We start from the raw sequence: 72,089 nt of genomic DNA on the forward strand, positions 1-72,089 counted from the left end.
CCTATGAGAGTATTCTCCAGAATTTATTTTAGAAGGTATGTAATACATCTTAGGTGCTCAATTTACTAGTCCGCCGTCAACAAGTCTTTTGACGATTTTTTCAATATGGCAGACTCGTGACGTCCACCATCCCAGCAAAAAGTAGCAAGCGGTCCTTGCGCAGAGAATTCTCGCGGCCACAATTTTGATATTATCTCCGTTATAAATTCAAATTTCTACGCAAATGTTGCCTACTATTAAACACATATTAAGTTATGTCAGTATGCCCTAAAAACATGTTAAGTTATCATAAAACACTTACAAGTGTTGATTGTTTATCAAGTATCCCGATATCCGTAAATCTGGGACAAATCTGACTGGTTGTGTACATGTTTAACGGTATTCGTGACCCATAATATATTAATGTGAAAGTAACAACTCTAATGAAAATTTTTGTCATTATTATTCAACATCAATGCATATTATTACAGTATATCATTTCGCCCGTTGTTAAATGGTAGAGAGTTGTAGCATTACAGGGATACATAAGAAATGTCAAAATAATAAAAAAGTATCCCTGATCGCTCATTATTGTAGCTACTCAATTTACATGCCCTTTGTTTTTCAAATTCTCATCTTAAAAAGAATGTCCAAAAAATTATGACTTGTCCTGTCTTGAGTGACAATATTGTTGAATGAACACACATTAAACTTTTTAACTTTTTATATTATTATATAGGCCTGTGTTTAGTGTCTCATAAGGCAATATTGGTTTGCTGTTAAGTGGTGTTTTTATGCCCCCCCCCCCAAAAGGAAGGCATATTCAAATCAAACCGTCCATCCATCTGTTTTTCTGGCTCAATATCTTGTGTCCAGACTTTAACAAAATTTGATGAAAACGTGCATACATAAACTACCTTTGTTAAAATTTGGAAGATAATGGGTCACATGGTAGGCAGTGCATATCATATTATGAATGATTGTTAACAACAGTCCACATTCAACAGTGCTAGAGCCAGGATTTGAAAAGGGCAGGGTGGAGTTTTGAAAAGGGCAAGCTACATGAACCGCGTAGTGGCAAATTGGGGTGTGTGTGGGAGGGGCAACCCGTCCCACAAGAGGGGTTACCCCATAGAAAATTTTGGTTTTAATTTAATACATTTTACCATCATTTTCAGGCTTAAACAAAATGATGTTGTTGTTTTTCAGAAGAGTGTGACTGTCTTAATTTTTAAATTAAATTGCATTATTTTAACTTTAAAATATTTAATTATTTTCTGCTCAATTTACTTTCACTTTTGGTTTATAGTCTGCAGTATTGACGTTTAAAGGTCATTGCTTTAGAACTTGAATTTGATTGGCTGTTCGTTTTAGGGGTTTAGATAAAGAAAAAGTTCATGGTTTTTCATTAGAACATTTTTTAATGTTATTAATTTTGTTCGACACTTAGGCATAATTTGCCCTTGATTAATCTTAACTGTCTTCATTTACACTTTGATTGATATCTTTATTGAGGGCAGAAAATAAGGGAGCTGCCGGTTTTTCCACTTCAGAGAAAGTGGCCCTCCAAATAATCAGAAGATGTGGTGTATCGAACAATATTGACAAAATGTATGAGTAACATTACATTGACTTTATTTGTGTGTGAGTAACAATACAGTGACAATGGGTAAATTATATGTTGCATGAAAAATTAGAAGCATGAAAATTAATAAAGTGTTGTTGCTTTTGGTGACTGTTGATTCCACTATTTACATCAAGTGTCTTAGCCATAATAACTACCTGATGGAAAATGTAACAAGGCCTAAAAAAAATTTGTTTGGTTATGGTTAGGGTTACATCCTTTTCAAAAATAGGTAGGGTAGTAAGGCTTTTTATTTTTTATTATTTATTTTTTTATTAGGCTTTATATAAGAATGTCATTTTCATCATTGGAGAATGGTGTTAAAGTTATCTTCTATATAAGCATTTAAGGTTTTAAACTTCATATTGAAAAGCAAAAAAAAAGGCAAAAACGCTTTTTTTTTAGCTCTACTGGCCAAAGGCCAGAAGAGCTTATGCGATGGTAATGTGTACGTAGTATGTGCATCCGTGCGTCCGTGCGTCCGTGCGGTCGTGCGGTCGTGCGTCTGTAAACAATTGCTTGTGAACACGATACAGTCTTCAGTTTTGATTGTATCTCGATGAAACTTGTACAGTATTTAGATATCCATTAGAGCTGGGTTCCTTTCGAAATCCAGCCAGATCCGCCCATGCATGCCTAGATTATGGCCCTTGATAGTATAAAAAAATGCTATTGTGTAAACAATTGGTTGTAAACAATTGGTTGTGAACACGATACAGTCTTCAGTTTTTATTGTATCTCAATGAAACTTGTACAGTATCTAGATATCCATTAGAGCTCGGTTCCTTTCGAAAACCAGCCAGATCCGCCTATGAATGCCTAGATTATGGGCCATGAAAGTTTTAAAGAAATGCTCTCTATTTTTAGCCAGGTCTGCATGAGCGAATTCTATTTTTAGCCAAGTTTACATGTACATGTAAATTCAAGTCTAGAGTTAAGGGAGACAATTTGCAAGTCTAGGATTTTGAGAGACAATTTGCTTTTTGCTTCTGCAGCTGATTTTGTGAATTACTCTGCCTTGTTCTTGTTGAAAGCCCAAAGGCCATTTTTTAGCTTTAAGTTCTGTAGTTTGCGCATTCATCTTAACAAAATTGGTTGTGAATGTTTAAGTTATGCACCTGGTGTCATTACTGGCCACACCCAGGGTTCACAGGTTTGGTAAACATAAATCTGGAAAGGTTTAAAAATCTTTTTGTGTGTTCGTGGATCCATCTCAGCACAATTGATTGTGAATGTTTGTTCAAATTGATCAATGTTGTCCTAGGATGCCCTTGACTTTGACCTTTTGACCAACTTTTTTTAACTTTTAAAACTACAGAAATTTTTACTATGAGTACAGTTTTGAAAGCATTTTTTTTTGTCAGATGACTTTTACTTGGCACATATTAAAATAGTTCATGGAACTAATCTGCTTACAATACTTTCTGGGCTCAGATGTTGAACGTGCTACGTTTTCAGGTAAGCCAAACACAAAACATAAACCATATGTCTGTTGCCTTTTACCCATACATACATGCTCTGGATTGATATGACCACAAAAGCCATGCCAGTAGAGCATAGGCCCTTTTGGGCCTCTTGTTTTTTCAAACTGACTATAAAAACGGTAGGGTCGGCGCCTATTCCGTAGGTAGGGTCGGGTAAACCGAACCAAATGTATTTTTTTTTAGGCCCAATGGTAATTCGAGTTTAAAGCTGCACTGGGTTAGACTATTTAATCCAAAATAAGCTTATTGTCAAAACAAGATATGTGACAACTTTGATAAGTAGACCTCACATGTTTTTGTTAGTTTGCACATTCAAATACCTTGATTGGTTAATAGTTATTTTCTTAGGCCTTGTATAAGCCTTCTATAAGTGACCCCCCCCCTCCAAAACCGTGTATTTTTACACAACCTCTGTTAATTGATCTTAATCATATTGCCGAATTGTCTTATCATATCTCCAAATTGAGTATCCTGCTGTGCAGTTTTCGATGTTTTATCCTAAAAATGGACCCTAAATGGCCTTGAGCCAATAATCAAATACACAGGAAATTGGCCCCTACTGTGACACCAGTGCAATTAACAGGAGATGCACAGCAGGGGACTATCATGCCAGACATTCTGTAAACTAGGTCTTTAATAGATATTGACCAATCAATAAACATTTTTGTTACATTTGACCCGTATATTCTGCAGCAGCCGACTAATTTAAACTTGGATAAGTTTTCCATCTAGGCTATATTTTGCCAGTTTAACCATTTGCTGCAGATGTTTTTATTTATGTTGAGTGTTGATGCTTGGTGGCCACATATGATTGTGACGTCATTTGAATGGTCATGGATTGCGGAAAAAAACTGATATTTGTAAAATAAATAAATTGAAAATTAATCAATTATCTTGATAATCTTGTTGCAGTAAGAATTATGAATTTTACATGAAATTTTAGGATATTGTGGGGCCAAAAAACTTGTGATACTAAAAATTATGTGATATTTTATGGCCAAAAAATGTTTTTGTAGTTTGTAAGGTATAATTTGACTCTGCACATTAAACAGTTTAAATATACCGAAATAATATGTGATCATCAGGCATCCAAAATTAACAAAAGTGTGCATGAAGCATGAATGTATGGTAAGTTGGTAGATATTGAAATCATGTTTTAAAATCTGATATTTTTTTGTCTGAAAATCCAAAAAACTAATAATGTGTAATCCTGTCAGTTTTTCCATCATTAATGTAAAGACCAGTTTAAAGATGCACTCTTACTCCCAGATAAGATTTACCACAATTAATAATATTGTTTTGATATTCCAAAAAGGATGAACAAATGTAAAAAAAAAGGTTCTTATGCATGATACCGAGTTTAATTTTAAAGAAATGAGCATATAAAACATTGTATTTCTACCTTATGAGACTATAGTAGACATCAGTAAATCTTTTAGCATTCACTAATCATTTAATATTTTTGCACTTATCTGCTATTAAATACACGGTTATAACCTTGTTATCAGTAATTAATGTTTTCCATAAATTCATTATGTAGTAACTAGTTAAAGGTTTATAAGTCAAAATTTATGTTTGTTATACATGTGTATGTATTAATTTTGGATAAGAGTGTCACTTTAACCTAACATAGGTACATGTACACAGATCCCCCAATTGACAGAAGCCCTCAATGAATAAACATATACTACATGAGTTGGCAGTAAAACCCAGATCTATAAATCTGGTTAAAGAAACATGTTGTAAATCTTTGAAATCAGACACATGTTCCCTGCTAATGAACTCTAATACATCCCAGTTTCCTCTATATAAATTATACTTCTGATGTGTAATCATTTTTAAAGAAATTAGTACTAAATGTTTAAAAAAATCCAGGTTTAATTGAGTATCAATACTATATTATTCATGTCACACACACACACAAATAATGTTTGAATGATGGCCAGGCTTGTTTGATGGTTGGACTCAGGGCTCGAATTTAGCACTCGCACACAATCGCAAAATACGAGCCAAAATTGGAAAATGCGAGTTGAATTTAGAGACACTCGCAAAAATTTGCAGGTTCAAAATTTGCAGAAAATATGCAATCCTTGAAAGAGATATGAACATAATCGGTGATCAATTCCACTAGGTATAACACTTATTTTAGAGATGCCTACTTTCGTTTTCCGATAAACATACAGAAATTGATGAGGTAGATTAACGTTATGCGCTCATGCAGGTACTTGTTACTATGTGTCAGGTACTCATTACTATGCAGTTTTATAGACTGGTCTTTCATTTCCATTTTTGGCGGCGGTATTTAGCGATAATTGTATCGAGACACAGTCTGTATAATGATGACAAGCAAAAAGATAAGTTCTTTTTACACATGTTGATTTAAAATAGCTGATGGCTGATGGCGATGATCAATCAGTTACCAAAAAAGAAGCCAAAATGAAATAATCTGTCCGTTAAAACTGTTTGGCAGAGGAAGAGGGAGTTGTACATTTAATTGACCATCAACACAGATGACAAAAGGAACCTTTTCAAAATATTTTGCACAGACCATATACTGGCTTGGTCAGACTTCCTCATAACGTACTGTCAGTGTTACATATATGATGATATCATTTAATGTAAAATTACATGATAATTCATTAAATCAATTAAACTATACCTTAAATCATTGTTTCCATACAAAAATATTTGACTAAAAAAATGCTAGCGAGTGTCTGGTTTTGGGAGTTGAAAATTTGGGCACTCACAAAAAATTGCGAGTACCAAAAAAAGTTAAATTCAAGCCCTGGGACTTATTAACTTATTTGACAGATGATTTTATTTGATGGCTTGGCTTCTTAGATGATCTGGCTTCTTAGATGGTCAGGCTTCTTAGATGGTCAGGCTTCTTAGATGGTCAGACTTGTTTGATGGTCAGGCTTCTTAGATAGTCAGACTTGTTAGATGGCCAGGCTTTTTAGATGTTCAGACTTGTTTGATGGTCAGGCTTCTTAGCTGGTCAGACTTGTTAGAAGGTCAGGCTTCTTAGATGGTCAGACGTCTTTGATGGTCAGGCTTCTTAGATGGTCAGACTTGTTTCATGGTCAGGCTTCTTAGATGGTCAGACTTGTTAGATGGCCAGGCTTTTTAGATAGTCAGACTTGTTAGATGGTCAGGCTTCTTAGATGGTCAGACTTGTTTGATGGTCAGGCTTCTTAGATGGTCAGACGTGTTAGATGGTCAAGCTTCTTAGATGGTCAGACGTGGTTGATGGTCAGGCTTTTTAGATGGTCAGACTTGTTTGATGGTCTGGCTTCTTAGATGGTCAGACTTGTTAGATGGTCAGGCTTCTTAGATGGTCAGACTTGTTTGATGGTCAGGCTTCTTAGATGGTCAGACTTGTTAGATGGCCAGGCTAGTTTGATGGTCTGGCTTCTTAGATAGTCAGACTTGTTTCATGGTCAGGCTTCTTAGATGGTCAGACTTGTTAGATGGCCAGGCTTCTTAGATAGTCAGAATTGTTTGATGGTCAGGCTTGTTAGATGGTCAGACTTGTTTGATGGTCAGGCTTCTTAGATGGTCAGGCTTTTTAGATGGTCAGACTTGTTTGATGGTCTGGCTTCTTAGATGGTCAGGCTTTTTAGATGGTCAGACTTGTTTGATGGTCAGGCTTCTTAGATGGTCAGGCTTCTTAGATGGTCAGGCTTGTTAGATGGTCAGGCTTCTTAGATGGTCAGGCTTTTTAGATGGTCAGGCTTGTTAGATGGTCAGACTTCTTAGATGGTCAGGCTTGTTAGATGGTCAGACTTATTAGATGGTCAGACTTGTTAGATGGTCAGGCTTGTTAGATGGTCAGGCTTGTTAGATGGTCAGACTTGTTAGATGGTCAGACTTGTTAGATGGTCAGGCTTGTTAGATGGTAAGGCTTGTTTGATGGTCAGACTTGTTAGATGGTCAGGCTTGTTAGATGGTCAGGCTTGTTAGATGGTCAGACTTGTTCAATGGTCAGGCTTGTTAGATGGTCAGGCTTGTTAGATGGTCAGGCTTGTTAGATGGTCAGGCTTGTTAGATGGTCAGACTTGTTAGATGGTCAGACTTGTTAGATGGTCAGGCTTGTTAGATGGTCAGACTTGTCAGACTTGTTAGATGGTCAGACTTGTTAGATGGTCACACTTGTTAGATGGTCACACTTGTTAGATGGTCAGGTTTCTTTTGAAGGCAGGCTTGTTTTATGGTCAGGCTTGTTTGATGGAAGGCTTTTACCTTCAAGTTAAAAAAGCTGAACTTAAATTAAAAACTTGTTTTTGAATGCATTTGTTGACATATTGCAGAAATTTGAGGCCAATTAAGCATGTCAATTCATCTACGTGGAACTAACTGCACACCACAGCAAGTGTACCATTTCACTATCACAGCATGGTAAAACAATCAGTTACAGTAAGACTGGGAGGTATCTGTGGGGCGATACATGGTGCATGTGTTGTAACTTGTATTTCTATTACACAATCCACTGATTCTGACATTCCATACCATAACAGTTGCAGTGAAATTGTTTCACCTCACATGTTTGGGTAGGTAGTTAAGACTTTTGAGAAGTTGCTCTAACAATAGTTAAGTGTAATTTCGAGGGCTTTTTAAATAAATAGTATGATATCAATATCCTTCTGTTATGATATCAATATCCTTGTGTTATGATATCAATATCCTTGTGTTATGATATCAATATCCTTGTGTTTTTACTTTCGCTTTTGGCTCAATTTAATAGGCATAAGGTTGCTTTCGAAAACATTTATAGTTTTATGTTATTATTAAATGCACTTGTTATAAATTCTAAATTCTACAGTGGCGGATCCAGGACTTTCTAAATGGGGGGGGGGCACAACTAATTATAAACATTTAAAACTATTTTGAATGCATTATTTTAATCATATTATGACATGGTATTCACATTTGTTGTCGCTGTCAATGATGTTCGACAGATCAATTGAATTAAAAAGATAGCATTAACTGATATAAGATAAACCTTTCAAAAAAATATCATGCCAATTAAATTATACAACCATGTTCCATGTATATAAATTATGTACATATTCGATCTCACTTATTATTATGCATGTAATCCCCTATACACGTACAGCGTCCTTCTCCATCTTATCACTGTTTGTTGTATGCTGGTTTATAGCATAATCCCCTATACACGTACAGAGTCCTTCTCCATCTTATCACTGTTTGTTGTATGCTGGTTTATAGCATAATTCCCTATACACGTACAGGGTCCTTCTTCATCTCATCACTGTTTGTTGTATGCTGGTTTATAGAATAATCCCCTATACACGTACAGCGTCCTTCTCCATCTTATCACTGTGTGTTGTATGCTGGTTTATAGCATAATCCCCTATACACGTACAGCGTCCTTCTCCATCTTATCACTGTTTGTTGTATGCTGGTTTATAGCATAACCCCCTATACACGTACAGAGTCCTTCTCCATCTGATCACTGTTTGTTGTATGCTGGTTTATAGCATAATTCCCTATACACGTACAGGGTCCTTCTCCATCTTATCACTGTTTGTTGTATGCTGGTTTATAGCATAACCCCCTATACACGTACAGAGTCCTTCTCCATCTTATCACTGTTTGTTGTATGCTGGTTTATAGCATAATTCCCTATACACGTACAGGGTCCTTCTTCATCTTATCACTGTTTGTTGTATGCTGGTTTATAGCATAATCCCCTATACACGTACAGGGTCCTTCTCCATCTTATCACTGTTTGTTGTATGCTGGTTTATAGCATAATCCCCTATACACGTACAGCGTCCTTCTCCATCTTATCACTGTTTGTTGTATGCTGGTTTATAGCATAACCCCCTATACACGTACAGAGTCCTTCTCCATCTTATCACTGTTTGTTGTATGCTGGTTTATAGCATAATTCCTTATACACGTACAGGGTCCTTCTCCATCTTATCACTGTTTGTTGTATGCTGGTTTATAGCATAACCCCCTATACACGTACATAGTCCTTCTCCATCTTATCACTGTTTGCTGTATGCTGGTTTATAGCATAATTCCCTATACACGTACAGGGTCCTTCTCCATCTTATCACTGTTTGTTGTATGCTGGTTTATAGCATAATTCCCTATACACGTACAGGGTCCTTCTCCATCTTATCACTGTTTGTTTTATGCTTACCATTGTAAGAATTCGTCCATTTAAATTCAGGTGAGCATGTTTTGTCTATGGTTACATATCGTTTATTTGATTTATATTTCAATTGTATGCCTAGTTCTAACAAAAAAAACGGTGATACCTAGTAAAAATATGACATAGGCAAACATAATGACGTCATTATTTCTTGCTTCTATAATAAAATGGTGGTGCCCATGGTTTAGGATGTTTTAAAGGTTCATAATACTTAAATAAAGCTTTCGCTGCTATTTGTGGGTAACACATTTGGCATGATGCTTGAACCGATATTTAAAATAATACCACAATATATATTAAAGTTGGTCGCGGTTCAGATGTTTGCCTTCCTTAACTCGTATAGAAAAGTATTATATTCAATTGTATAATCTTTAAAAACTATCGTTTATGCATTATGTAAACTTTGTGTGAAATACGTTATACTATAAAAGGAAAAGCTACTTGTTTAGGTGTACTTTTGACATTATACAATTTTCGTCTTATATTTAGAGTAACGTTGACAAACCAGTTGCACTTCTGACGCATACATCAATTTCACCTAGTGTTCTGTCTCTGATAATCACTGATACGTTAAAGACTTGGGAACTATTTGATGAACGCACAAGAATGTTTGATTTACAGACACGGTATTTTAGAGGACAATTCCAACGAAAGGGCGTGACATAACTGTTCATTAAGCCGTTAAGAAATGCGATACTTAAGACTACTCTGACAGGTTGAAAGCGAATCTGTTTCTGTTTTGGATGGCATTTAGAACATTTCTCGCCACAACACAAAGATTACTGCAAGTTCAAACAAGAAGATAGTCGTGTATAAGCTTGGTTAAGCAACTAAACTGACAGTGATTAACAAAATCTTTTTTCGTGACGCGGTTGACACTCGGTGCCGGTAGCCCTATTTAGAATACCCATTTACGTTACAGCATATCAAACCACCACATCCACTACCACTACCACTACTACTACTACTACTACTACTACTACTACTACTACTACTACTGCTACTACTTATACTACTATTATTTTTACTACAACCACTACTACTACCACTACTACTACTACTTCTACTACTACCACTACCACTACCACTACCACTTCCACTATCGCTACCGCTACCACCACTACCACTACCACTATCACTCCCACTATCGCTACAACTGCCACAGCCGCCGCCACCACCACCACCTCTACCACTACCACTACCACTACAACCACCACAACCACCACCACCACAACCACAGTAGCAGTTTATTAAAGTAGTAGTAGTAGTGTATTTATATCACGCAATCCGATTAGCTGCATCGTTCTTAAATCAAATAAGGACCAATATTGAATATCACCCCTTACCGCAAAACCTGATCATGAGCGGAAACTCTGTAAACATGAGTTATTATATATAAACTTGTCGTTGTACACATTTTTAACTTTTATCGTAGCGTTTGTTATTGTTTTAATAGGAAACGTTTACTGCACATGCGCGCAGCTAGCATTTGTATATTAAATGGCCGCCGAAATTAATACACCTGTGATTCGACGGGGACATTTATGCAAAAATGAACTTTACTAAGTATAGTTTTAGAGAGTGTAAATATATCATTTTAAACTTTTAATACCAAATAAATTACACATCACGAGAACCGTGTTTAACAAGTTGAACGCTTTTAAGAAAACATTTTATCCGTTTATCTAAAGCGCAAAATCGTTCCAACGATAAATGTGAATAAACATTCGTTGTGAAATGTAACCAAAGGGAAATAACATGTTCAAGCATTTTCTCCAAGTTATATATGGAAGGTTGCGACCCTTATGTTAGGTTTATAAATCCTCAATAGCTGCTGTGATCTGATGACTAATAACTCTATGTTTATCTTATACTGGCAAAATACATTTTAATTCTGTATGTACGGATTTTCAGAAAATTCGTAAACCTCATTGTTTTTCGCTCCTCTTCGTCTGCGTTTGTATATTTAGACTAACCATTAAAAGAACGAATTGTATATAAATTTGGTTGCATGTGTTATATTTTCAGTTTGATTTTTCACTAAATGGATTCGAGAGGAGATAGCTTGAAAGCAAATTTGGCACCATATAAAAAGGTGGTTTCTTTTATTCGTCGTTTAAATGTTTTAACCGCTCGCTCTCCAACGTTCCGTCCCTTCCGCCCCGACCCTCCGTTCTGTATAATGATTCAACCCCTCGCTCTCCAATGCCCCGTCACTCCCGCTCCGGCCCTCCGTTCTGTATAATGTTTCCACCCCTCGCTCTCCAATGCTTCGTCACTCCCGCCCGGCCCTCCGTTCTGTACAATGTTTTCACCCCTCGCTCTCCAATGCTCCGTCCCTCCCACCCCGGCCCTCCGTTCTGTAAAATGTTTTCACCCCTCGCTCTCCAATGCTACGTCCCTGCCAACCCGGCCCTCAGTTCTGTATATTGATTTAACCCTTGCTATCCAATGACCCGTCCCTCCCGCCCCAGCCCTCCATTCTGTATAATTTTTTCACCCCTCGCTCTCCAATGCTCCGTCCCTCCCGCCCCGGCCCTCCGTTCTGTACAATGATTCAACCCCTCGCTCTCCAATGTTCCGCCCCTCCCGCCCCAGGCCTCAGTTCTATATAATGATTCAACCCTACGCTCTCCAATGCTCCGTCTCTCCCGCCCCGTCCCTCCGTTCTGTATAATAATTCAACCCTTCGCTCTCCAATGCTCCGTCCCTCACGCCCCAGCCCTCCGTTCTGTATAATGATTCAACCCTTCGCTCTCCAATGCTCCGTCCCTCCCACCCCGGCTCTCCGTTCTGTATAATGATTCAACCCTTCGCTCTCCAATGCTCCGTCCCTCCCGCCCCGGCCCTCCGTTCTGTACAATGATTCAACCCCTCGCTCTCCAATGCTCCGTCCCTCACGCCCCGGCCCTCCGTTCTGTATAATGATAAACCTTCGCTCTCCAATGCTCCGTCCCTCACGCCCCGGCCCTCCGTTCTGTATAACGATATAACCTCTCGCTCTCCAATGCTCCGTCCCTCACGCCCCGGCCCTCCGTTCTGTATAATGATTCAACCCTTCGCTCTCCAATGCTCCGTCTCTCCCGCCCCGGCCCTCCGTTCTGTATAATGATTCAACCCTTCGCTCTCCAATGCTCCGTCCCTCACGCCCCAGCCCTCCGTTCTGTATAATGATTCAACCCTTCGCTCTTCAATGCTCCGTCCCTCCCGCCCCGGCCCTCCGTTCTGTATAATGATATAACCTCTCGCTCTCCAATGCTCCGTCCCTCACGCCCCGGCCCTCCGTTCTGTATAATGATTCAACCCTTCGCTCTCCAATGCTCCGTCCCTCCCGCCCAGGCCCTCCGTTCTGTATAATGATTTAACCCCTCGCTCTCCAATGCTCCGTCCCTCCCGCCCCGGCCCTCCGTTCTCTATAATGATTCAACCCTTCGCTCTCCAATGCTCCGTCCCTCCAGCCCCGGCCCTCCGTTCTGTACAATGATTCAACCCCTCGGTCTCCAATGTTCCGTCCCTCCCGCCCCAGCCCTCAGTTCTGTATAATGATTCAACCCTTCGCTCTCCAATGCTCCGTCTCTCCCGCCCCGTCCCTCCGTTCTGTATAATGATTCAACGCTTCGCTCTCCAATGCTCCGTCCCTCACGCCCCAGCCCTCCGTTCTGTATAATGATTCAACCCTTCGCTCTCCAATGCTCGGTCCCTCCCGCCCTGGCTCTCCGTTCTGTATAATGATTCAACCCTTCGCTCTCCATTGCTCCGTCCCTCCCGCCCCGGCCCTCCGTTCTGTACAATGATTCAACCCCTCGCTCTCCAATGCTCCGTCCCTAACGCCCCGGCCCTCCGATCTGTATAATGATAAACCTTCGCTCTCCAATGCTCCGTCCCTCCCGCCCCGGCCCTCCGTTCTGTATAATGATATAACCTCTCGCTCTCCAATGCTCCGTCCTTCACGCCCCGGCCCTCCGTTCTGTATAATGATTCAACCCTTCGCTCTCCAATCTTCCGCCCCTCCCGCCCCGGCCCTCCGTTCTATATAATGATTTAACCCCTCGCTTTCCAATGCTCCGTCCCTCCCGCCCCGGCCCTCCGTTTTATATAATGATTTAACCCCTCGCTCTCCAATGCTCCAAAATGCGTAAACCTCATTGTTTTTACGCTCTTCGATTGCGTATGAGTATTTAGACCAACCATTTTAAGAACGATTTTTTTATAGATTTGACTACATGATTTTTTTATTGATTTTAAATTTTATGGATTCAGGAGAATAGTTTAAAAGCAAATGTGGCACCATATAAATTAGATGTGGGTTTATATCCAACGATTTAAATTTCTTAACCCCTCGTCCTCCAATGCCAGCCCCCCCCCCCCCCCGCGCATGATGTAAGGCAAATTCTGAAGTATTTATATTATTAAACTCTAAGCGATGGTGCAGAAAGTGTTGAGCTACAAGGAAAATCTACGCGTTTCGTACGACCATCAAGCATACAGAGCTAAAGAGCTTGTACACCAGTCATCGCGATTCAAATTAGCTCCGACTTTGATGGGGTATATCATTCAACGGAAGCTGAGACGCAGAGGCCCCGAAACGTTCCGAACATTGACGGGATTTATAATTTAGCGGAGGTTGAGCCACAGCGGCCCCGAGACGTTCCGAACATTGACGGGATTTATCATTTACCGGAAGCTGAACCACAGCGGCCCCGAGACGTTCCGAAACATCGATGGAATTTATCATTTACGGGAATTTGAGCCACAGAGGCCCGAGGCGTTCCGAACATTGACAGGATATATCATTTACCGGAAGCTGAGTAACAGAGTGTCCGAGACGTTCAAGACATTTGCATATTAAAGATGCACTATTACTCCCAAATAAGATTAACCACAATTAATAATATTGTTTTGATTTTCCAAAAGGGATGTTCTTCCTGAATGAATGGAATTTCAAATAATGCACATACCTTATGGTTTATCACCCTTCATCAGCGTGTCATTCTTTATTTAGGATTGGTTAAATGTGTTATATATAGGTCCGAGACGTTCAAGACATTTGCATTTTAAAGATGCACTATTACTCCCAAATAAGATTAACCACAATTAATAATATTGTTTTGATTTTCAAAAAGGGATGTTCTTCCTGAATGAATGGAATTTCAAATAATGCACATACCTTATGGTTTATCACCCTTCATCAGCGTGTCATTCTTTATTTAGGATTGGTTAAATGTGTTATATATTCAAGTACATCAAATAATTTCACGATAGTAGTTTAAAGCTAGTATGGCACCAAATTAAAAGGAGTTGTACTCATGGTTTTCGTTTAAATGATTGAAGTACTTCATCGTAGCGACGTGTAGCGACATGTACATGAAATTTAACGTTGATCGACGTGTACATGGACTTTAGTGTGTAACGAAGTGTTCATGAACTTCAACGTATAGCTTATTAAATTTGAATTTCGACGTGAAGCTACTTGGACATGTACTTCAAAGTTTACTTCTTGTACATAAAAGTTTTTCAACGTGAACGTGTAATTCAACATGTATATCTGCGGACATATGAACTTCAACGTGCAGGCATTTGTGTGTGGCTAAGTAACATGTACATATACTTCAAGGTGTAGCTACTGGTACATGAACTTCAACGTTTACCAAACTGTACATGTACTTCAACGTGGATCGAAGTGTATATGAATTTCAATGTCAAACTTCTTGTACAAGACTATCTTCAACGTGTTACTGCTTATACGTGTAATTTAACGTGTAGCTATTTGAACTTAATGGGTATCTGTGTGTACATGAAATGTCTTTAAGGTGTAGCTACATGCACGTGTAATACATGTAGTTACGTGTACGTGAAATCCAACGCGTCTACGAGAATATGAACTCAAACATGTAGGTACGTTCACTTGATCTCCAACGTGTGTCTACCAGTACATGAACTTCAACGTGTAGCTGCTTTTAGATGAACTTCAATGCATACCTACATGTAAATGTACCTCAGTAAAATGCTATATGTACATGTTCTTTAATGATTATATAGGGGATAATAAGCTTCGGCGTTTACCTACTTGTTCATATTCTTCAATGTGTAACTAAGTGTTCATGAATGTCCTAGTGTAATCATTGTACACGTACTTCAATGTGTAACTTAGTGTTCATAAATGTCCTACTGTAATCACTTGTACACGTACTTCAATGTGTAACTTAGTGTTCATAAATGTCCTTGTGTAATCACTTGTACACGTACTTCAATGTGTAACTTAGTGTTCATGAATGTCCTAGTGTAATCACTTGTACACGTACTTCAATGTGTAACTTAGTGTTCATAAATGTCCAAGTGTAATCACTTGTACACGTACTTCAATGTGTAACTTAATGTTCATAAATGTCCTAGTGTAATCACTTGTACACGTACTTCAATGTGTAACTTAGTGTTCTTAAATGTCCTAGTGTAATCACTTGTACTCGTACTTCAATGTGTAACTTAGTGTTCATAAATGTCCTAGTGTAATCACTTGTACACGTACTTCAATGTGTAACTTATTGTTCTTAAATGTCCTAGTGTAATCACTTGTACACGTACTTTAATGTGTAACTTAGTGTTCATGAATGTCCTAGTGTAATCACTTGTACACGTACTTCAATGTGTAACTTAGTGTTCATGAATGTCCTAGTGTAATCACTTGTACACGTAGTTCAATGTGGAACTTAGTGTTCATAGATGTCCTAGTGTAATCACTCGTACACGTACTTCAATGTGTAACTTAGTGTTCATAAATGTCCTAGTGTAATCACTTGTACACGTACTTCAATGTGTAACTTAGTGTTCATGAATGTCCTAGTGTAATCACTTGTACACGTACTTCAATGTGTAACTTAGTGTTCATAAATGACCTAGTGTAATCACTTGTACACGTACTTCAATTGGTAACTTAGTGTTCATAAATGTCCTAGTGTAATCACTTGTACACGTACTTCAATGTGTAACTTAGTGTTCATGAATGTCCCAGTGTAATCACTTGTACACGTACTTCAATGTGTAACTTAGTGTTCATGAATGTCCTAGTGTAATCACTTGTAAATGTACTTCAATGTGTAACTTAGTGTACATGAATTTCAACGTGAAGCCAATTGTACTTCAACGCGTAGCAACATGTACATGCACCTTAAATAGAAGTTTAATGTGTATGTACTTATAACGAACTAAAGTGTTAAAGTACTTTAATGCTTAGCTTTTTGTTCATGTTCTTTAACAAGTAGATATGTACACGTAACTACAAGTGTAGCTTTGTGCAGAAGTTAATATTGAATTAAAACGTTGATTTACAGTAGAGTTTTGATAATAAAACCAAACTTATTAAGAGAAAATTTTACCACTTTTTGGCGTAATCGCTTCAACAAACCCAACTTTCTAAACTTGAAGTCAGGGTTTAATACATACCAGCTGAACCGATTGACTGCTATGTAAGTATTTACGTTTCGAATGTGGGTTATTTAACAGCTATTTCTATTGAATCGGAACGCTTGATGTGAGCTTTATGGGTACAGGTAAATAGAATCGCTTTTCTCAAGTTAATAATTATGTTTAAATACTACGATTTAACCCGTTTATATCAAACTATTTTAACACAGGTATATGGATGTTCAACCTTGCGTTAAGCCCAGTAACATGCAATTATTGGAAGACCAAATAGAAAACTATAGTGTATTCATTCCGTAACTTACTATCACAAAAAAACGTTTTAGACTAGAAAGAGTATTTCATCATTTAAGCATTTCTAAATATTGGGTCAGGTCTAAATTTGAACCTCTTGAAGCACATGATAAAATTTAAGTGACTTTGAAATTGCAGAATATTGAAAATGTAAATAACTCAGAGAACATTTCTAAAAAAAACTATGATAATTAAAGCAGCACCACAAATGTGGCAACGGTCATTATATTAGAGCAGGTGGTGGAATAAAGATGCTTTCCTTTCAAGACCTCGCCTTGACCATGAACCTATGGTTTATAGGTCCGTGCCTTGAAAAAGAATATCATGACGGCCTGTAAGGAACAGCCAACTTTAATCACAGGCCACTTTACTGGACTTTCGGTCCAGCCAACCCCTGGTAAATCCACCGCATTCACCCGGCACTGTCGGGCCTACTGGAAGGGTAAAACACGGCTATTGCCCCGGCTATCCCTGGTATACCCCCGGACCCTGGGTGGGGGTGAATGAGGGAGGGTTCGGGTAATATTTCTAAAACATATACAAGTCCTACTATTTTTATCAGTTAAAAACAATAATGAGTATAAGAAAATTGAGAAATGCATTTTAGAATTTAAAAATAATTCACAAAAACATGTTCAATTGTTGTAAGTCGTGTGTCAGTGTATTTTAATATAAGTTTTGCACTCAAATTCCGATTTATTAAGTTTAACACTACATTTTGAGTACAAAACAATTAATTACTTAAAACACACATAAATAATTTGCCTCCGACGCCGTGAAACTGTTGTTGTTTACTGGATACTATAATCCATTGACTATGACACTGATTTTCACTTTAAACGTGTATTTTACATAACGAAAACTGAAAGTAACCTGAAAATTAATACCGGAAATAAATCAAATCGGTGCGTCCTGCAAAATATTCCCGACAAAAAAGACTGTCAACAAATATCGGTTGATTTGCGGTTACCCGGACCTGATTTTGTTCAGACACGATGAAATTTTGGTCGCGAAGAATGTAAAGCATTGAAATACCTTCAAAAAAAGGCGAAGTCGACGTTGCAGGTTTAAATTCTATGTAAAAGAACGTCAGAAAAAGATGAAATTCAGAAGTAAACAAAAAAAGTAATATGCGGGGCCAAAAAGTATGTGCGGGCGCAAAAACAAAGTTTTTTTTCAATTTTTTTTCGTTTTTCAAATTTTAGGTGCGGCAAATCCGACGAACAAATGATCAATTTGTTGTGGCCTTAGTTATTTAATTATTCTCCAATTACGCTTGTAGTCATAACCTGAAAAACTCGAGACCATAAAATACGTGTACAGTACGAACAACATCAATAGCACTGCTACGTTGTTGCTTTCTGCAGTGTCCAGTATATTCTCCGTCCTATTAACCTGTCCCTGTCTGCATGTTATGCTACGAACTTCTCGATGAAATACAGAGCTCTATACAAAATAAGCTCTTGTAAAGATTCACATATTCAAGTATAAGCACCACTTTCCCGTTTGACCAACTGCACTACCGTCCAAGTCACCTTAAACGTTTAAATGATTAGTACTTATGCGCATCAATTCGAAACTATTTGAGCAGTGGCCGTTCTTTGAAACAAACGTTTCATTTTTGTTATATTATATCAGATAAGGAAACCCAGTCATGTGTATCGTCTTACTTGTCTGATTGACTTGTCGGCAACAGTCCACATCATTTTTCTAGTTATAGATAATTGTAGAAATTTAACAGTGTTCAAGGAACACAGGTACTATTACGTGTAGCTACGTGATCATGTGCCTCAACGTGTAGCTACGTACATGTGGATACATGTGTAGTTATCTCTACAAGTACTGACACGTGTAGCTACATGATCATGTGCCTAAACGTGTAGCTACGTACATGTGGATACATGTGTAGTTATATGTGCAAGTACTGACACGTGTAGCTACGTGATCATGTGCCTCAACGTGTAGCTACGTACATGTGGATACATGTGTAGTTATCTCTACAAGTACTGACACGTGTAGCTACGTGATCATGTGCCTCAACGTGTAGCTACGTACATGTGGATACATGTGTAGTTATCTCTACAAGTACTGACACGTGTAGCTACGTGATCATGTGCCTAAACGTGTAGCTACGTACATGTGGATACATGTGTAGTTATATGTGCAAGTACTGACACGTGTAGCTACGTGATCATGTGCCTCAACGTGTAGCTACGTACATGTGGATACATGTGTAGTTATCTCTACAAGTACTGACACGTGTAGCTACGTGATCATATGCCTCAACGTGTAGCTACGTACATGTGGATACATGTGTAGTTATCTCTACAAGTACTGACAAGTGTAGCTACGTGATCATGTGCCTCAACGTGTAGCTACGTACATGTGGATACATGTGTAGATATCTCTACAAGTACTGACACGTGTAGCTACGTGATCATGTGCCTCAACGTGTAGCTACATACATGTGGATACATGTGTAGTTATATGTGCAAGTACTGACACGAGTAGCTACGTGAACATATCCCTTAATGTGTTTTCATATGTACAAATCATGTGTCACAATCTGAAGCTATATGTACAAACACTGATAAATTTAGATACGTCTACATGTGCCTCAATGTGTAGCTAAATGTATACGTACTGAATCGTGGTGCTACCTGTACATGTGCATCAACGTCTAGCTATTGGTACAAACACTAATACGTGTAGCTTCTTGTACATGAGTCTCAAAATGTAGCTATGAGTACAACACTAATACGTGTAGCTACGTTTGCATGTGTCTCAACGTGAGGCTATATGTACAAATACTAATACGTGTAGCTACGTTGACATGTGTCTCAACGTGCAGCTTTATGTACAAATATTAATACGTGTAGCTACGTGTACATGTGTCTCAACGTGTAGATACAATAACTTATATTTGTAGCAATGTGTACATGTTCTTCAACATTTGACTTATTGAGCGTTGAATTCATTATAGCTGCTTGAACTTTGACTTCGACGTCTTTCTAACGGTGCATATATACCTGTAGAAGTTTTTAAACTTTAATATTATTTAACATAAAGCTAATTGAGTATGTACGTATACATGTAATTGAACGTGAAATTTCTTGTAAATGTACTTCATTTTGTTGTTACGTGTACATTAAGTTTAACGTGTAGCGTCGTATACACGTACATTAGCGTTATAGTAAATGAACTTTAGCGATCAGCAACGTGTATATATTATTCAAAGTGTAGCTCCGTGTACAATAACTTCAAGGTGTAGCTTCGTGTTCAATTACTTGAAGGTGTAGCTCCGTGAACAATTACTTCAAGGTGTTGCTACGTTAACATTGACTTCAAGGTGTAGCTACGTGTACAATTTCTTTAAGATGTAACTACGTTAACATGGACTTCAAGGTGTAGCTCCCTGTACAATTACTTCAAGGTGTAGCTACGTTAACATGGCCTTCAAAGTTTAGCTCCGTGTACAATTACTTCAAGGTGTAGCTACGTTAACATGGCCTTCAAAGTGTAGCTCCGTGTACAATTACTTCAAGGTGTAGCTACGTTAACATGGCCTTCAAAGTGAAGCTACGTGTACAATTACTTCAAGGTGTAGCTCCGTGTATAATTACCTCAAGGTGTAGCTCCCTGTGCAATTACTTAAAGGTGTAGCTCCGTGTACAATTACTTCAAGGTGTAGCTACGTTAACATGGCCTTCAAAGTGTAGCTACGTGTACAAATACTTCATGATGTAGCTACGTTCACCAGGCCTTCAAAGTGTAGCTACGTATACAATTACGTCAATATGTAGGTACGTTAACCAGGCCTTCTAAGTGTAGCTCCGTGTACAATTACTTCAAGGTGTAGCTACGTTGACATGGCCTTCAAAGTGTAGCTACGTGTACAAATACTTCATGATGTAGCTACGTTAACCAGGCCTTCCAAGTGAAGCTACGTGTACAATTACTTCAAGGAGTAGCTCCGTGTATAATTACCTCAAGGTGTAGCTCCCTGTGCAATTACTTCAAGGTGTAGCTCAGTGTACAATTACTTCAAGGTGTAGCTACGTTAACATGGCCTTCAAAGTGTAGCTACGTGTACAATTACTTCAAGATGTAGCTACGTTAACCAGGCCTTCAAAGTGTAGCTACCTGTACAATTACTTCAAAGTGTAGCTACGTTAACCAGGCCTTCTAAGTGTAGCTACGTTAACCAGGCCTTCTAAGTGTAGCTACGTGTACAAATACTTCATGATGTAGCTACGTTAACCAGGCCTTCTAAGTGTAGCTACCTGTACAATTACTTCAAGGTGTAGCTCAGTGTATAATTACTTCAAGGTGTAGCTACGTGTACAATTACTTCATGATGTAGCTACGTTAACCAGGCCTTCTAGGTGTAGCTACCTGTACAATTACTTCAAGGTGTATCTACGTTAACCAGGACTTCAAAGTGTAGCTACGTGTACAAGTACTTCAAGGTGAACCAAACCAATCAAGAGACAAATGTTGATAACAAGTAGTTTTATCCCTTTTTACCTTAATATTTCGGCAAACTGTATGCCATAATCATGAGGCATAACTCGGGGTGAAACATCATACTAGCCAAACTAGTTGGATATTGCCGAGTATCGAGTGCCGCATATTTTATAATTGCTCCTGTTTAGGGTTAGCACAGCATCGAGGATCTTCGAAAAGGACTCCACGAGATCAGTACTGACATTTGTGAACGGTTATCCGGGCATATCTTGACGGGTACAAGTACGTTAAATTGATTTTATCAATAATCATAATTATGTTTTATAAATAAGTGTAATCACTTTATTTATCTTGTACGATTTTGACACAGGTATATGGATGCTCATCGTTGTGGAACGTCACGATTTATGTAATACATACAGGCCGTTTCGCTAGGGCGAATATCAATCATGGCGAAACCGAGGATAATATTGGTGTTCGTCCTAGCTTAGCAGTTTCTTATGTCTGTAAGAGGACTCTTTCGAAGAATAAACGAGTAAATGAATCTGGCTTATACGACGATAAGTGTATTGCATATATTAATGAGCAAATACATGCATTAATAAATAAATAAATAAATAAATAAATAAATAAATAAATAAATAAATAAATAAATAAATAAATAAATAAATAATTAAATAAATAAATAAATAAATAAATAAATAAATAAATAAATAAATAAATAAATAAATAAATAAATAAATAAATAAATAAATAAATAAATAAATAATTAAATAAATTAATTAAATACAGATTTATAAATTGATAAATATAAATATTTTTCCAAAATATAAACATAATACAATCATCATGGCCTTTACATCTACATCTACATATTACATCTGTATTACATCTTAATACAATGCGTCGGATTATGGGATCACTCGAAATTATTGTGCACGTCCACTTACAACCGTAAGATTACACTTTTTCAAAAGTTCTGCTTGGGGAATAGACGTATAAGAACATTCCATAACATATATTACAATCTGCTATTCGTCTGGTATCTGCCCTTAGTTTTCTAAATGTAGTTTATATAGTACATTTTCGATGAAAAGAGCATTTGTAACGATATTTTATTCAAAGTTTAAAAACATGGAGGCTTCAATTTTCCTTGTTTCGAAAGTACAAATATCTTCTTTATATGACACGCATTGAAATATTCAAAATAAATGGTCCGTGAATTATGATCATAATTTACGGACCATTGATTTTGAATATTTCAATGTTGTCTGATACCTCCGCGTTATTATAGGTGCGTTATAAACAGCTTTTATGTAATAAAAAACACGACATAAGTTTATTATTCATAATTCCCTGTCTTTACAAGGTTTCTTATTAAATGGCAGAACTCGAGAACAAAATGGACAACTAGTTCGAACTCATTATTAGATCTTCTAATTAAGACATGATGTAAAAGTTATGTTCTTTTGGAATAATTATATTTGGAAATCAACTTCAACGTGTAACTACTTAAACACAAAGTTCAACGTGTAGCTTATTGTACACATACTTCAACGTGTAGCTACTAGTAAAAGTACATCAACATGTCACTACTTAAACACGTACTGTATCATGTAGCTACTTGTACATGGAATTTCTTCAACGTGTATATGATTGTACGCGTACTTCAAAGTTTAACAAACTCGTTCACGTACTTCAACCTGTCGCTTCTTCTGCATGTACTTCAACGTATATGTTATTTAACGTGTAGCTACTAGTAAACGTACGTCAACGTGTAGCTACTAGTAAACGTACTTCAACATGTAGCTACTTGTATATGAACTTCCTGTAACGTGTATATGCTTGTACGCGTACTTCAACATGTAGCTACTTGTATATGAACTTCCTGCAACGTGTATATGCTTGTACGCGTACTTCAACATGTAGCTACTTGTATATGAACTTCCTGTAACGTGTATATGCTTGTACGCGTACTTCAACATGTAGCTACTTGTATATGAACTTTCTTCAACGTGTATATGCTTGTACGCGTACTTCAACATGTAGCTACTTGTATATGAACTTCCTGTAACGTGTATATGCTTGTACGCGTACTTCAACATGTAGCTACTTGTATATGAACTTCCTGCAACGTGTATATGCTTGTACGCGTACTTCAACGTGTAGCTTCTGATACATGTATTGCAACGTTTAGCTACTTGTTACCTACTTAAATGTGAAAATGCCTGTACACGTACTTTAACATGTAGATACGTGTACGTGTACATACACATAATTATTTGTGTAGTTCGTTTTACAACATTGTGTAGCCACTTGTACACGTACTTCAACATGCAGCTACTCGTACACTTTGATTAACTTTTTACATATACTTTAACGTGTAGTTACCTGTACGTGTACTTAAACCTGTATCTACATTAACATGAACTTCAACGTGTTTCTACTTTCATAAACATTTAAACGTTTGGCTACGTGTACATGTACTTCATTGTTAAGCGACATGTACATGAACTTCAGTGTTAAGAGATTTGTACTTCAACTTTAACCTCTTGATAATGTTGCTAAAGTTACGCGTTAAAATAAACTTAAACGCTTACTAAATCGAACATATACTTTAAGATATAGCAACATAAACATGTAATTTAGTGTTTAACTACTTTCACTTTGACACTTTCTGTACATGTTGTCCATTGTTAAGATATGTTTAAATATACATGACAGTTTACTTACTTGTACATGAAGTTCAACTTGTGACTACAGGTACATGAACTTGTTGCTACGTGTACATTAAATTCAACGTATAGCTACGTGTACATGTACTTCAATGTGTAGCTACGTTTACATGTACATTAACGTGTAGCTACGTGTACATGAGCTTCAACGTGTAAAAACTTGTACTTGTACTTAAACGTTTCGCTACGTGTCCATGTATTTCAACGTGTAGCTATGTGTACATGACCTCAAACGTATAGCTACATTTACATGAACTCAAACGTATAGTTACGTGTACATGTACTTCTACGTGTAACTACTTGTACATGTACTTCAACGTGTAGCTACGTGTACATGTACTTCAACGTGTAGCTGCGTGTACATGTACTTCAACGTGTAGCTACGTGTACATGTACTTCAACGTGTAGGTACGTGTACATGTACTTCAACGTGTAGCTACGTGTACATGTACTTAAACGTGTAGCTACGTGTACATATACTTCAACGTGTCGCTAAGTTTACATGAACTCAAACATATAGCTACTTGTACATGAACTCAAACGTATAGCTACTTGTACATGAACTCAAACGTATAAATAGGTGTACATGTACTTCAACGTATAGCTAAGTTTGCATGAACTCAAACTTATAGCTACTAGTACATGAACTCAAACTTATAGCTACTTGTACATGAACTCAAACTAATAGCTACTTGTACATGAACTCAAGCTTATAGCTACTTGTACATGAACTCAAACGTATAAATAGATGTACATGGACTTCAACTTGTAGCTACGTGTACATGAACTCAGACGTAAACTAACGTTTACGTTATCTTTAACGTGAGCTACATCTACCTGGACTTGAACGTGTAGCTTCGTGTACATGAACTCAATCGTTTAGCTACGTGTAAATGAACTCAATCGTTTAGCTACGTGTACATGAACTCAATCGTTTAGCTACGTGTACATGAACTCAATCGTTTAGCTACATGTATATGAACTCAATCGTTTAGCTAAGTGTACATGGAATGAATCGTATAGCTACGTGTATATGTGCTTCAAAGTATTGCTAGATGTTCATGTAATTCAACGTTTGGCTGTTTGTACATAAGCTTCAACGGGTAGCGTCTTGTATATAAACTTCAACGTGTAGATTCTTGTACATGGACTTCAACGTGTAGCTTCTTGTCCATGAACTTCAACGTGTAGCTTCTTGTCCATTAACTTCAACTTGTAGCTACTTGTACATGAACTTCTACGTGTAGCTTCTTGTACATGAACTTCTACGTGTAACTACTTGTACATGTACTTCTACGTGTAACTACTTGTACATGTACTTCTACGTGTAACTACTTGTACATTATCTGTAAATGTTGCTACGTGTATTTTAACGTGTAGCTACGTGTACACATACTTCAAAGTGTAATTTCTTTTACATGAACTTCAACGTGTAGCTACTTGTAAATGTACTTCAACGTGTAGCTTCTTGTACATGAACTTAAAAGTGTAACATATTGCACATGATTTTTAACGTGTAGCTACTTGTTCATGTACTTTAACGTGTAGCGTCTTGTACATGTACTTCAAAGTGTAACTTCTTCTTAATGATCTTCAAAGTGTAACTTCTTGTACATGAACTTCAAGGTTTAAATTCTTGTACATGAACTTCAACGTGTAGCTTCTTGTATATGAACTTCAAAGTGTACTTTCTTGAACATGAGATTCAAGATTTATTTTTTTGTACATGAACTTCAAAGTTAAAATATTTGTACATGGACTTCAAAGTTAAAATTCTTGTACATGGACTTCAAAGTTAGAATTCTTGCACATGAATCCTTTAACAGTTACTTGTTCACTTACTTGTACGTATATCTGTTGCATGTGTACCTCAGCATGAAGCTAAATGAACACGCATTTTAACCCTTAGCTTTTTGTACATGACCTTCAACGTGTATCTATGTGTAACATTTGCAGTTGAGAGATAAAGTTAATATACAGTATATTGTTCATGAAAAAGCAAAACGAATCAGTGGAACAATAATAATTACACAGTTGCTGGCCACGTTTTGGCGTACACCATATGGCAAACTATTCTTTCTCAATCATGAAATTCAATACAATACTAAGGGTTGAGTTAGCATACCAGCCGAACCTGTTGACTTCTATCTTAGTATCGAATGTTGGGTGTTGCACATCTGATCCTCTTGAAGTAGAACGCTGTGTTGAGGTTATTTAAGGAACAAGAATGTCTTTGATTTTGAGAATAATTAGTGTTTAAAAGAGTTATGTAATAATCATGTTAAACTATTTGGACACACCTATATACTATATATATATATATATATATATATATATAGATAAATTAAGAGATAATTTAGATTAATGGATAAATGGTGTGTACAATCCACAATTGAGATACTCACTCCGTCGTTATCAGCATTATAGTATTGGCGCAATTAGCTTGCATCCATAACATTGGAATCCTTATGAGTGTACACTAACAATACGAATATTTGGTTGTTGTTTCTGGACTGTGTGTGCGTGTGTGTGCGCGTGCGTGTATGCGTCTTTGCGTCTGTGTGAGCATGCGTGTGTGCGTGCGTGCGTGCGTTCGTGAGTGCGTGCGTTCGTGCTTGTGTGTGTTTGCGTGCGTGCGTGTGTTAGTGTTCGTGGTTAAGTGTGTGTGTGTAAACATGTGCATGTACGTGTGCGTGCGTGCGTGTGTGTGTACATGCGTGCGTATAGTTCCCCAAGTGGCTTACTACAGAAATAAACATTGAAATTTGCTATACTTTATCTTGTAAATAGTTCCCCAAGTGGCCTACTACAGAAATGAACAGTGATATTTGCTATACTTTATCTTGTAAATTGTTCCCCAAGCGGCCTACTACAGAAATGAACAGTGATATTTGCTATACTTTATCTTGTAAATTGTTCCCCAAGCGGCCTACTACAGAAATGAACAGTGATATTTGCTATACTTTATCTTGTAAATTGTTCCCCAAGCGGCCTACTACAGAAATGAACAGTACCATGTGCTATACTTTATCTTGTAAATTGTTCCCCAAGCGGCCTACTACAGAAATGAACAGTGATATTTGCTATACTTTATCTTGTAAATTGTTCCTCAAGCGGCCTACTACAGTAATGAACAGTAATATTTGCTATACTTTATCTTGTAAATAGTTCTCCAAGTGGCCTACTACAGAAATGAACAAAAATAATTTGCTATACTATATCTTGTTAATCGTTCCCCAATTGGCCTACTACATAAATTGTTAACACTATATGCTATCTTTAAAATATTTGGACGAAAATGTCATAAAAAAACAGTCAAATCCGGAGTCATTAGAGGAACAATGAAAAACATACATTACTAGTTTATAATTTGATAATACGCTCACTGCATCCATTAGTGGTATCACGAATTTTGTGTTGGTATAGCAATGCGGAGCACCAAGTTGTGTCAAATGTCTTTGTTCATTATATTGATTTTACTGATTTCAAAACTCACGAATACGCATATCTGCTATTTTACGGGTAAATGAAACGGGGTTATAAGTGGTACATAGTTTTCAAACTTGAGAATTTGACAAGTTCTATGTCAAAATAAAGAGAGTTAGATTGTAAAGAATAGCATTAACGCTTCAGAAGTAATTCAAAGACTTTACAATTAAACCCAAACATATATATTTGTTATTGTTAGGACTGTTAATAGCTGAAATTACTATGCCGGCCTGTCAAAGCAACAAATGACAACGCACAACAGGGAAATGAAACAACGCTTGTTTGTAAGTAGACACAGTAGAGTTAAGTGAACAAGTTCTTGTTTTTATTTGTAAATTATCAGGGGGATGTACATGTTTATTGTTTGGCATGTTATTAACATCATGGAACAGTTCTTTACCAAAACAAGTCACCAATAATACATGAATTTACCCGCGCATTAAATAGACAATATTGCCGCGCGTTAAATAGACTACATTACACACGCATGAGGTAGACAAAGCTGCCCATGCATTGAATAGAGTTGGCATTGTTACTCATGCATTCAGTAGACAAAGCTACGCATGTATAAGATACTTAAAGGTATTCATGCATTGTGTAGATAAAGTATTCACGCATTTAATAGAAAAAGAGACGCGCGCATTAGGAAAACATAGTAACACACTTACTAAATAAACACAGTACGTATTTAGTGCACTAAGTTATGCTCGAGTGAAATGGAAATATCATCCAACTGCTCTTAGCTTCTTACGTTATATCAAAATCATTACAGCATACTGTTTTACATGAACTGCTGTAGAGTTTGCCTTCTCAATAATAGATACGCGTATTAATATTTATTGGCATGTCTTTCTGTACAGCACGAGATGATGTCCCTTTGTACGACACACGTCTTGTTATACGTACGGTTGAAAAACCTTGGGCGGGGGATCTCTCTGAGGAAGAAATTGAGGTATCATCATTTTAACTAAACTTTGACGATGAAGTATTGTTTACTATGAATATAGAAATATGTTAATTTAAAGGTTTTTGTACAGTGTAGTCGTATAGTTTGAATTTTGCCCGACTTAAGCAAGCCGCTACTCTAGCTGAAAGTGGTATCCCTTGCTTGGTATGAGTTAATCATTTTATACCACACAGTATTAAGGAGATTCACTTTTTCAGAATTGCCGCCATTCAACAGAAAACGATAAATGTATAAAAGACGAAATTGAAATTTAATTCTGATGTTTACTCAGTTTGGATTTGTTTTCGCAATTGTGAATTAAAATATTCACAAACCAATACAACACATGCACTATATGAAATGAATTTAAATCTCACTGAGATGGCTTCAAATCGTTCCCTGCATTTGTCTCACTATCTGTTTGGTCTTGTGATATAAATGCTTATTTAGTATTTGTAGTAAAGGAATATCTGAACTAGTATTTGATACATGTTACATAACTTAACAATAGCGATGTATATGTGTTTCAGAATAACCTGGAACAGATAATTCTACATTACGCAATTGTTCCCCAAGTGGCCTACTACAGAAATGAACAGTAATATTTGTTATACTTGTAAATCGTCCCCAAACTGGCCTGCTACATAAATGAACAGTAATATTTATTATACTTTATCTTGTAAATCGTCCCAAAAGTGGCCTTCTACATAAATGAACAGTAATATTTGCTATATTGTATCTTGCACATCGTCCCAAAAGTGGCCTTCTACATAAATGAACAGCATTATTTGCTATATTGTATCTTGTACTTGGTCCCAAAAGTGGCTTCTAAATAAATGGTTAATACTTTATGCTATCTTTTGGAACAAACTGTCATAAAAAACCCCAGTCAAATCAGTAGTTATTGGAGGAACAATGATAAACATACATTACTTGTTTATAATTTGATAATACGCTCACTGCATCCATTAGTTGTATCACGAATTTTGTGTTGGTATAGCAATGCGGAGCACCAAGTTGTGTCAAATGTCTTTATCTATTATATTGATTTTACTGATTTTTAAAATTTACGAATACACATATCTGCTATCGTAAGGGGAAATGGAACGGGTTTATAAGTGGTACATAGTTTTAAAACTTGAGAACTTGACAAGTTCTATGTCCAAAAAAGAAAGAGATAAATTGTAAAGAATAGCATTAACGCTTCAGAAGTAATTCAAAGACTTTACAATTAAACCCAAACATATATATTTGTTATTGTTAGGACTGTTAACTTCGTCGCGCCATACTTCGGAAAAGGGACCTTGGATACAGTTATACAGAAAGAAAGAGAAACGGAAAAACCGCAAACGTTACAATGGAAGAATAAGTTACGAATACTTTACCAAATATGCCGGGCCATTGAATATCTTCATCAGCCACCAAAATGTGAAAGGTCTGTGATACACATATGCATTTAACATTTTTGGAATATTTAAGAGCGTGTTTATACTGTACAAAAGTATAACTGACTATATGTACTAAAATGCATTAAATTATATAATCTTAATGTAGTCTTATCTAACATACAGAAGTAGGTCTCATCACTTTGTCTATTTGGGATTTATATTTATATCCAGAGAAGAAAATGTAAGCTAGGTTATACAATACCACATCTTTTTTGAAAATAATTGTATGCGACATATAGTTGTCTAGAAGTAGACAACCATCATACAAGATTGTGGCAATTATTATGCCCCCCCCCCCCTTCGAAGAAGAGGGGTATATTGCTCTGCACATGTCGGTCGGTCGGTAGACCAAAGCTTGTCCAAGTGATTACTCAACAAATGATTTTAAGGGTCATCGGGTCAAAGGTCAAGGTCACAGTGACCTCAAATGGTGAAAGGATTTGAAAGCTTGTCCGAGTGATAAATCAAGAATGCAGGTCAAAGGGCAAGGTCACAGTGACCTTGAATGATAAATTGTTCTCCAATTGGTTATTTGACAATGCCTGTACCAATGACCCTCAATCTTACCTTTGGAGGTTGGGTTTGACTAGTTGATGACCCCTATTGATTTTTGGGATCATCAGGCCAAGGGTCAAGGTCTCATTGACCTTAAATGATAAAAATTGTCCGAGTGATAACTCGACAATGCCTACACCCATGGCCCTCAAACTTGACATGGAGGTAGGCCTGACTAGTAGATGACACCCTTTGATTTTGAGGGTCATTTGGTCAAAGGTCAAGGTCACATTTACCATGAATGATAAAAAAAATGTACAAGTGAAAACTTAACCGTGCCTGCACCAATGACCCTTAAACTTCACTTGTAGGTTGGGCCTGACCAGTTGATGAACCCTATTTTTTTAGGGGGTGGTCATCAGGTCAAATGTCAAGGTCACAGTGGCCTTGAAGGCAAAATTCGACAATTCCTGGACCTATGGTCATCAAGTTGAAATGAAGGTTGGGCCTGACCAATAGATTACCCCTCTTGATTTTCGGTTTCATTTGGGTAAAGGTCAAGGTTACAGTGACTTTTAACACGAAAAAGTTAACAAAGCTTCTCCAAGTGATATCTCAACAAAGCCTGGACCTATGATCATCAAACTTGACTAGAATGTTGGGCCTGACCTATAGATGGCCCCTTTTAATTTAAGGGGTCATCAGGTCAAAGGTCAAGGTCACAGTGACCTTGAATGCAAAAGCTTTTCTGTGTGATAACTTGACACTGCCTGCACCCATTGACCAAAACTTTGGAGGTCCATACATATTTCATTTAATTGTCCAAAAAATCCTGACAACATGGCGCTGAGGGGGGCATAATAATTGACAAACATATCTTGTTTACGGACTTGGTCACAAGTTCATTTAGAATCGATTGAATTTCTCCAAAATACATCCATAAAGAATGTAATTCTTCAGAAAACCTGTTTCCCACGGCAACATTTGCATGCAAAACGTTCTATTGGATGAGCAGAATAATGCCCGATTGTTATTTTTATCACCCAAATCGGTCGAAGGAGGAGTTGAGGAGGAACAGTTTCAAAAGGACAAAAACAAAGATGTTCAAGCCTTCAAAGAAAGTATGATCCGCTTATATATATATATAGATGCATTATGCTTTTTGATGAAATAAAGAGTTTTATCAGTGAAATGACAAAAGTGAACTACTACTACTACTACTACTACTACTACTACAACTACAACTACAACTACAACTACAACTACAACTACAACTACTACTACTACTACTACTACTAAAACTACAACTACTTCTACTTCTACATCTACTTCTACTACCATACTACTACTACTACTACTGCTTCTACTACTACTACTACTGCTGCTGCTGCTGCTGCTACTGCTGCAGCTGCTGCTGCTGCAGCTGCTGCTGCTGCTGCTGCTGCTACTACTCTGCTGCTGCTATAACTACTTCTACTTTTACTACTACTACTACTTCTACTGTTTTTACTACTACTAATACTATTACTACTACTACTACTACTACTTTTACTATTTCTACTACTATAACTACTAATACTACTTGAATACGTTTTGCTTAATTTGTAGTGGTACAGGAAGCCCTTCAACAAAATAGGAAGAAAGCCGCATCAGATGTTCTTGCACATATACAAAGGGTAAATATAAAGTCCTCACACCGATCCCTCATTTTCTCTGAATATTTGATGATACAAAATATAGCTCCCTGTCCGTAAGCATTTCTACAATTCAATTTACTCAACAAACATAGAACGAGAAGTTCAAGAGCAAATGTTGAAAAAGTAGGGTGGTTTTAGATAAGGGTTCGGACAAGTGTCAGCTTGAGTATTTAGAAACTTGTTTAAATCCACATCGAACTGCCTGAACATTCCAGCTAACTAATCGAAACGTTTATTATAAGCATATATTGATGAGTATGAGTTTTTAGCTCGACTATTTGAAGAATAAGGAGAGCTATACTACTTACCCAAGCGTCGGCGTCGGCGTCACCCCTTGGTTAAGGCTTTGCTTGCAAGCACACATAGGTAAATATCTCTGCAACTACTTGAAGTATTGCATTGAGAAAATGAGACTTTATACAATGGTACTCAACCATTCAACCTACTTAATTAACCAAGTTTGATAACTCTAGTTTGCATTTAATGCAAATAATTGCCCTTTATTATTAGACTTAGAAATTCTGGTTAAGGTTTTGTGTGTAAAGAGCCATAGGTTAATATCTTAGCAACTACTTGAGGAATTGCACTGAGGCCTTATACAATGGTACTCAACCATCCGACCTACTAAATCAATCTAGTTAGATAACTCTAGTTTGCATTTAATGCAAAATAATTGTCCTTTTTTATTCGACTTAGAAATTCTGATTAAGGTTTGGCATGTTAACACTTTCAAGTCAATACTTCAGCGAATACATTATGTATTGCATTGACACTTTACACACAGGCTCCCAACCATTTAACCTTCTTATTTAATCATGTAAGATAACTCTATCATTCATATTATATCATTGTTGCCCCTTTATTATGCGACTTAGAAATTCTTGTTAAGGTCTTGCATGTAAGCACACATAGGATAATATCTCAGCAACTACTTAATGTATTGCATTGACACTTTATACAATGGTATTCAACCACCCAACCTAATTTAATAACCAAGTAAGTTCACTGCATTTTGCAAATAATGGCCCTTTATTATTACACTTAAAAATTCTGGTTAAATTTTTGCATGTAACCACATTTATGTTAATATCTCAGCACACCATGTATTGCATTGAAATCTAATCTAACAGTGATCCATGCATGTTTCGCCAAAACTTTTCAATCCTTACACTGAAAAGCGGCGGAATGGTCGAGCGCGCTGTCTCTGTGACAGCTCTTGTTGTATTTTGGTAATTGTTTTCTAGATTGTCTCTCGTTAAAGTATTTATAAAATTTAATCTTTGTAAATCCTAACAAAGCTTTTGTTAATTGTAAATGACATCGTCCAAAAGGAATATATGTATAATTAACAAGGTTCCACAAATTTGGAACGTTTTTATTTTGACTTTTTCAGGCTGATACGATGACAGACTTAAAAAAAGAATTGCAGGTAAGAATATTGTACAAATGCAAATGACGCTTTGATATTCATCTTATTCATATTAGGTTCGAACCGGTGGCTTGGTTATAGAGAAAGCTTGATCCAGTAGTACGACCATGTGAATAGCTCAACTCTGTAATAGGTAGTAAACATTTATAAAACTTACTCAGTGTTAACAACATGTAACGAAAAAAAAAACATTAAGGTTTAGTCATTTGATAATTTTAAACACCCTATCTTGTATCCGGTTTGGAAGAAAGAAATCAATTTCAGATTGCCGCATCTTTTCGTTAATTTACATATAATTATCCAAAGTCTCTGATTGTAAAGCACTGACAGCATGTCTTTTCAGCAGCAATGTTATCACTCAGCAAATATAAAATGTCATCAACAGATGCATCTAAGGTACGTTAATATAGTTAAAATACATTTCCAGTCGGGTCTTAGAGGAGAGGATATCAACTGGTGGACACCATCGCAAGACGATGGAAAAAAGGAGGAAATGTGTGAGATTTGCTGCGTAAACAAGCCTGGTATCTTATAGCTATATTTTCTTTTTCATGATTAAGGGTTATATTCTAAATTACGGCACATTTTCCATGCATTTGGCGACTTGTGACCAGCCTTTAAAAGAGTTGATTTTTTTTTGTAAAACCGACCGCAATATTTCGATAAATTGACTATTCTAAGGAAAATAGTTTAAAAGGAGGTAATTAATAAAGCTGAATGGAACAGAGAGAGTATATTCCAATCCCAAATGAGTCTCAATTACACCTTAATTGATTTCCCGAGATACTGCGTGTCAAGTAAAATTAATTGTTGTTGAAAGTCTGCGCATAAAAAAACTGGTGAGGTTCTGCGTACCGCATACAACCTACCAAAATTATGAGTACTACATTAACAAAACTCCTTAATACCGCGTACCGAAATGAGGGATTCTTCTTACGTATTATACATGGATAACTAGCAAACCAAGAAAAGATAGTAACGAATTTGATATGGATGATCAATAGTTACTAAACAAAAAAGTAAAGCTTTTCAACGGATTGTTGATAATTAATCAGCAAATTAAAATTAAATTACGTGTTTTACATGGCTAGTTGATATCAAGAAAAGAAAAAAAGAAAGTAACGTTGTATAACCGGTGTGTTAATACGAATAGAAACATTAAGTAACGTACTTTACATGGTCGGTCAATAACCAGCAAACAAAAAAGTAACGTATAATACATGGTAGTAAATAGTAACGTACACATTTTATGACAACATATTTTCTTTATTGAGTGATGCATATGTATATCACATGTAAGCGGGAAAACGAATAAAGAAACTCATACACGTTTTTATACTATTTATTTCAGAGAAGACTTTCGCCAAGCTAACACATGATCGATTCTGTGTTTCCAAAATACATATATGCGTTGGTTGTTTGTGGAACTGGCGATACAATCCAGTCAAGTGCCACTCGTGTGATGAAGACAAAATACGGTCCCCGGTCGGTGAGCAAATTTCAGAGAGTATAAACATGTATTTCATACCCATTAAACTGTAACGCCTGATCCTCACTTTTGAAAACCAGACCAGAATTGCTGACTATCGATCTGATGATATTATCACATCAAGCTTCACAGATAAAACCAACCAAAAGTTTGTTCAGCAATCGTTAAAACTGGTAAAGCATGTATTTTGTAAAAGTTTTACCTGGTTCTTAAAGTCATTCTTAACGTAAACTTTTAAAGGAGATGCTAACTGAACAAGTATCCTGATACAAATTGACTTTGCAACGATCACCCTGAAGTAGCCTTCCTTACATGTTGATATTGGCTTCATCAATGTATAGTAGCTACCACTCTCATCAAAGTAACATTTGATGTGCAATGATCACTGTATAGTATCAATACCTTACGTGTGCACTACATACACTTTGCCATGATACTGTAGAGTAATTTCCGCTGACGTGTTTGTTACATTGGCATTGCCTTGAGCACTGTATTGTAGCCTCCCTTTACGTCCTGGTACCATTGACATTGCATTGATCACTGTATTGTAGCCTCCATTTACGTCTTGGTAACATTGGCATTGCCTTGATCACTGTATTGTAGCCTCTCTTTACGTCCTGGTAGCATTGACATTTCTTTGATCACTGTATTGTAGCCTCCCTTTACATCCTGGTAGCATTGACATTGCCATGATCACTGTATTGTAATCTCTCTTTACGTCCTGGTAGCATTGGCATTGCGTTGATCACTGTATTGTAGCCTTTCTTTACGTCCTGGTAGCATTGACATTGCCGTGATCACTGTATAATAACCACTATTACGTGTGAGGTATTTGAACATTGCCATGATAACTGTATAGCAGTTTCCGATTACGTGTTTGTGTCGTTGTTATTGTCGTGATTACTGTACAGTAGCCTCTTCTTACATGTTGATGCTATTGGCCTTTGCTTCACCACTGTATAGTGGCCTCCCTCACGTGTTGATGACATTTGCTTTGGCGAGATCACTGTATAGTGACTTCACTCACGTGTTGATGACATTTGCTTTGGCTTGATCACTGTATAGTGGCCTCCCTCACGTGTTGATGACATTTGCTTTGGCTTGATCACTGTATAGTGGCCTCCCTCACGTGTTGATGACATTTGCTTTGGCTTGATCACAGTATAGTGGCCTCCCTTACGCGTTGATGACATTTTCTTTGGCTTGATCACTGTATAGTAGCCACCCCTTACGCTTTGATGGTATTTGCTTTGGCTTGATAACTATAAAGTAGACCCCCCTTGGATAGTGATAACCTTTCCGCTGCATCGAACGTTGATTTTTGTTTATTATTAAATATTCCACATTACACAACACAATTGATCACATACATACGTAATGTATAACATATGGTGTTCATCATGTAATGTTTTTTTAAGAAGTGAGAATGGTGTCGATACAGAAAAAATAGACATTTTTATATTGTTAAACAAAATGATAAAAAAGAAAGAAAAGACACAAAAAGCAGAGATCAATTTTTAACTAGAAAAAAATAAATATTGACAAGTAAATAAAGTAAGTAAATTTATAAACCACGAAATAAGTAGAAATAAAAAAATGACTATACAAGAGGGTGTTGCTTAAAAGTAATTTTTATTTTAATACATGCCATTTTTGCTCGTGGACTGTTAGTTTGTCAATTTCATGTTCGATTTTGTATCGCAAACCTATGTAGTTTTTGAAAGCCGTAAAAGTTAAAAGTAATATCTCTAAGCTTCATAAAGTATATAACATATTTGATAGCACAATCAAGAAATGAATAAGACGAATAATATTTGATTTTTGAAAAAAAATCCAAAGCTTATGGTGTTAATATTTAGACTTAATGGGATATTTATTGACAAGAATAGGTTATTAAGATTGTTCCACAAATTTTGAACAAATCTATATTCCCCAAAAAGATGTTCCATCGTCTCTATATATTCTGAACAGAATTGGCAAGCTGGAGTTTGTGAGCTTGCATTGATATAGGTATCTGTTCGTTGGTATTAGTCTATAAATGAATTTGTACTGGAAGGTTCTTATTGTTGAATCAATGGTGCATGTTAATGGCAATGTAAATATTTTATTCCACATAATTGTCTCAAAATCTGTTCCTAAAATTTGATTCCATTTATCTTCTTTTCCATAGTTTGCTTTAAGGGTTTTCAATTTATGTTTTATCTTACTTTTTTCATACCATTTGTGATAGTAAACACTTTGTTCATTTACCTTTATGTCGGAGTTATTCCATAGTATTATTTTACTTGAACTATTGATTTTAATAGATGTGCTTATTTCAACCATGATAAGAGTACTTCAGCTAATAATTTATATTTCTGTGCAATGATGTTTATTGTATCTTTGACGAGATTACTTTCGAAAACCAACCTGCTTCCAAATTTATGTAAAGCGTCATTATAAAAAGTTTTGTATTGATGCCTATTTGTTTTATCAAGTAGTCACTTCACCCATGACACTTTGATCAATTTATTTAACATACCAATATTTGGAACACTAAGGCCACCATCTTTAAAATCGTTCATAAGTACTTTCCTTTTTATCTTGTCGGGTTTATTGTCCCAAATGAACTTAAAAATAGACGTGTTAATGTCATCAAGGATGTATTTAGGTGGTGAAGGTAAAACTGTCATTAGATAGATAAGTTTTGGAAGCGCTAATGCCAACTTTTGAGACAATTTTTGAAACTTTGTAGCTTTGGAACGAGATTATTTTGAATCACATTGCTATTGCTCTTGTTAAAAACGATTCCAAGTGTTTCGGCTTCCTGACTGTCGTTTTGAAATTGATAACCATCTAAGTATGCAATACATGATGATTTTAAACTCCCGACTCTTAAGATTGTAGATTTTGTTAAATTAATTTTAGGCCAGATATATTTCTAAAGTTATCTATTGTTTTTATCAAAGTTTCGAAGATGTTTGGGATCCATCATTAATATATGTAGCATCGTCAGCAAAAAGAGATTGTTTGTTTTCATTGTTATAAAGTAGTATTCCTTCAATAAGTTTATTTTTCTGTATTGTATTAGATAGTAGTTCAATAAATATAGAAGATAGGGGGAAGCCTTGTCTGACGCCGCGCCCAATTTGAAACTTTGCAGAGAGAAAACCATTTTTTTTTATAATAACACCATTGATATCATTATAGAAAAATTTGACCCAATTTGTTAAATTTTGACCAAAATTTAAATGTTCTGGACATTTAAGTATAAATTCGTTGAACGTTGATTGTTAGCCTTCCGTTGTGTTGATGATATTGTCATTGCCTTAATATTGCCTAGCACTAAGGATTTTTATGCCCCCGAAGGTGGGCATATTAAAATCGCACCGTCCGTCCGTCCGTCCGTCCGTCCGGCTCTGTAACTTTCCCTTGTATGGACATATTTTGAAATAACTTGCCACATGTGTTCCACATACCAAGACGACGTGTGGCGTGCAAGACTCGTATCCCTACCTCAAAGGTCAAGGTCACACTTAGTGTTTATTCACAATGGAGTGCTGCATATAAGGACATAGAGTATAGGTTGTCGTGTCCGGGCTGTAACTTTCTCTTGTATGGACAGATTTTAAAATAACTTGCCACATGTGTACCACATACCAAGACGACGTGTCGCGTGCAAGACCCATGTCCCTACCTCAAAGGTCAAGGTCACATTTACATAGAGTATAGGTTGTCGTGTCCGGGCTGTAACTTTCCCTTGTATGGACAGATTTTAAAATAACTTGCCACATGTGTTTCACATACCAAGACGACGAGTCGCGTGTAAGACCCGTGTCCCTACCTTAAAGGTCAAGGTCACACTTAGTGTTTATTCACAATGGAGTGCTGCATATAAGGACATAGAGTATAGGTTGTCGTGTCCGGGCTGTAACTTTCCCTTGTATGGACAGATTTTAAAATAACTTGCCACATGTGTTCCAAATACCAAGACGACGTGTCGCGTGCAAGACCCATGTCCCTACCTCAAAGGTCAAGGTCACACTTAGTGTTTATTCACAATGGAGTGCTGCATATAAGGACATAGAGTATAGGTTGTCATGTCCGGGCTGTAACTTTCCCTTGTATGGACAGATTTAAAAATAACTTGCCAAATGTGTTCCACATACCAAGACTCCGTGTCGCGTGCAAAACCCGTGTCCCTACCTAAAAGGTCAAGGTCACACTTAGTGTTTATTCACAATGGAGTGCTGCATATAAGGACATAGAGTATAGGTTGTCGTGTCCCGGCTGTAACTTTCTCTTGTATGGACAGATTTTAAAATAACTTGCCACATGTGTTCCACATACCAAGACGACGTGTCGCGTGCAAGACCCGTGTCCCTACCTCAAAGGTCAAGGTCACACTTAGTGTTTATTCACAATGGAGTGCTGCATATAAGGACATAGAGTATAGGTTGTCGTGTCCGGGCTGTAACTTTCCCTTGTATGGACAGATTTTAAAATAACTTGCCACATGTGTTCCACATACCAAGACGACGTGTCGCGTGCAAGACCCGTGTCCCTACCTCAAAGGTCAAGGTCACACTTAGTGTTTATTCACAATGGAGTGCTGCATATAAGGACATAGAGTATAGGTTGTCGTGTCCGGGCTGTAACTTTCTCTTGTATGGACAGATTTTAAAATAACTTGCCACATGTGTTCCACATACCAAGACGACGTGTCGCGTGCAAGACCCGTGTCCCTACCTTAAAGGTCAAGGTCACACTTAGTGTTTATTCACAATGGAGAGCTGCATATAATGACATAGAGTATAGGTTGTCGTGTCCGGGCTGTAACTTTCTCTTGTATGGACAGATTTTAAAATAACTTGCTACATGTGTTCCACATACCAAGACGACGTGTCGCGTGCAAGACCCGTGTCCCTACCTCAAAGGTCAAGGTCACACATAGTGTTTATTCACAATGGAGTGCTGCATATAAGGACATAAAGTATAGGTTGTCGTGTCAGGGCTGTTACTTTCCCTTGTATGGACAGATTTTAAAATCACTTGCAACATGTGTTCCACATACGAAGACGACGTGTCGTGTGCAAGACCCGTGTCCCTACCTCTAAGGTGAAAGATACACTAAGTGTTAATTCACAAGGGAATTCTGAATATAAGGACATAACAGTGTAGGTTGTCAAGTATGGGTGGTATTTTTTATGTTCAGAGGCAATTTAAAATAACTTGCCATATGTATTTGACACGTAAAGGCAAGATCAACTTTTCATGTACTGACCTTGTTCGTAGGTCAATGTCACATTCGGGGGCATTCGTCACATACTGTGACAGCTCTTGTTATGGATATTTTAGGTGATCGTTGGGGTGCCATTTTCATAGCGGGCACAGATAAGAAGGAGGACATAACAAAACGTTTTGAAGACGATATAGAAAAGCTGAAAGATAGAGTCATTACAAAAGCAATTTTGATGGGTGTAAAGTATGTTTCATTCTTTTCAATATACAACGTTTATTTCATCGAATGGTATTCAAGTTAGAAGTATAGGTATGGCGTGTACTCGGTATCGCTTGCTTGTTTCAAGAGTGTATTAATCCACGTCACTGTTTTACATGAAAATGTCTTCATCAACTGTTACTTTCTTTTAATTGTCCAGGGACAATGTAGCAAAATATCACGTCAAACATTAATAATGCCCCCTTTCAAAGAAGAGGGGTATATTGCTTTGCACATGTCGGTCGGTATGTCGGCCGGTCGGTCGGTCGGTCCTTCGGTAGACCAAAGATTGTCCGACTGATACCTCAACAATTCCTGGACATAAGTCATCAAACTTGACATGAAGGTTGGGCCTGACCAGTAGATGACTTCAATTGGTTTTATGGCTTATCGGGTAAAAGGTCAAGGTCACACTGACCTTTAATGGTAAAATAATGTTAAAGCTTGTCCGAGTGATGACACAACAATGCCTAGACCTATAGTCATCAAACTTAATATGGAAGTTAGGTCTGTACAGCAGATGACCCCTACTGTATTAGGGGATCATCGGGCCAAAGGTAAAGGTCACAGTGACCTTGAATGGTTAAATGATGTCCGAGTGATAACTCGACAATGCCTGCACCCATAGCCGTCATTCTTGGAATGGAGGTTGGGCCTGATCAATAGATGACCCCTATTGATATTGGGGATCATCGGGCCAAAGATCATGGTCACAGTGACCTTAAATGGTAAAAATGGTGTCCGTGTGATAACTCAAAAATGCCTGCACCCATGGCCCTCAAACTTGACTTGGAGGTTGGGACTGACCAGTAGATGACCCCTTTTGATTTTAGGGGTCAAAGGTCAAGGTCAAAGTGATCTTGAAAGCAAATTCGACAATTCCTTTGATGGTCATCAAACTTGACATGAAGGTTGTGCTTGACCAGGATGACCACTCTTAACATTGGGGTTATCGGGCCAAGGTCAAGGTCACAGTAACCTTTATCGCAAAAAGGTTAACAAATCTTCTCCCAGTGATATCTCAACAATGACTGAACCTATGATCATCAAACTTGACATAAAAGTTGGGCCTGACCAGAAAATGACTCATATTGATTTTAGGAGTCATTGGGGGAAAGGTAAAGTTCACAGTGACCTTTAATGCGAAAATGTTTCGAGTAATAACTCGACATTGCCTGCACCCATGGCCCTCGAACCTGACTTGGAGTTGTGTCTGACCTGTAGATGATCCCGTATGATTTTATGGGTCATTTTGGGTCAAAGGTCAAGGTAACAGTGACCTTGAATGAAAAACAATTGTATGTGTGATAAATTGTCAATGCCTGCACCAATAGCCCTCAAACTTGGCATTTAGATTTTTGGTGACCAGCTGATGACTCCTATGGATTTTGGGGTCATAGAGTCAAAGGTCATGGTCTTAACACATTCTATCCTCACTCTTCAAATGGTCATAATCTTAAAACTGCCTCAACGGCATCCAGTGAAGGTAAGGTGATTCACGTGCCGGAAAGAATAACTGTAGTTAGTAAAGACACGTTAAGAGTGGTCGCAAACGGGTATAGTGATACGATTGAGTTACTTCTTGCATAATTCAGTATTTTATTCAAAATTAACTTCATATATAATCCAAATTTTGAATCCTTTGACGCACATATTTCTTTTCCAGGGACAATGTATTCACAGTGAAGAAATCTACTACAACGTACGGTGAACAATTGGAGAAAGCGTTCAGCAAGATTGATACTCCATAGATCACCACCATCGTATTAGTTTATTCGGGTCATCATGGGGATAAAGGATTTCAATTAGACGCCCATACGCTGAAAGACAGTGAGCTTGAACAGAAATTCAATTGTCTTAAACATGTGACAAAAGTAATTGTATTTCTAGATTGCTGTCATCCAAAGATGCTTAATCTGGGCAAAAAAGCGGTATTACAGTTTAATGCCGTAACAAGCAAACAAAAAGCTATCTGTGGCCCAACAGGTAGCCAGTTTGTAAATGACATTGTCAAAGTATTGACAAATCCATGGGAATGTAAGTGTTGCAAAAATACACCTTTAATAAGAGATTATGACATGCACAAGTATTTCAACAACCACCCTTACAATTCGTCGGTAGAACCGTCACAACTGTCAAACACAGATGGAGATCATGACCACATTCTTACCTTTAGACCAGTTGACCCTGGATGGCTGAAAGTATTGGAGGAATCATTAGACATCAGCCCATTGCAAAGTAAACTTAATTTTGAGTATTTATACTAAATTGATATTGCGACATGGCTAGGAAAGGGTCATGGAATATTAGCTATGACTTTGCTCATTCCTATGAATCGACTATTATCTTGAACCGCGACAAGCAAAATGTGTCATATAGTGACTATAAGTTAAGAAAATTATTTGACGTCATAGTGTCTTACTATTGACAATAGGAATAAAGTTCCCCGTTTGAGAAATGTAAACAAGGGCATGGGTTTGTAGGAAATATGGGTTATGGAAACTATCTCACGTTATAGTGCATTGCTACTGACAATATAACTGTGGTTCCCGTTTTTAATACGTATTTCAAGTCATCGGTCTGTAGGAAATATGGGTTATAAAAACTCTATGACGTCATTGTGTTATGCTACTGACAACATATCTGTGGTTCATAGTTTGTGATGAATAGTTAAGATCCGGGGGCTTTTTGTAAATATGTTTTAAGAAAACATTGTTTCACTATACTGTATCTTGCTATTGACAATTCAACTTTGGTCCCAAGTTTGTGATGTGACATTTGATATGATACCAAAATAAACTAATAATTCAAACGTAACTGAAAGATTCATTCCTGTTTGTCGCAGTTCATATTAGTATTTGTTCCAGACGTTTACAAAACTAATTTTAACTGACTTCAAATCCAACAAATGGCCCTAGAGGAAAAGAAAAAAATCATTTTGCGCAAATATCCATGCTTAATATAACTTGCTGAGCCATTGGTGCAAACTATTAAGAACAATAGTATGGATACTATAGTACATAGAGTATGCTTATATAACAACGTTTAAATAATCAATGTCAACTTTTGAAAAAATAAAAAGTCCATTTGTTTTCGTATATGGCATTTATTCCTTTGTATCTATGTATATATCATTTGATATTTAGATAGGATAACTGCGGTATAGTTAATAATATTATTTCCAGATTTGAGAAAAGAGCTATTTAAACTATACAACAACATTGCAAGCACATTGTCTGTTCGGCTTGACATCGATGAGGCACTTGAGAAAATATATGTAAGTCCTAAACTTACTCTAAAAGAAAATGGCAAAGGCGAAGGGGGCGATATAGCTGAATTGAATGACATTTTTCAAATCAAAGAGGGCACAATGGCTAAAACAGTATTTGTTGAAGGCGAGCCCGGGTCGGGAAAGTCTTCCCTATGTAAGAAGATCGTTCATGATTGGTGTGAAACCAAACAAGAAGGACAGACAATCTATTCTCGGACAAGCACTAAAGGGAACGAAATATCAAGTCAATTTGAATTTGTGTTTTACATAATTCTCCGCGAGGCAAAGAAAGAATGCTACGTAAAGAAAATGATATTAAAAAACATCATAGAGAGGATCGGCATAGACAAAAGAAGCGGAGAAGAATTGCTTGGAGAAATCTTGAAATCCAACACCTGTCTGCTTGTCCTTGATGGTCTAGACGAATGGCAGCACCCTGAAGGATGCCATTTTGATGAAAGAATTCCCCATGTTGAAACAAGTTGGGAAAACTGCACCATTTTTATTACTACAAGGCCATACAAACTCGCTGAGATGAAAGTAAGCCGCTTTCAGATTGGCAAACACGTGATGGTGAAAGGAGTTTCGAACCCAGAAAAGCTCGTTGAGAAAATAGTATCTAGTTTAAATGATTTATCAGGCAAAGGACCGTCCCAAGATCCAGAGGGTACAAGCTCAAAACCGAATCACGAACTATGTATTAGGGAAATACAAGAAAAACATTTGTGGCATTTCAGTATTTGTCCAATCGTGTTAGCTCACATCGTTTGGCTTTGGTACAAGGGAAAGCTTTCGACAGATATGAAGCGTTCTGATCTATATGGAACGTTGCTGAAGGAACGATGGTCTGAATCGTGCGACAAGAGAAACTCATCTTCTAGATCCAAATACAAGGATATTATATCCACCCTGAGCGAAATAGCATTTGCAAAGTTATTTGCTGAAGATGAAAATCATACAATTGTATTTGAAATAGATGAGGAGAAGAATGTGACCTTCGAGAGTCAAAAGACCGCATCTCTTGAATCTGGCATCATATCCAGGACCAATGTTCCAGGTGAATCTCCGCAATATTACTTCTTGCACAAAACTGTTCAAGAGTACCTAGCAGCGCTTTGTATATCAAAAGACATTTTAAGGTGTTGTTTGCATATCAAAATCACATACCAAAACCAAAGAAGAGAAAGCGGAACAAGCTTGTCCAAAGTTTTTCATTTCCTCTGTGGTATGAATTCCAAAGCTGCTGAAGAACTTTCGAAAACGATGAACGAGCTATTCACGGACTTTTGCGATAGAGAGGGTTATTCTTCCATGGCAGTGAAAATTCATCAGAATGAAATCATACAAGGTCAAAGGGAGCTAGAAAGGGGCGACAACACTGGGAGTGAATTGTGTTTGCAGCACATCTATATACATAATTTCGACGAATGTGTAAGAGGTGAGAAGAAAGCAACTGCCCTAGAACGATATTTTAAGACAAACCAATCATCGGTTATATCACTTCATATAAGACAAGGGAACACCAAACAAGCATTACATTTAGGGAAGAAAAGCGACAAAAATGTTCTTAATTTAAGGAAATTCAAGGGTCTGAAGTACTTACATGTAGACGATACATCTTTCAAAGATATCAAGGGTTTGAATTTTAATCATTTAGTAGAATGCAGTATCAACTTCAGAACTCCCCAGCAAGCTCCGAGACTCACATCTACATTTTATAAATCTGACATCAAATGTTTGAATAGAATAAAAACACTTGAATTGTCAAATTTGACAGACTTGAACTGGCTAAAAGAAGGGTCAGAACGCGAGGGAATTATTGATATGCGACGCCTTGCAAACCTTGAACACCTTACTTAACTTAAATTAGAAAAGCTGCCTCACTCAGACGTGGTGAATCTGCACGAGTTGAGACTACACACGCTTACAATATCATTCTATGAACTACAACAAGCACCACAGCTTATGTCAACGTTATTAGCACTTGGAACATGCCAGGTAACTGTTTTGTTCAGCGTAGTTGTATAAGATTAGTATCCAACAATTACGTGTTGTATATACTCCGTGTTTAAATATTATTTTAATGAAACATTTCAATTGCTGTACACTATACGCTTAAAGGCGATAATTGGGGTGTCTTGAACATATAATCAACTTTATACGAAGTCTATATTAACACCGAATGACACAATATTACATGTATGATATTTGTATGTTTTTGTACCAATAACTAAAACGATTCATTTCCATTTGATAGTTTACACCAATTCATTTTCGAACGATGCTTTGTACCCCGTTAAGTACCATTCTGCAAAACAGAGGGCAAATATGTTGTTAGCCAATCGGAATACTTCGATATGTCTTTCGAAACTTGCCGGAGTATGCCGAGTAGTTACGATTGTACTTCACTTACATTTTGTTTTATTGCAAAATATGTTATTTTTCAATTTACGGTGTAAATTGTACTTTTTGAATACACCACAATATACAGAAATAATTGCGTCAAGCATTTGTTTGAAAGCGCATTGGAATAGCACGCACTTAAAATCGTATCATTATCAAAAACGAATTTTATGTTCGGTTTTCCAAAAACGTAATTATCACAAATATTAACGACCTATAATAAGGAGCGACATTTGCAGAGCATACACCCAAAGGTCAGACAAGGTTATATATAATGAATGTTTTACTCTGTCATTATTTTGCATAATTCTGTATTTAATTATATCAACGCGCAGCTTAATTTCTGGCGCGCTTCATGTTGAAATTTAAACTTTTGTTTATAATCTTATAACAAACATTAAACGGCGAATGAATCATGGTGGGTGTGTTCCCTTTACGGATCATTTATATACATGTTATCGAGTCCAGCGGGGAGACTTTAAGGTATTAAGGGTTTGTATATCGATTAGAACTGGTGGGATAAAGTCCTTTCCGGAAACTTAAAATTGTTTTATGAATAACTTAAATCTTATCAAATTATCAGGCCGTAATTGATATAATTATTTGCAATTTAATGATATTCTTTTAATAAGTAATTTTTGAATACGAATACAGACCAACCAATCACGTACATTTACGAACTGCATCCGGCTTATGTTTGCAAATCCGGTTTATTGCAAAACATATCTATTAATTTAGATTAAAACTTTCAAAGTGGTGCAAGGTAAGTTGTCATTGTATATAGTCAACATTTGTTTTAGTAAAATATGAAATGTGTTAAGAAATATTAACATATACAATCTCTAGTATTTACTCCCGTTGGCTACTGATTGATTTTAGTGTCCTAAACCTGAATACCAAAAATATCAACTGAAACGGATTTATAATTATAAGTTCATAGCAGTGAAAACTAGCATATACAAAGAGGTAAACAGAACTTAACAAAAGGATATAATCTATTAAACATATATATGTATGGAATTTTATTACTTACATGTATATTATTCAATTATAATTTTACAAAATGTCAGAAAAAAGTATCATTTGAGGATCATTATTTAACTTAAATATTTTAGGATGTTGGTAAAATTTTATTCCTTAATTTCGTTGCGAAAAATATTAACTTCGCAATATTCAGTTAACTTTTTTTATTTGGATGATAAAAGTATTTAAATCCTATTTAATGTAGGGCATCTACAAAAGTAAGGTTTCGAAAAGTGTTTCCCTAGGTCCTTGTTTACAGAGCAAACAAGCAAAAAGGGAAATTCTGCTTCTACCCCTGTCATTGAACAAATTTTACATAGTCGTTCGTTTCTTGGTGTATTATCATACCTTCCAGTCTCTAATTCTAGTGTATGTGCAGATACTCTAAATTTAGTTTAAACGACTCTATATTTTAAGACAGAAATATTGTCTATATAATTTTCGAACACGAAGGTTTGACTCTAATTTACAAGAGTTATTTATATAGGTCTACCTTGATTGATAATACATATGAAATAATCGTTTTTTTCGATATTGGTATATCTATGTCGTTTTAGTTATTTCCTGTTCATTATATACATACAACCTGATGAAGGCCGAATTGCCGAAACGTTGTTTCTATAATAAATAATTTGTGTTGAAGTTGGACTTCTTTAATTATCACCATATGTTTTAGTTAGTACAAATATACTCTAAGCCATGCTCTTGTAGGATAATTTTAATTGGTGTGTCATGTTGTTGTAACTTTAAGTTATAGTATTATCCGAGTCACATTCTAACATTGTATAAGTTCGGCGGATAAGTGCATTTTCGTCTGATTTAAGTATTTTAGCCCAACATTTTAGCATTCGAAGTTAACGGATAATTGTCAAAGGAACTCTGCCAAGTTAACCATATAATGCGGACCTGTTAGTCAATTTTTTAACATTTCATAACTTTCTTAAAAATTGGGTATGAATTAATTCCTAATCCGGGCACGGGTGCCAGCCAATAAGTTCACTCCCGAAATGAAAAATCGATGAAACTAGGCAGTCAAATAACATCAGCTTTTGTTTTAAAGATAAAATATAGAAAAATAGTATATTTAGTGCATATGATGCATGCTGAGCAATTGCTTTTTAGCATCGGTACCACTGTGCATTCTTGAATATATCTATAGTTCGCATGTGCAGGCGTTATTGTATATGTGTGTGTGTTTGTAGAGCATCTAGAAGTTTGTATTGCGTGTATAAAATATATGACCATAAAGTACGAAGTATTCACTCTTATAAACCGTTCTTACAAATTAACCGGAGTCGAGGACACTCACTATCAACTGCATTATGCGACAGTTGATTCTGCTGTTTGAAAGCAGTATATAATGATTATCTTAACTGTTTTAAAATACTCGGCCCGTATTAAGTTTAGATATATGCAGTGTCATACTATTTTATTGCATATAACTGTTGATCATGTATACAGACTAATAAGCATAATCATATGTACATAATTATTATGATCGATTTTCGGACTAAAATAATAAATAATTATGCAAATGCTGGGGCCACAATTTAAGAACATTATCAGATACGGCCCTCTCCCGTTATGGTTTTGTTGGTATCAAGATAAATGTTGCATATGTAAGGGTAAAACATGTTTAGAGATATAGAAATACAAGTTTGACAATTATACACTGATGAAAATGTGCACATGTCTTTAAAGGGACTATACACCAGATTGGCACCAAATTAATTTTTTTCAGTAACGAATCTCAGGACAATTATATAATAAAATGTTTTACTCTTTGATATCATAATTGTAAAAAAAATACCAAAATGTAAAACAAAAAACGAGACCGGGTTTGAACCGGGGTGGCCGAAATTGCAGACCACTGTGCTACGAAGGTTTACCCTATATGATTGGAATGTTAAAGATATATAACTAAATTGGTAATATCACGTGATAACATCGACTAGCCAATCACGCATGAGAATGAATTTTATTTGGTATACATACCCAGTAATCTTTTTTTATGAACATCGACTAGCCAATCACGCATGAGAATGAATTCTATTTGGTATACATACCCAGTAATCTTTTTTTATGGAAAAATATGAAAAAACTGCGAAAAATAAATTAATTGCAAACTATGTGGTACTTCAGTTAGTTAGTTACAATGCATTGTACACATCGATACCAAGTGTATGTCAGTTTTCGACAATTTCTCTTTTTTTTTTTTTGCTACTCCATCATACGTGAATAGCCCCTTTAAATGGGTTATTAAATAGTATAACACTCGTGATTTTCAGTTAAGAAAATAACGGATCTATAAACGAGGCTTATGTTACAAAATAATGTTACATGCTTGAAATACCTATTGACTGTAAAATAAAAGCATGTACGTAAATTGAAAACGCACGAACAAATACACACACACACACACATGCTCGTATACGCACGCACACACGCACCCCACGCAAACACGCATACTCACATTCACAAACACATACACCCGCGCATACACCCGCGCATACGCACATGCGCATGTACATACGCATTATGCAAACACAGGCAGGCGCATTTTCGCATACGCACGCTCATACGTACACTACAAAGACGCGCAAAAGCATACTTGCATACGCAAGAACATACGTACACTACAAAGAAGCGGAAAAGCATACTTGCATACGCACGATCAAACGTACAATACAAAGACGCGCAAAAGCATACTTGCATAAGCACGATCAAACGTACACTACAAAGACGCGCAAAAGCATACTTGCATACGCACGATCAAACGTACAATACAAAGAAGCGCAAAAGCATACTTGCATACGCACGATCAAACGTACAATACAAAGACGCACAAAAGCATACTTGCATACGCAACAACATACGTACACTACAAAGACGCGCAAAAGCATACTTGCATACGCAACAACATACGTACAATACAAAGACGCACAAAAGCATACTTGCATACGCAACAATCAAACGTACACTACAAAGACGAGCAAAAGCATACTTGCATACGCACGATCAAACGAACACTACAAAGACACGCAAAAGCATACTTGCATACGCACGATCAAACGAACACTACAAAGACGAGCAAAAGCATACTTGCATACGCATGATCAAACGAACACTACAAAGACGCGCAAAAGCATACTTGCATACGCACGATCAAACGTACACTACAAAGACGCGCAAAAGCATACTTGCATACGCATGAACAAACGTACACTACAAAGACGCGCAAAAGCATACTTGCATACGCACGATCAAACGTACACTACAAAGACGAGCAAAAGCATACTTGCATACGCACGCTCATACGTACACTACAAAGACGCGCAAAAGCATACTTGCATATGCACGATCAAACGTACACTACAAAGACGCGCAAAAGCATACCTGCATACGCACGATCAAACGTACACTACAAAGACGCGCAAAAGCATACTTGCATACGCACGATCAAACGAACACTACAAAGACGCGCAAAAGCATACTTGCATACGCACGAACATACGTACACTACAAAGACGCGCAAAAGCATACTTGCATACGCATGAACAAACGTACACTACAAATACGCGCAAAAGCATACTTGCATACGCACGAACATACGTACACTACAAAGACGCGCAAAAGCATACTTGCATACGCACGATCAAACGTACACTACAAAGACGCGCAAAAGCATTCTTGCATACGCACGATCAAACGTACTCTACAAAGACGCGCAAAAGCATACTTGCATACGTACGAACATACGTACACTTTAAAGACGCACAAAAGCTTACTTGCATACGCACAATCAATCGTACACTACAAAGACGCGCAAAAGCATACTTGCATACGCACGAACAAACGTACACTACAAAGACGCGCAAAAGCATACTTGCATACGCACGAACATACGTACACTACAAAGACGCGCAAAAGCATACTTGCATACGCACGATCAAACGTACACTACAAAGACACGCAAAAGCATACTTGCATACGCACGAACAAATGCATTCTACTAATACCAAGTAAAGTTTCAAAACAATATAACTACTTTTCAAAACTTTCATTATAATTAATAGTAATATAATTAAATTAAATAAACATTAAAATTAAAATTAAGTTTAAATTTAAATTTAAATTAAATTTAAAATTATTCTAAATTGAATTAAATTAACTTAAATTGAAATAGACTTAAATTTAATATTAATTTTAATGTTTATTCAATTTAAATATTTTATTATTAATTATAATGAAAGTTTTAAAAAGTAGTTATATTGTTTTGAAACTTTACTTGGTATAATCACACACACCCATGTTCGTATACGTACCTTACACGCACGCACACACATACTCCCATACAATGTCTGCGATGATGTTTACTGACATCATAACGCGCAGTAATTTGTTTTCACTGCAAACGTCAATAAGTTCCTCCTTTATCACGTCTTTTAAGGGTTATTTTGTTTTGAAGGTATATTTTTGCACAGTTAATGTTTATTGAACGCATATATTGAAATAAAAGAAATTAGAAAATACGTCACAGCGCGTGACTCATATGGCATGGGGGCAGATGGAGTTTTCCAGCACGGCTGAATTCATCGGAAATGCCAATCCGGTGTGCTAGAAACAGACTTTCATATTTTAAAGTTATTACCCAATATAGACCTAGAAAATTATTCAAAATCAGAATGGAGATTGTTGCATCTGTTTCTAATCCCATTATGTGTCATTTTTTAAATTAGTAGTAATAAGTTTGCTCTAAATAAGTATACTAGAATTAATTAAAGCAAAAATAAGTATAATGCTTTGCGTTGTTTCTACTACTACTACTAATAATAATAATATGATAATAATACACATGTTACTATAAATAGAAACATTTTATTATAAAAAATCGTTCCCGCAATAATGATTATCGTCTCCGCCCGTGAGATTATCACGGCACGTCAGGGCGATTACGGCATAATTGCCGGACGAGGACGAGAACGTGCACACTGACGTCATTTTCACGAAATTGAAAATGGCCGCCGTATACTTGGTAGGCAAGCATTTAAACATTAAAAGCTTTAAAGGAATTAAAATGAAACTATCGGTGCAAGAAAAAATGAAATTAGTTTTACCAATTAATGACACCTTCCGTGTTTCAGTAACGAGTACTACCCGAAACCGTACCGGATGTTTACATTCGGTAAAGGTCATATAGCAGTGAGAAAAGGAAATGTTTTGTTGAAACGTTTTGTTTTACTTTATTCGCTGAGAAATTTTAATTATTCCAGCGAAATGGCTAGGATCATTTAAGCCGAGATTCTTATAAAACTGCTCCTATGCTTGATCGACCCTAGCTGTGCTCACCTATTGAAATCAAAATCAGGCGATGTAAAACAGAAAATATTTGAAGAATATAAATATTGCAGGCTTAATCTGAAAACATGTACGAAAAGGTTTGCTCTTTTGATTTCCAGTCACTCGTTATTTTTCGCAGCTAATGCCATTCAAAACATGTTTGTTATTTCTCATTTTAAGACTACAATTAAGCCAATCATATGAAATATCTTTCACTATTTCACAAAATCATGTTTTTAAATAAATCCATTTGAAATCATTGACAAATGACAAAACATATGTATTATACAGGATAATACATGGTTGACCATGACTTTTGGTTGATAATTGCCCCAGTGAAAATAATTGCCCTCGGGCAATTATTCTTCCACTTGGGCAATTATCAACCAAAAGCCATGGTCAACCATGTATTATTCTATAAATAATACACATGTTATGGCATAATTTTCCGGCGAAAACGAGAACGTGCACACTGACGTCATTTTCAAGAAAATGAAAATGCCCGCCGTATACTTGGTAGGCAAACATTTAAATATTAAAAGCTTTAAAGGGATTGAAATGGAACTATCGGTGCAAGAAAAGTTAAATTAGTTTTACCAACTTATGACACCTTCCGTGTTTGAGTAACGAGTACTACCCGAAATCGTACCGGATGTTTATATTCGGTAAAGTTCATAAAGCAGTGAGACAAGGAAATGTTTTGTTGAAACATTTTGCTTTACCTTATTCGATGAGAAATGTTAATTATTCCAGCGAAATGGCTAGGGTCTCAAGCCGAGATTCTTATGAAATTGCTCTTAGGCTTGATCGACCCTAGCTGTGCTCACCTATTGAAATGAACATCTAAATCAGCCGATGTAAAACAGTAAATATTTGAAGAATGGCAATATTGCAGGCTTATTCTGAAAACATGTACGAAAAGGTTTGCTATTTTGATTTCTAGTCTCTCGTTATTTTTCACAGCTAATGCAATTCAAAACCATTGTGTTATTTCTTATTTTTAAAACTTTCAGACTACATGCTAATCGTATGACATATCCTTAATAATTCCACAAAATAATGTTTAAGTCCATTTGAAATCATTGACAAATGACAAAACATATGTATTATACAGGATAATACATGGATGACCATAGCTTTTGGTTGATAATTGCCCCACTGGAAGTAATTGCCCTCGGGCAATTACTCCTTCCACTGGGGCAAATATCAACCAAAAGTCATGGTCAACCATGTATTATTCTATAAATAATAATAATAATAATAATAACAATAATCGTAATAATAATAATAATAATAATAATAATAATAATAATAATAATAATAAAAATAAAATAAATAAATAAATAATAATAATAATACTAATAATAATAATAATGATAATAATAAAATAATAATAATAATAGTATAAATAATAATAATAATTATAATGAAACATTATCCCACAGAATGAACGAGAAGGAATTTTCTCTCACCTGAAGGTCGTACACTTGAAACATATCCGCATGCCAGAGGAGCAGTTCAGTCGACTATCACAGTCTTTCATAAAAGCGGGAGGTACTTCATTGGATTTGGAGTACTGTTCCATAGAACAGGAAGATGATGTACCGCAGCTTCAGAATGAATGCGAGCATCAGATAGTATCATATGACTGCAAACCAAGCATTGAACTTTTGGAAGTGACAATCACAGTAGAGGAGTTTATTCGTCTTATTGACCACGTGACCAGATGCGGTCAATCCGTGAAATGTACCTTGTACGTCACAACCCTGGAATCAAACCAGGCTGTTGAACAACCAGCCTTTCCGATATTGGTTCCACAGCCTATATCAGCTGATTATACCACGGTGTTGGAACTATCTGGTAATAAGATGTGTACAGAACAAATTTGTCAAATCGTCGGTAGGATAAATCAACTCAACCATTCAGTAACATTAGCATTATCGTTTTGTACCGAAATATCAGACGAGTACAATCCGCTGAGGAATCAGATGGTGCCTCCACCAAACCCGTCACAGGACTGTGCCAAGCATATTGAGATCAAGTACATGAATATATCGGAGCCATTGTTTTGGTATGTTGCTACCAGTGTCATTTATTGTGGATACACGTGTGAGATATCATTATGTGATATACTGCCCAGTAAAGTACCGAGTGAAGACAACCTTTACTTACCTCAGATGGCTCCCATCCACTCACCTGCTCATACAGCAAAATTCAGATTTAATATCGTATCAATACCACATGACGTAGTTGAGCGTCTCGCCTGCCAAGCGGCAATATCTGCACATGTGGTTGAGTGTGTGTTAGACAAGTGTTATGTAGGGCCTCCTCCGGATGTCTGGTCATTGAAGGAAAAGATGGAGGAAGACCCTGCCATTCAGATCGAGAAATTCAAGTTTGAACCAAACAGCGACAACCCTAACAGCTTGTGGCCCGAAAGTTATAAGGCGGACAAAACATGGGACATTCGTTTTAAAGCAAAGGCAAAGAAGTAAGTGAAACATCTTATATAAAATGTAACTATGTACTTAATAACCATTCGAAGCCTCTATTTAAACACGGATTTTGTAAATGAAACTTTACCAGTAATATGTTTTCTTAATTAATTAAGGATGGCTTACCTTAAAAATCAAAATTATTATGAATTACTTATCTAAAGGTGTGAAATACATTAGCGTATTGAGTATCTTTGTCAGTTTCAATACTTTATTAGAGTCTCACCAATAAAGCTTAACACAACATAAATAATATAGCTTGAAAAATTGTCAAGTATTATACTTACGACCATGACGATGTATTATTTATTTTTATTGTTACCCAGACTTATCGTGGAAAAGTGCCGAACGTACATTGTATTCCACTAATTATATACTTTTTCTTGCAAACCGGATAAGTATTTCCGGTGAATTGAGCCATGCTGGAATAATAATATATTCAGAAAAATCCGACCCGAGGGCACCTACGTTGCTACGCAGCGTACCCGAGGGTCGGATTTTTCCATCCGGACCGGACACACACGATATATATTTTTGTCTAACATACATTAAATTTCTTATGTTGTGAAGAAAATACATAAAAAAAGCATTTTTTGTACATTTCACCAAAAAACGCGTGCGATGATGTGAACTGACGTCATGACTCGCAGTAATTCGTATTCACTGTATACGTCAATTAGTTTCTTCGATATCACGCCTTTTAAGGGTTATTTTGTTTTGTTTTTGAACGTATGTTTTTGTAAAGATAATGCTAATGGAATTCACCTTTTTGAAATCATAAGTATGGTTACATAAAGTATATAATAAAAAAAAAATAGAATTAAGTCATAGCTCGTGACTCATCTGGCATGGGTGGGTGGGTACCAGATGGAGTTTTACAGCACGGCTGAATTCATCGGAAATGCCTATCCGTTGTACTAGAAAATCCAATCTGGCACCCCCCCCCCCCCCATGCCAGATGAGTTATTAGCAACAACGCGCCACTTCTTACTCTTTCATTGTATTGTTAATAAAAAGTACATTGTGTCATTCCAATAAAGCGCATTTTACTTGATGTTAGCAGTTAAGAGTTAACAGTCTACGTGTATTGACGTCAGAAAGAAACATCGCACGCTCGTTTTGGTGAAATGTACAAAAAAGCATTTTCTACATCAATATTTCTATAAATTAATAACTTTAGGTATGCAACCAAAAATAATTATGTCTTTTTCCGACAAGCCTCGTTATCGACTTAAGCGCATGCACTCTGGTCGGATATTTCAATCCGGACCGGAAACACATGATGGATATTATTAGTGATGACAGTGATAGTGACGCAATCGTTGTCTGTAAGGCTGATGCCCTACTGGTTATGATTGTGCGAATGCCTCAGGCGGATTTAAAAACAAATCAAATTATTACAAACAGCTCAACACTATGATGCCGTTTAAAACTTATTTTTATTTTAAGAATGATACACAGTTAAACATCTGGGGTGGTATTCAATTTGCAACTTAAGTTAATCATAGCGTCATACATCATTTACTTCAGTCACTGTATTGGACAGTTATAAATAACAATTAATCCGATTAGCTACATCGTTCTTATATCCAATTAAAAATAATGAATACCAGCCAAGATGTTTCATAGTTTAGATACACACTGATCTGAAACGACTTAATAAGCTAATAATGATATAACTTGTTTGTTTGAATAAAAAAAACTATTCTTTAAAAATAAAACGGAAATCAAATTCTATCCCAGCTGAAATGTTTCTGTCGATTCAGGTCTGCACTCGCAGAGTCCACTGCAGAGAAGCCCGAAGTTACGGAATAAACACGCATGTAGAACGGACGTCGGAATGTTTGACAACGTGCGATCACCACGGAGAGTTCATTCATGCTAAGTGTTATTAGAACGTTTTACACAATTAGTGCCTGCATGGCGACTTAGAGTTCAAAAAGGCAAAGTGTAACAACAGAATTGACACAATTGGTGCCTGCAATGGGGATACTAGAGTACACTCATGCAAAGTGTAAGAAAACAATGTGCACAATTTGTGACCCTGAAACGTATTTTGAATTGCTTTTGTAGATACTTAAATTGCAAATTCATTTTAGCATATATTTCTGTAAATATTCTCCTTTTTCACAAGGTATATAAATGTCCCTTTTCTTGAATAATATGTATCGTTTTTTTTAAAAGAACTTTTGAAAAATAATTGCTAAGTTTCTTGTTGAAAGAATGATGCAAATATGTTTTGTAAATTATAACAACATAGGTACATACGATGAAAACAACCATAGTTATTTTTTCCATTTGCTCCCCCCCCCCTTTGTTCCCCTTGATCAACAGTTATCCTTTCCAATTGCCCCCTTTATGAACTGTTATCTTTACCATTTACCATTTGGCCCCTTTATCAAAAAGTTGTCTTTCTTATCCGCCCCCCTTATCAAGAGTTATCTTTTATATTTAGCCCTTTTTTATAAAGAGTTATATTTTCAATTTGGACCCTTTATCAAGAGTTATCTCTAAATTAAGCACCCTTTTTCAAGAGTTATCTTTTAAATAAAACCGTTTATATCATGAATTATCTTTTAAATTTGGGCCCCTTTTACAAATAGATATATTTTCTATTTTGACCCATTAATCAATGAATTTATTTGGTATCCTTTATCAGGAATGATCTTGTCCATTTGGCTCTTTTCAATTTGGGCCCCCTTTACAAAGAGATATATTTTCTATTTTGACCCATTAATCAATTAATTTATTTGGTATCCTTTATCAGGAATGATCTTGTCCATTTGGCCCCCTTTTTAAAGACTTCTCTTTTCCATTTTTCACCCCCCCTTTATCAATTTATTTTTATTTATTTGTTTTTTTTCTACATTTGGTCCCCTACATCAAGAGTTATCATTTATATTTTTCCCCTTTATCAATAGTTGTTTTTCCTATTTTGTCCCCTATTTCTTCAGATATCATAGAATAAAAATAGTGTGTTTTAAGATTGCATATACAGTATGTATCATTGGAGGAAAAGAAACAAGCAAAAGCGTGTATAACATACTTTCTGCTATATACATTTTTCCATGATTCATTGTTTTCTTTTATTTATACATTCATGAACATTGTTTCAATATTCTTTATCAATCAGTATCTATTGAGACAGAAATAATTGTGTCGTTATGTTCCTATTCATAAGTTCTGATCATGATAAATGATAGTTGAATGTTTGCTTTGTACAATTTGTAAATATGTTTTTTGAATGAAAATACGTTATTTTGAACTTAAAACACGAAGAAATCAAAAATAGTTCGTACTTCTGTACACGTTTTGATGCATTTTGTGTTAAATCTATTACTTACAAAATTTTAACCCTAGATTTCTAATTTCTTTCAATTGTAGTATTCCCTTGTAAGTAAATAATAGTAATACGTAAGCGGTACGTGAAATGAAATATCATTGTATGATTATTATTTTAGCTTTGAATAACCTGTGAAAATCTTGTTTTGGTACATAATTGAATTCAGGGCGAAAAACTTTATGAAAAACTGAAAGAAATCAAAATGTACACGTTTCATTGAAATTTACTTATTAAGAATATCTCTGTTTATACATTAACCTTTGTCATCCATAGCAGTTGTAGTTAAATACGTACATAGTTCATTTATTCAACTTATTAGACGGTACATGTACGTACTGAACATTGTATGATGTTTTGTATTTTGCTTTGTAAAACTTGTGTATATAGTAATTGGATGAGTTCTTGTTTTCTTAAAGGGAAAGACGCATTGTTTTATTGATAAATAAATGAATTTATATAAAAAAAATCATGAAAAATACAAAGAAATCAATATGTGAACGTTTCCTCAAATTTCCTGCATATTATTTTAAACCTTTGTTATTCATATCAATTGTAGTATTCACATGTAAATAAGTACATTGTTCATTTATTCAACTTATTAGACAGTACATGTACGTACTGATCATTGTATGATGTTTTGTATTTTGCTTTGTACAAGTTTTGAACATAGTTATTGGATGAGTTATTATTTTCTTAAAGGGAACGACATTTTGTTCTATGGATAAAGAATTGAATTTATAGCAAAAACTTTATGAAAAACTCAAAGAAATCAATATGTGAACGTTTCCTGAAATTTACTTTTATGGAAATTTCTGCAAATAATTTTAAACCTTGGTTATTTATATCAATTGTGGTATTCCCATGTAAATAAGTACATTGTTCATTTATTCAACTTATTAGACGGTACATGTACGTACTGATCATTGTATGATGTTTTGTATTTTGCTTTGTACAAGTTTTGAACATAGTTATTGGATGAGTTATTGTTTTGTTAAAGGGAAAGACACCTTAACAAATGAAGTTGACGGTAAAAGAACGTGCGTTAAATCTTTTTGCTTTTCCATTGTAATGAGTATAGTGTTGATGTATTAAAAATAGTAAACGTCACATGAAAGAAGGTTAATGGTGTCTGTAATTCATTTACATTTCGTCAGTTAATTACTATATTGTTCAATTACTGAACGCAGTCGACGTTACATCAATGTATATTGATTGACACAATATTGTGACTGACATGTATTTGCTTTGCCAAATTGTAATAATTGTATTTTTCAATTACTGAGCTAAATAGACGGAACATGAACGTTATATAATGGTGTATCCAATGTTCATTTCTATTTTGTTCAACTTGTTGAACTTAGTAGATATAACATTACCGTCAATTTATGGTGTCTGCAATTCATTTACTTTTCAATGGTTAATTACTATATTGTTAAGTTTATAAGCTTAGCAGATGGAACAATAACGTAAGTTAATGGTGTCTGCAATTTATTAACTATTCGCATATTAATTACGATATTGTTCACTTATTGAAATAAGAAGACGTAATATTAACGTAGGCTTATGGTGTCTGCAATTTATTAACGTTTCATAAGTTAAATACGATATTGTTCAATTACTGAACGTAGTAGATGGAACATTAACGTAAGTTAATGGTGTCTGCAATTTATATTTTTCCATATTAATTACGATATTTTTCACTTATTGAACTAAGTAGACGTAATATTATGGTAGGCTTATGGTGTCTGCAATTTATTAACTTTTTATAAGTTAATTACGATATTGTTTACTTATTTAACTACGAAGACGTATTATTAACGTAAGCTAATTGTATCTGCAATTTATTTACTTTTCATAATTATTGCGTTTCGACATGAGGGTGTTTTAAAAAATGCAAAGATTTTTTATTTCGAAATATGGCCAAATTTTTAACTGTCCAGGCCACAATCGTTTACAAGTTTCAGAATGATGTAAGTGCTTTTTTATTCAGTCTTATACAGTTTATAAAAGAAAGATATAACTTTATTGGATAAAGTCAAATATTCCCAATCGTGAATTAAATTGGAAGCTTTCAGTCACCCTTATTGTTTATAGAAATGTTGTAAAATATAAGTGCTGCAAGCATGCTGTGTTAATGACCTCTGATATAGACACAATTTATGGATAAAAAAAAATGAAGTCTATGTATGGACGATGTGTAATTATTCCGTTTTGTATTGAGTGGACTAGTGAGTTTTAATTCTGTGTATTGATGGTGTGTATTTATTATTAACGTGATGGTGTGTATTAACTCTGTGTTTGGATGGCGTGTACTATCTTTATGTGTGTATGGTGTGAATTGACTCTATGTATGGATGGTGTGTAATAACTCTATCTATGGATGGTGTTTAATTACTTTATGTATATACGGTGTGTAATAACTGTATGTGTACACGGTGTGTAATAACTCTATGTATACACGGTGTGTAATAACTCTATGTATGGATGGTGTTTAATTACTCTATGTATATACGGTGTGTAATAACTCTATGTATACACGGTGTGTAATAACTCTATGTATGGATGGTGTTTAATTACCCAATTTATAGACGGTGTGTAATATTATTTTTGTATGGTATGTAATAACTGTATGTATGGATGGTATATAATAACTCTTTTTTAAGATGGTGATTAATAACTCTGTATGTGCATGGTGTGTAAAACTATATGTTTGGATGGTGTGTCCTTACTCTTTATAAGGGATTATGTTTTATCACTCTATGTATGGACCGTGTGTAATAACACTATGCATGGAATATTTTTATGGTGTGTAATAACTCGTTTTAAATGGATGATGTGTAATAATTGTATGTGTGGGTGCTGGGTAACAGCTCTATTAGAGTATAATTATTCCACGTATAGGTTGTGTTTAAGAAATGTGTGTATGGATGATGCATTCTTACTATATGTATGGATTATGTGTTAAAACTGTTTGAATGAATTATGTGTAAAAACTGTATGTATGGATTATGTGTAAAAACTGTTTGAATGGATTATGTGTAATAACTGTATGTATGGAATATGTGTAATAACTGTATGTATGGATTATGTGTAATAACTGTATGTATGGATTATGTGTAATAACTGTATGTATGGATTATGTGTAATAACTGTATGTATGAATTATGTGTAATAACTGTATGTATGGATTATGTGTAATAACTGTATGTATGGATTATGTGTAATAACTCTATGTATGGATTATGTGTAATAACTCTATGTATGGATTATGTGTAATAACTGTATGTATGAATGATGTGTAATAACTGTATGAATGGATTATGTGTAATAACTCTATGTATGGATTATGTGTAATAACTGTATGTATGAATTATGTGTAATAACTGTATGAATGGATTATGTGTAATAACTCTATGTATGGATTATGTGTAATAACAATGTGAATGAATTATGTGTAATAACTGTATGTATGGATTATGTGTAATAACTGTATGTATGGATTATGTGTAATAACTGTATGTATGGATTATGTGTAATAACTGTATGTATGGATTATGTGTAATAACTGTATGTATGGATTATGTGTAATAACTGTATGTATGGATTATGTGTAATAACTGTTTGCATGGATTATGTGTAATAACTGTATGAATGGATTATGTGTAATAACTCTATGTATGGATTATGTGTACTAAATGTATGTATGAATTATGTGTAATAACTGTATGAATGGATTATGTGTAATAACTGTATTTATGGATTATGTGTAATAACTCTATGTATGGATTATGTGTAATAACTCTATGTATGGATTATGTGTAATAACTGTATGAATGGATTATGTGTAATAACTCTATGTATGGATTATGTGTAATAACTGTATATATGAATTATGTGTAATAACTGTATGTATGGATTATGTGTAATAACTGTATGTATGGATTATGTGTAATAACTGTATGTATGGATTATGTGTAATAACTGTATGTATGGATTATGTGTAATAACTGTATGTATGGATTATGTGTAATAACTGTATGTATGAATTATGTGTAATAACTGTATGTATGGATTATGTGTAATAACTGTATGTATGGATTATGTGTAATAACTCTATATAAAGATAGGTAACATTAATTCTATGTTTAAATTGTGTGTATGGATGATGCATTCGAACTTTATGTATGGAGTGTGTGTAATAAGTATATGTACGGACGATGTGTAGTAACTGTGTATATATTGTGTGTAATAAGTATGTGTACGGACCATGTGTAGTAACTTTTCATGAAGTACTAATTTGTCAATAAAGTGGAGTCGTATTTTTACTTTAAAAATGAACATATCTAGCTTTGTTCATAAATAACTACTTTTTAATTTAATTTCAGCCAATAATTGAAAAGATGTGTGAATGATATATATAAATTGTTTTCAGAGATTTAACAAATGTGTTTATGTGGTGTGTATTGCTACTAGAGATTGAGTAAATGTATGTGTTTGATAAACATTGCTATGATAGATTGAATAAATGTCTGTGAATAATATGTTTTGTTAATTTTCATTTCTTATAAAGCGCGACTAAATGGGCATTTGACCTGCAATGTAGAATAAGCATAAAGCTCTCTATAGCAATTTCACAACTCTCTATTAAACTGAACCAAATTAACGCTCTCCCATCCGTAGGGTGTTGAAAGGTGTATGAACAGCATAAAGCTGTTTCTCACAAGGCCACAACTCTATTAAAATGAACCAAGCGTGCGCAGCTCAATCTTCATGGTGTTGGTAGCTGTAATATAAGCATAAAGCTGTATCTAACAAGGCAACATTTCTCTGTAAAAATGAACCAAGCGTGCGCAGCTCAAATATCATGGTGTTGATAGTTGTAATATAAGCATAAAGCTGTATCTAACAAGGCAACATTTCTCTGTAAAAATGAACCAAGCGTGTACAGCTCAAATATCATGGTGTTGATAGTTGTAATATAAGCATAAAGCTGTATCTAACAAGGCAACATTTCTCTGTAAAAATGAACCAAGCGTGCGCAGCTCAATCTTCATGGTGTTGATAGTTGTAATGTAAGCATACTGCTGTATCTAACAAGGCAACATTTCTCTGTACAAATGAACCAAGCGTGCGCAGCTCAAATATCATGGTGTTGGTAGCTGTAATATAAGCATATAGCTGTATCTAACAAGGCCATAACTCTCTGTTAAAATGAGCCAAGCGTGTACAGCTCAATCTTCATGGTGTTGGTAGATGTAATATAAGCATAAAGCTGTATCTAACAAGGCAACATTTCTCTGTAGAAATGAACCAAGCGTGTACAGCTCAATCTTCATGGTGTTGGTAGCTGTAATATTAGCATAAAGCTGTATCTAACAAGGCCATAACTCTCTGTTAAAATGAGCCATGCGTGTACAGCTCAATCTTCATGTTGTTGATAGTTGTAATATTAGCATAAAGCTGTATTTAACAAGGCCATAACTCTCTGTTAAAATGAGCTAAGCGTGCACAGCCTCATCTTTATGGTGTTGATACATAATTGTAATATAAGCATAAAGCTGTATCTAACAAGGCCACAACTCTCTGTTAAAATGAACCAAGCGTGCGCAGCTCCATCATCATGAAGGTTATGTGTTCTATGAAAGCATAAAGCTGTATCAATCAAGAACACACTACATTTTGAAATGAAATAAGTTTGTGGTTATAATTGTAAAACAACTTGCTTATCTTATGACAAAGGCTCCCTTTTGTTTGAGTTTATAAAACAAAAAGTAAAATCGACGGCTTGGTATATGACCATGCATGGAGTAAGTATACCAAGTGCACAAATTTCTTAAAAAAATGACCAATTTATCGCTGCCCCATCGTCAATCATTTTTTATCGCCCAGATATTCTTCCAATGAAGTGTCATGATTCGTAGAGAATAAATGCCATCTTCTCTATAAAAGACAAGAGACAAATGTGAACAGTGTTATAATAATTCATCTTGTTTCAATCAATGACAATTTCCATACAATTTGAACTTTGGTCTGACGGTTTTGATTTATATCCGTTTCAAGCGATAACTGACCGATATTTGAGCAATAAACCTCACAGAGAATTCATAAACATTCTTGAAAACAGTGCAATGGCTCTTACCTTAAAATAGAACAATTTTACGTTGTAAAACTAAGAATTCCAACCGGCAAAAAACTAACTGTGCATGACGAATTACAATATAAAAAATAGAGACGTTCATTGATTTCAAGTTGTTTGTTTCAATATTCTTTAAACATGTTCTCCGTCATGTGCCTTTAAGTAGGCGTGTAGACCTCGGGAACGAACCTTATAGTGCGTAAGAGATTAGTTCTTGGACAACTGACTTCCAGTAGGTGAGTAGTTCTTGGACACGTGACTTCTAGTAAGTAATTTAAGTATCTAGACAAAAATACGATAATAATTAAGCGCTCTCTGACGTTGTCCATGTTTGATCCGTGTAAATATATTTGCCGAAAAGATGTTGTATCTAAGAACGATTAATTGTTTTTTTTTACATGAAATTGTTCTAAAACATACCAGTTTGGTAGAAAAACAACTTTTGTTTACCTTTGTGTAAGATTCAAAATTTACCTTTGTGTCCTATCACAGCCTATTTACACATGTGTCATTTGATACCCGGGTCTGCTGAGGCACCCACCTTTTGTGTGCCTAGCAATGGGCGGCTGTTTTCGCTTGATGCTTATTGCCTTGACGCAAATCTGGGGAAATTGTTGTGTAAGGCGTGTATAACTGGATATTTTACTGCGCATTCGTTTAGAAAGGGAGGTGCATCTTACTTCTTTAAAGTTGGTGTCCCTAGTGAAATTATACAATATATCGGACATTATACGTGATACCCAGCAGGCGAGTAGTTCTCGCACATGTACCTACCTGTAGGTTTGTAGTTCTCGGAAATATACCTACCTGTAGGTGAGTAGTTCTCGGACATGTACCTACCTGTAGGCGAGTTGTTCTCGGACATGTACCTATCAGTAGGCGAGTTGTTCTTTGACATGTACCTACCAGTAGGCGAGTTGTTTTCGGACATGTACCTATCAGTAGGCGAGTTGTTTTTGAACACGTGTCTGCCAGTGAGTACCTACAATATAGTGAGTATTTCTTGGACACGTGCCTTCCTGTAGGCGAACAATTCTCGGAAACGTGCCTTCCAGAAGGCGACTAGTTCTCAGACACGTGGCTTCCGGTAATTGAGTAATTCCCGGACACGTGCCTACCAGTAGGTGAGTAGTTACTGGACACGTGGTTTCCAGTAGGTTAGTAGTTTTCAGACATGTGCCTACCAGTAGGTGAGAAGTTCTCAGACATGTGCCTACCAGTAGGTGAGAAGTTCTCAGACATGTGCCTTTCAGTAGGCTAGAAGTTCTCAGACATGTGCCTTCCAGTAGGCGACTAGTTCTCTTATACGTGCCTTCCAGTAGGTGAGTAGTTCTCGGACACGTGCCTACAAGTAGGTGAGTAGATCTCGGACATGTGCCTTCCAGTAGGCGACTAGTTCTCTTATACATGCCTTCCAGGAAGCGAAAAGTTCCCGGACACGTGCATACCAGGAGGTGGTCTAAGTTCTCCGACACGTGACTACCAAAAGGCGAGAGGTTTTGGGACCAGTGACTTCGGTAGGTGAGTAGTTCTCGGAAACGTGGCTTCTAGGACCCATGCATATGTTATATAGCGGAAGTAAAATGTGATTTGAATCAGTGATCAACTTTCAGTTTTAAATCAAAATTATTCCCAACCTGTTGGAAAATGTTGGTACCTACACAAATGACTCAATCACTTGATTGATATTAACTATCAAAATGAGGCAAAACTCTTGCCATTTCGAGAACTACTTCTGTCCGAGAACTACTCGCATACTGGTACATATATTGTTATAAGAAATTGTATCTTGTATTTCTTAATCATAGCGTGTGAAGTGCACGTATTTATTTATTTTGCACAACTACAACTACAGTTGTTTGTAACAGACAAGTACGAATGAATAACCATGTTCAAATTTCATGTTTTAGTTCAACAATGCAACTCCCAGGCAAAGGGGATTCGCAATAATTACGGTATTGTATATGAATCTCCAGAATATTTCAGTATCATATTTCGGTGTAAGATGCATCCATAAGTCATTTAAGACTTCGATATTCTTTATGACAATACCGTGGCGGATATAGAAACAGTGTTGTGATATGTAAGTGCAAAATCTTTCGTGTGAATTGTAAAAAATAATCACCCTTGACTGCAAAGGGAAGTAACCGCTGTGTTGGGTTTTATTTGTAATACTTAGCTGTTTTTCTATATAATATCACATGCAACGACTGACATGGATGTTTAAAATGGAAGGAAGTTGATAGCAACAAGACGGTAGACAAGTTTGTGTATCTGGGTGTGTTGCTAGCTCTTATTCAATTGTGTTTCTGTTATACACGGCGGACAATCATTGGAGCCATTACAGTTTGTCATGCGTTGAAATTTCTCCAAAGCACATCTAAGAATTAGATGGAAAATGAGAGTAACCAGTGAGTATGTGTTCTTTTTTTTCATTTTTTAAGATTATTGAAATTACCGTACAAAATCACGGAATGAACTTCGACTTAGGGTATACTATGTGTTGTTTCCATTGTTAAATATCTGAACCAACATCAAAGTCTGATCGTCTAGAACTTGCATAACTTGAAAGAGCTGAATGTTTACAACGCAAATATCTGGATGTTCATGCTTTGTTATTATTGTATCGTATGTTTTAGCAATTCTTTCTCGTATTTGTATTGTTTACTAACATAGAGTGGACTCGTGCCACAGTTTAGAACTTGATTTGTTCTACTTGGTGCACTAGATTCGATTTTAGGAAAGTTGTTTTGCCAATGAATAGGTTGTGGTGCACATTTCCCGATTTTTGCGCGTTTGCAAAGTATGAATAAGAAATTATAATCAATGTTAACGTCGTGGAATAATTGAAAAGAAATATATCCCCCCCCCAAATCTCTGAATACACTTCAAACTATTATGGACATCGGGGTTTTCTTTAAACCCAGTACCAGCTATCAATATTGGGAAACGCCGGTATCACATTTTAAGATTCAGGATTATGTTGATACCGGGGCTATCGTCACAGTCTGGTAATAAAATGTTATTTTAAGAAATCTCGGTATCGATAGGGCCGCACAATAATCTACTATGACTTTGAATATGTTCAAAAACAGAACAGTGAGGTTGACCGAACTAAACAAAGAATAGTTGACATGTATTCATAGGTTGACAGTCCCCTTAATATAACAATATTTTAATACATTTTAAATCTGGAGTACAAATGGACCTTAATTTAATGTGCTAACTGGGGATTATATTTAAAAATAAAAAGTTCATTTAAATTACGCTCAATGTTTTAATAAATAAAATGAAATAGTGTTTTGATCTCTTATACGCCGATTGATTAATGTCATAAACAAAAGCATAATTTGGTTTTATTCCTCATGTGGTTATATTCACAAAATCAACATTAAATATAAAAGGGTTAGTATGTAAAGCTTTGTTTCTTGGTATATTGTTATTTCATTATAAACATAAAATTAGCGCTTAGAGAGTTGGTTTACTTGTGTCTGTGAATTGGATTGAGTTTGATTATTTGTGTTTATGAAATGTATACGTTTTTGTTAATAAAATGAAAATGACTTCAGTCATACGACATTGTAAGACAAAAGACTGATCAGAGACGAAGAGTTTTACAGTGTGTTTTCGTATCCTGGTTACCGTGTGCGTCATTATCACAAGGAGGTATGCTTATTTGATGTGCCATCATGTTTTTCGGCAAGTCCTGGTAGTATATGTCTTATATGTAAGCAAAATAATATAAAAACTGTTGTGATCTTGTTTGAGCTTTTATTCCATGATTTCAACGTGACGAGACTCTTGATTGCTGAACGAATCGGGTTCAGTTAACAGCGTTAAAATGCATGGCTGATCAAAGTGTATATTTCAAAGCTAGCCTCAAAGATGTCCGTTTAATACTGATGATATACAACAATTCAAGTGTTTCCTTAATGGTAATATTGATTTTGCTTGTATTGAGGTCGAAAAAGAGATACACCCTGTTGACTTTAATCACTATTTCTCGAGCACCAATTTCTAGTGTACGTTTCGCATTCAGACTATTTACCGATTGTGCCCGGAAAGCATTTCAAACTCTGAGATTGTCGTATAAAACATGTGGGATTTCTTCAACTTTACCGCCCCTCTCAAATACTTCGGCTGCGTTATAAGCACGTTATGACACATCATATGTGCAATGTATTAAAATACAATATTGTGAAACTCGCAATATCGTGTATTGACATTTATAACGAGGGAGCACTTGAGTAAAAACTGAACGTGTTTTTTATATATTTTGTTTATTTCATCTATTACACCACAGATGTACGTCATTATTTGAAGTTCCGTTCACTTTGAAGGTACATTTTTTTACCACAGCGATTTTTTTTATTTGAGATTGAAAGAAACGTAAATTATGCAAACCAGACAGAATTCAGTTTTTATAAAAATATGACGTCAGAAAATATCCTCATAAATCATGTGTGGAAATGTACATATGCGTCCGATTCATTCGCATACTTAAAGGATCCAGAGGTCAGATTGGAATCGTTCGACCATTCCGAGAAAGCTTTTCCATGAAACAAAGGGTTTGATAATCATATCGACGGTGGTTGATGACTATTCAAAATGAATCAAGCCGACGGTTGGTTAATTGATTGATTGATTGTTGTTCTATACAATTTTAACATTGAAAGTCGATCAATCAATTAAAACAAGTATTGTTTTCGTAAATTGCACCAAGGAATAATTATATATGATAAGTAATTATTATAACAATAAGGGTTAAACAAGCTACAAAGTAACATACTAAAAGGACACATGATTAATATAACTCACGAACATATTTCTTCTAAGTGTATTGTATTATACTTTTGAGAAAAAAACATCAAGACATACGAAGTGTATATGAATATGCAAACTGTGTCATTATACTTTAAATAAAAAAGCAAGTAGAACTATGAGCATGTCTAATGTTGTTCCGTTTAGAAAAGTCATTCTTAGTCGATGATTAAATCATCAACCGTTTTTGTTAGTGCTTTACAATTCATAAATTATGTAATACTTAAACAAAAAATAAACTATGTAAATAGTTGTATAATTATTGATACAAGAAGCCAAGACATGAGCGGTAACACTGTTAGAAGCACTAGGTTTAAGGCCTAGCACATCAAACACACACCTCCAAGACATGAGCGGTAACACTGTTAGAGACAGTAGGTTTAAGGCCTGTACATCAAACACACAACGTCAAGACATTAGCGGTAACACTGATAGAGGCACTAGGTTTAAGGCCTAGCAAATCAAACACATAACGCCAAGACATGAGCGATAATACTGTGAGAGGCACTAGGTTTAAGGCCTGCACATCAAACACACAACGCCAAGACATCAGCGATAACACTGTTAGAGGCACTAGGTTTAAGGCCTAGCACATCAAACACACAACGCCAAGACATGAGCGGTAACACTGTTAGAGGCAGTAGGTTTAAGGCCTAGCACATCAAACACACAACGCCAAGACATGAGCGGTAACACTGTTAGAGGCAGTAGGTTTAAGGCCTAGCACATCAAACACACAACGCCAAGACATGAGCGATAACACTGTTAAAGACACTATGTTTAAGGCCTAGCACATCAAACACACAACGCCAAGATATGAGCGGTAACACTGTTAGAGGCAGTAGGTTTAAGGCCTAGCACATCAAACACACAACGCCAAGACATGAGCGATCATACTATTAGAGACACTAGGTTTAAGGCCTAGCACATCAAACACACAACGCCAAGATATGAGCGGTAACACTGTTAGAGGCAGTAGGTTTATGGCCTAGCACATCAAACACACAACGCCAAGATATGAGAGATAACACTGTTAGAGACACTAGGTTTAAAGCCTAGCACATCAAACACACAACGCCAAGATATGAGCGGTAACACTGTTAGAGGCAGTAGGTTTATGGCCTAGCACATCAAACACACAACGCCAAGACATGAGCGGTAACACTGTTAGAGGCACTAGGTTTAAGGCCTAGTACATCAAACACACAACGCCAAGATATGAGCGGTAACACTGTTAGAGGCAGTAGGTTTAAGGCCCAGCACATCAAACACACAACGCCAAGATATGAGCGGTAACACTGTTAGAGGCAGTAGGTTTAAGGCTTAGCACATCAAACACACAACGCCAAGACATGAGCGGTAACACTGTTAGAGGCAGTAGGTTTAAGGCCTAGCACATCAAACACACAACGCCAAGATATGAGCGGTAACACTGTTAGCGGCAGTAGGTTTAAGGCCCAGCACATCAAACACACAACGCCAAGATATGAGCGGTAACACTGTTAGAGGCAGTAGGTTTAAGGCCTAGCACATCAAACACACAACACCAAGATATGAGCGGTAACACTGTTAGAGGCAGTAGGTTTATGGCCTAGCACATCAAACACACAACGCCAAAATATGAGTGATAACACTGTTAGAGGCAGTAGGTTTAAGGCGTAGCACATCAAACACACAACGCCAAGATATGAGCGGTAACACTGTTAGAGGCAGTAGGTTTAAGGCCCAGCACATCAAACACACAACGCCAAGATATGAGCGGTAACACTGTTAGAGGCAGTAGGTTAAATGCCTAGCACATCAAACACACAACGCCAAGATATGAGCGGTAACCCTGTTAGAGGCAGTAGGTTTAAGGCGTAGCACATCAAACACACAACGTCAAGATATGAGCGGTAACACTGTTAGAGGCAGTAGGTTTATGGCCTAGCACATCAAACACACAACGCCAAGATATGAGCGGTAACACTGTTAGAGGCAGTAGGTTTAAGGCCTAGCACATCAAACACACAACGCCAAGACATGAGCGGTAACACTGTTAGAGGCACTAGGTTTAAGGCCTAGTACATCAAACACACAACGTCAAGACATGAGCGGTAACACTGTTAGAGGCACTAGGTTTAAGGCCTGCACATCAAACACACAACGCCAAGACATGAGCGGTAACACTGTTAGAGGCACTAGGTTTAAGGCCTGCACATCAAACACACAACGTCAAGACATGAGCGGTAACACTGTTAGAGGCACTAGGTTTAAGGCCTAGCACATCAAACACACAACGCCAAGACATGAGCGGTAACACTGTTAGATGCACTAGGTTTAAGGCCTTGCACATCAACACAAAACGTCAGAAAACAACACAGACAATTATTCACAGCTGAACATGATTGCAGTGGGAGATAAACTAGTTGATTGGTTCACAATCCCACACTGTTAAAGTACTAAGTCTCAAACTTATCCCTACACTCATCAGTAATGACACTCTTGTAAGCTTTATCATGTTTCAACACCCATTAACATGAAATTGTCTTCGGGGTCAGAATTTAATTAAATACAAAACAGTGTAATTGGAACAAGTACTTATACTGATACCTAA

At 36.2% G+C, this 72,089-nt stretch overlaps 3 protein-coding genes across 4 annotated transcripts; all 3 read left to right on the forward strand.

Moving 5' to 3' along the window:
- Window positions 1-21,649: 21,649 nt before the first annotated feature.
- LOC128222537 (uncharacterized) lies at window positions 21,650-42,686 on the forward strand. 2 transcript variants are annotated; one of them, XM_052931586.1, is made up of 10 exons: window positions 21,650-21,736; window positions 28,539-28,630; window positions 29,889-30,059; window positions 31,528-31,688; window positions 32,176-32,243; window positions 33,658-33,693; window positions 34,121-34,217; window positions 35,045-35,182; window positions 40,520-40,646; window positions 42,328-42,686. In XM_052931586.1, the coding sequence occupies exons 2-10, from the start codon at window positions 28,545-28,547 to the stop codon at window positions 42,410-42,412; spliced, it is 969 nt and encodes a 322-aa protein (XP_052787546.1). In that variant the 5' UTR covers window positions 21,650-21,736; window positions 28,539-28,544; the 3' UTR covers window positions 42,413-42,686. The 2 variants fall into 2 exon arrangements, with proteins under 2 accessions (XP_052787546.1, XP_052787545.1); XM_052931585.1 differs by lacking the exon at window positions 21,650-21,736 and adding an exon at window positions 27,897-27,962.
- A 198-nt stretch (window positions 42,687-42,884) lies between these two features.
- LOC128222419 (uncharacterized) lies at window positions 42,885-45,792 on the forward strand. The gene is made up of 2 exons (XM_052931405.1): window positions 42,885-42,899; window positions 43,847-45,792. The coding sequence occupies exon 2, from the start codon at window positions 44,032-44,034 to the stop codon at window positions 45,790-45,792; it is 1,761 nt and encodes a 586-aa protein (XP_052787365.1). The 5' UTR covers window positions 42,885-42,899; window positions 43,847-44,031.
- Window positions 45,793-54,563: 8,771 nt separating this feature from the next.
- Window positions 54,564-57,391, forward strand: LOC128222539 (uncharacterized). Its single transcript, XM_052931587.1, has 2 exons — window positions 54,564-55,189; window positions 56,960-57,391. Exons 1-2 carry the CDS (start codon window positions 54,567-54,569, stop codon window positions 57,006-57,008), a joined length of 672 nt encoding a protein of 223 aa, XP_052787547.1. The 5' UTR covers window positions 54,564-54,566; the 3' UTR covers window positions 57,009-57,391.
- The last annotated feature ends 14,698 nt before the right edge of the window (window positions 57,392-72,089 follow it).

The sequence above is a fragment of the Mya arenaria genome, chromosome 16, assembly GCF_026914265.1.
Source record: "Mya arenaria isolate MELC-2E11 chromosome 16, ASM2691426v1".
NCBI classification, from domain to species: Eukaryota; Metazoa; Mollusca; class Bivalvia; order Myida; family Myidae; genus Mya; species Mya arenaria.

Excerpts from the sequence above, each read along its gene's own strand:
- LOC128222537 (XM_052931585.1), top strand. The coding sequence starts at position 27,924 with ATGACAACGCACAACAGGGAAATGAAACAACGCTTGTTT. Across the intron at positions 27,963-28,538 it reads AAATGAAACAACGCTTGTTT|CACGAGATGATGTCCCTTTG; the intron begins GTAAGTAGACAC and ends CTTTCTGTACAG. Across the intron at positions 30,060-31,527 it reads CAGCCACCAAAATGTGAAAG|AAAACCTGTTTCCCACGGCA; the intron begins GTCTGTGATACA and ends GTAATTCTTCAG.
- LOC128222419 (XM_052931405.1), top strand. The coding sequence starts at position 44,032 with ATGGCTAAAACAGTATTTGTTGAAGGCGAGCCCGGGTCGGGAAAGTCT.
- LOC128222539 (XM_052931587.1), top strand. The coding sequence starts at position 54,567 with ATGTGTACAGAACAAATTTGTCAAATCGTCGGTAGGATAAATCAACTC. Across the intron at positions 55,190-56,959 it reads TTTAAAGCAAAGGCAAAGAA|GTCTGCACTCGCAGAGTCCA; the intron begins GTAAGTGAAACA and ends CTGTCGATTCAG.